Below are 70718 nucleotides of genomic sequence, written 5' to 3'. Positions count from 1 at the left end.
ACAGCACTGAAAAACCCAGAACCCAAAAGCAGCAACTGGAACAGGAAGCCTCCCATGTTAGAATCTGAACTTCAAGCCTCATAATACTTTCCTCCAGCCAGCACTTTGATTTTGAATCTGGCATGAGACAGCAGACTAAATGAATAGCAGCAGACTCAACCTGTGACAGCTACAGTCAGAAACAACCTCAATAGGAGTATTCCTGTGTGGGGAGGGTTAGGTGTTATCTCTCATCATGCAGGCAACATTGTGTGTCCAGAGTGGGTTGCTGGCTGGTGTCTATGAGGTCTTGAATCATAGAATCATGAAACTGAGGTCTTCAAAACACACCTGGACACATTACTAAGAAGCCCTGCTTTGCAGGGAGGTTGGACTTACTGATCTCTGGAGGTCCCTTCCAACCCCTAACATTCTGTGATTCTGTGAATTTAGTTAGAGAAGACCTCTAAGATCATCAAGTCCAACAGTCAAGCTAAGACCACCAAGGCCATTAAACCATGGCCCAAAGTGCCATGTCCACACGTTTCTTGAACGCTCCACCACCTCCCTGAGCAGCCTGTTTCAATGCCTTTGCTCTCCTGGGAGCCCAGCCAGGTGGTTTCAGTGCTGTCTTTTGTGTTATCATCTCAATCTCTTTTTTTTTTTTTTTTTTTTTTTCCTTCCCTTCCGTTTCCTCTGCTTGCAGACTGGCTACATGTTTGGGAAGGGCATCTATTTTGCAGACATGGTATCCAAGAGTGCCAACTACTGTCACACATCTCAGGCTGATCCCATAGGCTTACTACTACTGGGAGAAGTAGCCCTTGGAAATATGTAAGTAACTTAGAGTATTTGTGGAACTGGCTTAACAGGTGGTGGTAAAAGGTGATAAAATCACAAGTCTTTTCCTTAAGGAAGAAGGAGTACATGGTATTTCTTTAGAAACAAGACTTCTTAAAATGAGAGCTGTTTGTTGGGGCAAATAAAATAGAAAAAAAAAATCACTGTTGCAGGTCTAGAATTAGTAACTGAGACAAGGAAGGCAGGCTGTTGAGTTCCAGAAGACTAGAATCTAAAATAACTTTGTATTAACTCACTGGAACAGGTTGCCCAAGGACATCAGGGATGCACCTTCCCTGGAGCTGTTCAAGGTCAGGCTAGATGAGGCCTTGAGCAACCTGGCCTAGTGGAAGGTGTCCCTGCCCATGGCAGGGGGGTTGGAACTAGATAATCTTTAAGGTCCCTTCTAAACCAAACCATTCTAAGGATCTGTGGGTAAACCGGAGCCTGAAAATTTTGTGTTTTCCTACCAAGATGGTTTTAAATCAAATGTAAAATGCTCTTGTGTGTTCTTTGTGCTCTCTAGGTATGAACTAAAAAATGCTTCTCACATAACAAAATTGCCCAAGGGAAAACACAGTGTGAAAGGTAAGCGTTAGTATTTTTCATGGGTAATCTGTTAGTGATGGCAAACTCACCTTGTGGCTGTCTGCTTAGTGAAGAGAATGATAGTAATGTCGTGGCTGTACTTCCTTTTAAGAGTTTGCATAGTGTTGCCCTGTAGTTGCATCTGTATGTGTGTCTGTGGTGTTTTGGAATGGGAGTTAGTACATTTGGAATATTAAGACTGAAGTGAATGTCTTGTCTGAAGTTGAGGAGAAAACTTTCTTTTGGTATTAAACAAAAGGAAATGCAAGGTGCATTTTCCAACTTCTTGCTCACTTTCATTATAACAGTACTATGTGCTTCAGAAAAAAAGAAATATGAGAGGCTGGTTAGATGAGAAGAATAATTGTTTAGCTTTCAAAGTGCCTTAGAAGCTTGGAGAGAGGGGAAAAGCTAAGAATAAAAGTTCTGATGGAACAGCTGTTCTCATTACACTTCTGTCTGCAAAAATATCAGTATATTGCACTGAAAAAGAAGATGGGAGAAAAGACTTAGCTCCGTGATTCAAGCAAAAGAAATGGTAATCATCTTCTATACTGAGATGGGAGAATGAAGAACAGTAACTTTCAGTAATGAGTGGTTTTTCTTAAACTACTCATTTTGATAGGCTTAAAAAAAATCAGTTGCCTAAAGTAGAATAGAATGTGATTCAGCATCTTGTTCAATACATACTACTCAGGCTGGTATGGATGTCAAATCAGATTTGTATTGAAGAGTTTAAAGAGAATAAGAATTGGTTTGTTACACTTCTATGAAAATGCTGCAATGTGTATGTTTCCAGTTCTGGACCCTAGGATATGAGGGCTACAAGTGTGGCCTGGTTTAGCTTTGCTCATACAGGTTAGACAATTAGCAGCCAGAAGTCTAAAATTCATACTTTTAATGTAGCATAGTACAAGTACTGATAAGTATGGTGGTGATGAATTAAATAAACAGGCTACAGCAAATCCTGGGGCCCCCAGCATAAGAAGGACATCAAATTGCTGGAGCAGGTGCAGAGGAGGGCCATGAGAAGACGACTGGAGGGGTGGAGCACCTCCCTCACTGAAACAGGCTGCGAGAGTTGGGACTCTTCAGCCTGGAGAAGAGGAGGCTCCAGGGAGACCTTAGTGCAGCCTTCCAGTACCTGAAGGGGGCTACAAGAAGGCTGGGGAGGGACTTTCTACAAGGGCTTGTAGTGACAGGATGAGGGGGAATGGATTGAAGCTTGAGGAGGGCAGATTTAGACTAGATATTAGGAAGAAATTCTTTACAGTGAGAGCGGAGAGACAATGGTACAGGTTTCCCAGGGAAGATGTGGATGCCTTTTCCCTGGAGGTGTTCAAGGCCAGGTTGGATTAGGCCTTTACCAACCTGGTCTAGTGGAAGGTGTTCCTGCACATAGCAGCGGCCTTGAGACTAGATGATCTTTAAGGTCCCTTCCAACCCAAACCATTCTGTGAATCCTTTGTTTTCTTCTCAAGATACTTTTGCACTTGGTCAGCAGTTGAAGATATGTGAAGTGATACTGGGCTGGCTGAGTCATTTTCTTGACATGCAAAGTCTGAGTTGCCTTCTAGATTTGTAACATATCTTTTTTTCTCTTTCCAGGCTTGGGCAAAACTGCACCTGATCCCACAGCCACCACCACCCTTGGTGGTGTAGAGGTTCCCTTAGGGAACGGGATCTCAACAGGAATTAATGATACCTGTCTTCTGTATAATGAGTATCCTTTGCTGTTGTGTTGGCTGAGGTCTGTTGCCACTCTGTGGGTAGTCTTAACTGTGTTTGAGTGCTTCTGAGTTTAGGAGGACCTCATTAATGTCAGTCAGGAGCTTTGGCACACTGTGGTTTTTTTTGTTTCTTTTAGATCTGCCCTGGAGTACTCACAGCCAATGTAACATCTCTTTTCCAAGGTAGACCATTTTACTGTTTTCACACTTAAATTGTCGTTCTGCAAAAAAATGGGAACAATGCCTGTAACAAATTGAGGAGGAACTTCTTTAATTTAAAGTGTGACAGAGCACTGGAACAGGCAGCCCAGAGAGCTGGTGGAGTCTCCATCTCTGGAGACATTCAAAACCTGCCTTAGACATGTTCCTCTGTGACCTTCTGTAGGTGAACCTGCCTTGGCAGGGGAGTTGGACTCAATCTCCAGAGGTCCCTTCCAACCCCTACCATATTGTGATACTGTGAACAGATGTTGTGCCAACAAGGCTCAATACTTGGAGGCACTGGAGTGGCTATGTAACCCTGTCCATAACCCTGTCTTGTCCACAGACATGCCAGCCAAGGGAAGAGGAATGCAACCTATGGTTGTTCCACATCACTTCAGTGTGGTTTCTTCCTCATAGTACTGTGGCTGGTCAGCTTGCCCAGGGAGGAGGTGGGGGAGTCAGCTTGATGGAGTCTTTCATCACAGAGCTTCTCTTTGTGTTCCCCAGACTTTTTGCAAGTATTGAAGTAAAGCTCAGATGCCCATCAGAGGTGTAGCCATTAAGCCTTTTTCTAGGCAGAAGTGGCCCAAAATCATGTTGTTGTGCTCAACATTCATGAAAGGTCATGAGTGATGTCTAAGGTCACAGTGCCAGGGAAGCAAGTGACCCATTAATACAGCCTCTGGGTTGTGTAGAAACTCTCTTCTCTCTTGGTAGGCCATTTTCCTCTTACAAGCAGTCTTGGCAACAGAACTCACAATGATGCTTTTTTTATCCTGGGTCCTCTTAAATATAATCTCTGTCTAGGTCAGATGATAAAATGTAATAGCAAAGTGAGGTAGTAAGATGCACATTAGTTTTGTTTTACACTGTATTTAATGGGGATGCTTTTCATCTAACATTTGGATTAGAGGTAAGTTTGAAGCCTAAAGCACTGAGAAACATCTGAGCTGCAACTGCCTTCTGAAAAAAAAACAAAATGGTGCAGTGTGGTCATAGAATGTGCAAGCACTGCCAGCCATTATAGAGCTCTTCTCTGTGATTCCAATTTGGGCTTTTAGTGGGAAATTAAGAGGACATTAACAGCTTTGCTGGAAGGTAGTCATAGAGCTACAATTAAAACTGTAGATTCCAGATCTCATCTAGGCTGCATTGCTTAACTGGTTAGCTAGCAAGAGAGATGTGTTTTATGGCTCTGGCTGTCAGAAAATCTTCAAGAGCTACAGCCCTGTATCTGTTCACCTGCCTGTCACTTGGGATTCATGCTGCACCACTGGTAGTTCTCCAGATGACTGTTAGTTGCTTGTTTCTAACTATTGTTGTACAGGACACCTTCAGATTTGAAGAAAAGTAAAACTGAAAGATTTGTGGTTTGAGCTGTTAGAACTGCTTAACCACACTGGCATCTGTATGGGAACTTAAAGGTGAAGTTTGACTGTGCCAGGAGGGTTTTTTAGTGTGTTATAACCACTGCAGTTATTCCTTAACATTCTTCCCAGATATATTGTGTATGATGTTGCTCAGGTAAACCTGAAGTACCTGCTGAAACTGAAATTCAACTATAAGACATCGCTCTGGTGAACACTGTGTAGAAGCCTTGTTAGAGTTATACTGTAGTTATGCTATAGAGTTGACTTCTGACATGCTTATGCATTGACTTCTCTTACCAAGATATCAAGAGCTAAACTGCAGAAGAGGTTACTAAATCCTATTTAGTACAACACTTAGTGAAAGTTTTATATAAATGTGAGGCGACACAAGGACCCGAATTCTGATAAGGACAAGTACCTGGCTTTTGTTTTATACCACTTCTAATTTGGGGGCTTTCTTTTAATTGACCAAACTGACACCCTGCCCCCTCCCCCCCAAAAAAAAAAAACAAATCAAGCTTATGTTTTTAGCCAAACAGAGCTAGACAGTAGCAGGAGAAGGAACCTGAGGATGTTTGTGGTATTTGCGCTGTTAGGGTTCCCTCTTGTTTAAGACACTTTTTTGTGTTGTTTTTTTTTTTCTTTCCAGTTTTCATTTGAATAAATGATAAATGTGCATTTATTTTGAGGTAAAAAAAAAAGAAAAATAAAAAAACTAATTTCATACTAACAGCTTTATGTTTCAAAACTTCCAAATTGTTTTGATTTTTGAGTCATGATCTACGTGCATTTGGTAGAATGTTCTCAAGCGTGGATATCTCTGCAGATTGAATGCCAGCTATTGAAATCTGTAGTCACATTTCAGGAAGTCATGGTGAAATGAAAATTTGGACTTGCCACCAAAACTTCTTCTGTCAGCAGTTGGTGTGGTGAACATGGAAAATGGAACTTGTGGCTGTTTGAATTTAGTATTAGCCCAAATAAACCTCCTTTCAATATCTACCTTCAATGTGATGTAAGTTGGTTGTTGTAGACTCAAGTCCTTACAACGCCGTAAGTTGTGTTTGGGCTCAGGCTTCACTTACCGTGACCTGGAGTGAGGTCTGTTGCCACTCTGTGGGTAGTCTTCAATTCCCTGTCTTGAAACCTCAATATAAACAAATAATTTCAATGTTTTTTAGTCATAATTGTTAACTTCTCACTTTCAGTAAGTCATGGAACAATGTGGGAGTGCTTGACAATAGAGTGACATCAGTTATTTCTCTTCAAAAATTACTGATTTCCCTGAGCTGTTAGGGCAAGTTGCTAATCCCCAGGGGCAACTCTGTACTGACAGTGCATTCAGTATCTCCTCCACTGTGACAGTTCCTTTTCCAAGAGGAGACAGTTCAAGCTTATTCTGATGGCTGCAGCTTCAGTCTTTGGTAACCTGCATGGAAACAGCAAATCGGCTTCCTTAAATTCTGTCATGTCCCATTGCCTTTCGACAAAAGGACTTTGAAGCCAGAGTGGTTGCTTGTGGTGCAGCTGTTCCCAGGACTGCTGAAGAAGAGGAGAGTGAGGAGTGGTAGATAGAAAACAAAGCTGCTGTTGGGGAGAGAAGGAAATGTGGAAAAATTGGGTAAGCTGTATGGAAGGAGGACAGTTGAACACAAAAGAATCAATTGAAGTAGGTGCTAATGGATTTTGAGAAGTGAAGAGAGTGACCCTTTTCTTCTGGTTCTTCAGTAGCTTAGCCAGTGGTTAATCATTGTTTTGCTTCCAACCAGAAACCTGTGGTCAGTCACTTAAATATAATCTTGTCAGTCTCTGAAAGAGAACACAAGAACCGGTTCAGTTTACTTGTGAGGCAGATTGAATTGTTTGGGTTTTTATTCTCTCTGCCAAAAAGCAGCTTACAATTCAGTTTGAGACCAGGAATCGAAGGTAGATCCTTTTGACATTCCCTCTGTCACTTGTACCAGAGGTGGCTCAAGGTTCCCTTTTGCTGTAACCCAAGCAGTGCAAGGAGAGCTTTACAATATGTAGTGCCCAGTTAGAATTGCAGCACGAGCAAGTATATGCCAAGCTCTGTCTCTAACCCCACCAATACAGCAGAAAAAATACAGTGGGGCAGGACTGTATGAAGAGGCAGCAGGTGCCCTTTGGGTGTGACTGTTCCAAAGTGAAATCTGATGTGAATTCAAGGTGCTGCTTCTGCTGCCAGCTTAGCTGAGTGCAAAGCAGCCCTGCTTCTGAAAGCAGGCGCTGGTGCCGCTGTGACCAAGCACACAGCCAGCCTCTCCCCAGGGCCAGGCCGAGAAGAGCAGCACAGCAACAACCACTGAAGGCATTGCTTCTGGAGTACATGCATGAAGCAGAGCTGGATGAACAGCTAGTCCCATATCTGTCAAAACTACTTGAAAGGAATGAGTTGTCAAGACATTAGGTCCCATGACATCCTCTGTGGTTTGTTTTTTGGGGGGTGGGGTGTCATTTGTTTGTTTTTCAGAGGAGGGATGTTGAGGAATGAGTTCTGATCTAAATGTTAAGCTACAAAAAGCAGCAATTTATAAATATTTAACCATTTTATCTTTATTTAGCGTGGTTGGAGGCTCTGTGGCGCAGTGGCTGGTGAACGTTGAGATAGTCCATGCAGTTCATAGGAACTGGGTCAACCAAAAGAAGCCAGCCAAGGCTTGCTGATTGACAGTCTGTACATTGTTTGTGTCTTGCCCAAGCTCATGCAGGAAAGGACTGGCTGAGAGAAAAGGTACAGCACAAGTCACCTATTCCTCTACTTTAGTCATAAGGTTGCCCAGGGAGGTGGTGGAGTCACCATCTCTGGAGGCGTTCAGGAAACGTGTGGCCATGGCACTTTGGGACATGGTTTAATGGCCATGGTGGTGTGAGGTTGATGGTTGGACTTGATGATATTAAAGGTCCTTTCCAACCAAACCAATTCTATAAAACAAGCTTTATTGGTACAACCTTTAATGAAATCTGCCATCCCCTTCTGTTTCTAATAAAAAATAAAATGAACCCAAATAATTTATATGTAAAAAAGACTTCTGGGCACAGTAAACTTTCTCAATACCATCAAGAGTTGTACTCATATTCTTAAATGAGTCATCCAGTGTTTGTAACTACTGAGGCCTTTGCTTCAACTTGCTTTCTAGAAGACTGTTCCAGACCTCCCTCTATGAGTTCTGGGGACATAATTTTCTGCTGAAGTGTTACCGTGGCAAATTTATATCCCACTCAGTGTTTTGCTTAAATTGCTTTTATATATGTGGTGAGGCCCCTAACTTAGTCCATTATACTCCTTCTGTTATGCCCATAAAAAAATTAGTTTCCACTGTTGTAGAGTACATGCATCTGGCCAAGAGCTTGTGAGTCTTTTTACTTTCAAATAAATGCCAGGCTGCTTCACTAGAAACCATTTTTTGAAGATGCAGTGGCATGTATGAGAAGAAATGCAGATGCAGATCCTAACCAAGATGACTTGCTGGCTCTCCTTCATTGCAGTGTGAAGGTAACCTGTGAGCCAGTGGGCACTGTGGGTTATTTCCACAGAGAGTGAGCTGTGGTCTGAAGGTGAGAAGGCATAGCTTCCGAACAACTGAAAGGGGAAACTAAAGCTTCCCCTGCCCCCTCATTATGAATTCTAATTTCATAACATGCTTCAGCACACTATCCTGCCAGCTGTCTGTGGGTTTTTTTTTTCCCTTACTGTCACTGCCTGCCTAGGGGAGGTGAGAGAATGAGAGAATTACACCCTAGCTGTCTCCTGTGCCTGGGATGTAGCACTACCTGTACTGTGCTGACAAGACTCTGAATGTGTTGATTAGTAGGTGGTGTAGTCTGTGTCTTAATATCATCTGCAGTAATTAAGGAGAAATGGGAGCATGGAAGTGCTTTCTGCAGCATTTGAGTGCACACCATTAAGAGTGGTTGCCTAACATGACCCTCTGGGAAAGCAAATGACATGAGTGAAGCCACTTTGAAGACCTGCCTCCATCTGTGCAAGGCAGGTGAGTCAGCAGTACCTAATGGCAGGTAGTTAGCCATGAGAGCAAATGGTTTTGGTCACAGTGCCTGTCTGTCAGAATGACTGTGGCATTTCCACATCACCCAAGGGGAAACTGCAAATTTGCCAGAATGGTACAAGGACACACTGAAAACGTTGTGTATTTGTCTGCATACATCTCGGAGCAGCCTTCCAGTACCTGGAGAGCTGGGGAGGGACTTCATACAAGGGATGTAGTGATAGGACAAGGGGGAATGGACTGAAGCTGGAAGAGGGGAAATTCAGACTGGGTATTAGGAAGAAATTCTTTCCAGTGAGGGTGGTGAGACACTGGAACAGGTTGCCCAGGGAGGCTGTGGATGTCCCCTCCCTGGAAGTGTTCAAGGCCAGGTTGGACAGGGCTTGAGCAACTTGGGCTAGTGGAAGGTGTCACTGCCCATGGCAGGAGGGTTGGAACTGGATGACCTTTAAGGTCCCTTCCAACCCAAACCATTCTGTAATACTGTCAAATGGCACTGGCTATGGCTTTGTCAAATGGTCCCATTTTTGTGACTCAGAAGCAGCAAGTGCAGGAGAAATGAAAACCAGCATATAGAAATACTGCAGCATTCAATCCCTGCAAGATGCAGAAGGCCTTTTAGAGCAGGAATCCTCATAGTACAGTGTTGATTGCTACCCGGTCAGCCCAGTAAGTGGTAATGGCTACAGCTAAATATTTTCCAAATGCAGCTGTTGGAATGAAATGAATACCCATCATCGTGCTGTTGGGAGATGGAATTCTACCTTCTGACCTGGTAATTTTTAAGGTATCAGCAGGAGGTGTTGAGAGCAAGGAGAAATCTCTCTCAGCTTTTTCATCTGCTCTGTAGTATCACAATGTACAAAGAATCCCTGCAAGGCACTGGGGGGGGTTGTTTTGCTTTTATCCTCTTTCCCTTCTAGAAATTCAGGCTTTGAAGATTCTTGCAAAATGTGATTATGTTGTAGAAAACTTTTCTTCCCCGCCCCTCCACCCAAAAATCCCAGCCTCAGTGAAAACTGCAGCACCAGGGTGGTGCTGTGCAACCGCTGCTCTCAGCACAGCAGGACCTGATGACAAGGTTTACAAAGCACAGCAGTAAACATCTCCCTGTTGGTCAGTGCCTCCTGTTAGCTGTGGAAGTTGGTGTCACTACCCTTAGTTGAGCATTAACATACAAGCCTTGCAACAAGGGGAGCCTGGCTGAAATACAAAAAATAGTGTCATTAACACACTGTTGTTGACCTCATCCTGGAAAGACTGGCCTGTGTCCTTCAGGCCACCAAAGCTGGGGAGCATGTTCTGGGGAGCATGTCTTATGAGGGGAGGCTGAGGGAGCTGGGATTGTTTAGCCTAAAGTAGAGGAGGCTGAGAGGAGACCTCAGTGCTCTCTACAGCTACCTGAAAGGAGGTCGCAGTGAGGCCAGCGTTGGCCTCTTCTCCCAAGTAGCTAGGGACAGGACTAGAGGTAATGGCCTCAAGCTGCACCATGGGAGGTTTAGGTTGGCTGTTGGGAAGAATTTCCTGACAGAGTGCTGAGGCATTGGAACAGGCAGCACAGGGAGTCACCATCCCTGGAGGTGTCCAAAAAAGCGAAGTTGTGGCACTTCAGGACATGGTCTAGTGGTCATGTAGGTGGTGGGTAGAAAGTTGGACTTGATCTTAGAGGTCTTTTCCAACCTTATTAATTCTATGTCAGGCCTTCTGGGTGATGGAGGCAGTTTGGTAAGGGGAAAAGTCATACAGGGTTTAATGCTATGCAGCTTTTGCATTGGAAATAGTACAGATGACTATTTTGTGGCTAGTTTATTTTGGGGTTGTGCCTGTGCTGCTTGTCATCTCTCTACTCCAGTTGCTTTGTTTTGTGCTGTGCATTACGGAAAGCTCTTGCTGAAGTGTCTTAGGCCCCTTGGGCCTAAAAGGCTGTTTTTAACAGCCTTTCAAGATGACCTGAAAAAGAGGGTGGAAATGCATGGCTTTTCTTTTCACTTGTAAAACTCCTCTACAAATGTACATAGAAAGCCCTGAGGGAATTTCCAAAGGATTCGACTCAGTTTCTTCTCTTAGAAACTCACATTTTTTTCTCTTAAGCACAAGGGCAGCATTGATTGTTTTGTTGTTGTTGTTGGTTTGTTTTCATGATTTTTAAAAAGTGTTTTGTAATGTGACTTATATCCTGCCCCTCCCAACCTGCTAGACTGCCCAGTCACCTGATTTCCACAGCAAATTAAGAACACAAATTGAAAGCTTTATTTTGTGTCTCAAGATACACTTTTTCTGTGTTTTGTACAATCCTTAGGCTTTGCCTAGATGCTTTTAATGACATGCAAATTTTAGGTGTCCAAGAAACATGTGGACGTGGCACTTTAGGACATGGTTTAATGGCCACGGTGGTCTTAGGTTGATGGTTGGACTCAATCTTGGAGGTCTTTTCCAACTGAAACAATTCTATGATTCTATGAAATAAACCAAGCATGGAGTACATTTTGAATTACACCCTGTGTGCTTTTGGCAATGTGTTTTAAAATGTGACACTGACTTAACCATGACTAAGATACACTGTTCATTTATTTTGAACTTCAATTTGTATTTTCATATATTAAAAAAAGAGGAAAAAAAAAAAGGACATTTTGTTTGGTGTAAGTAGCAGTTAAGTCCTGTTGTCAAGTCAATCACATGTAGAAAGTCCAGTCCATAAGCATTTAAAGTGCTTGTAATTTACAGTAATATCTCTATGCTTGTATTTCTTGATGCAGAATCTTTCAAATTCACTGTGGTGCAGAGACCTGAGGTGACTACAGAAGGAAACCATTTGCTGCTTGCAGAAAGCTTTGTGTTATGATGACTGGGGAACTGTATTAGAGAGCAGAGCAAGACAAGGAGTTTGTTAGGCAACAACCACCACTGCCAGTGGTTTGTTGGCTGTCACCCTGCGCTGGGTGAGAAGTGAGACCTTGACCTTCAGGACTGCAAGCATTTCAGTCGACTTTCCAGGAAGAGTGCCATAGACCGTGACTTAACAGGGCCAGGAGTGATTATGCTGGTTTTTTTTTTTTATTGCACTGCTTCTCCTGAAGGCTCACCTCTGCAATCATTTTGGTCAGGCATGGGACAGCTAACACTGAAGAGCAGAAAAGGAAATTAAGTCCAGTCCAGTTTAGAAAAAAAAAAAAAAAAAAAAAATTAGTAATCTTGAATGAAGACGGACAGTCTCAAGGCATTGCTTAAAGTCACTAAGCACAGCTACTTTGCGGTGACCCTCTGGACCAAGTGCCAGCCTACCCACCGCGAACGGTGCCCGCTCCCCCTCATCTTGCCAGGATCCAGGAGTCCCGGCGGTGGGGAGCGTACGGTTTCCGTCACAGGTTCTGTGCCCCTGTCCCTTGTACCGGAGCGGATGGGGGCCAAGCCCCTTTCCTCTGCACAGACGCCCCGGAACCGCGAGTGGCGCCTGCCGCCGCCCCCGCTAACCCTGCCCGCCCCTCAGCCGGCGCTCTCCGTTACCCGCCCCGCGCACGCGCCCGCCGCGCGCCGGGCCCGCGAGTGCCGTCCCGGCGCGGCAGCGCCGCCTCGCGCAAGGCCCCGTCTCCTCCCCCAGAATGCACCGCGCCAGGCAGCCTTTGAAAAAGCGGCGCGGCTCGTTCAAGATGGCGGAGCTCGATCAGCTGCCTGACGAGAGTGAGTAGCGACCCGTGCCCCCGCCGCCACCGCCTTCACGGGTACCGCCGCGCCCCTCGCCCCCGTCTCCTTTCCCTGGAGCAGCACCCGCGCCGGGCTCCGCAGCCGGCCCGTCTCCTTTCCTCTCGTTGTGGGCGCTATATGGGGCCGGAGCCCGAGCCTCCTCCCTGGCAACCGGGCCGGCCCGCCCGCTCCCCCCCCGTCGCCGTCGCCCCGCAGCCGCCGCCCCTCTTAGGCGAAGCCCCGGCCCAGCCGGTGGCGTGGGGGACGGCAGCGGGCGAGTAGTTCCTTCCCGAGGGTGCGACCCCCGTTGCCCTCCGGGGTGCTTGGGCTGGGTCTCCAGCCCCGCCTGGATGAGGCGGCGGGGCTGGCCGGGCGTCACCTGCCAGGCAGGCGGGGCGGGGGCGCGGGAACCGGGAGCCGGGCGTGGAGGGTGTGAGTGTGCGGGGCGCACCTGACAGCCTGCTCTGCCTGTGGGGGTGAGGGCAGTGCGGGGAAGGAGCGTCCTGCCTCGGGGAAGGGGTGAGTTGCCTAGTGCTCTTATTCCTCCTGCCGTCCTCGGGGGGAAAGGAGGGCTTAATGCATTCGTGGCGTGTGCTGTGACCGGCGTGTGCTGTGACCAGCGTGAGTACCTCTGATGGACTGGGGGGCTTAGGGCATGCACACTGCATCTAGGGGGCACTGATAGGTGCAGAGGGAAAAGCTCGAAGACCTAGTATTGTGTGTCAGTAGATGAAAGCTGGCTGTATAGGAAGATAGTATGCAAATACGTGCTTGTATACATACAGACCTATACACTTAAATAAGGTTTGTGCAGATGTCACTTTTAACGTACACAAGGATCAAATAAAAACTTGGGGATAGATTAATAAGATACATTTGTTGCTCTGTATATGGATTCATGCACAAGGTATTGAGCGTTATAGGAGAGGAAATTCAGAATACAAAATGTGGCTACATGCTCTCTTGATTTGTCGTCTTACAAACTGTAAATACATGCCATGCTAAAATTAGGGCATTTAGTAGTTCAAGTAGATGTGTGTAGAACAGAGTGGGGTTATGTTTTTAGTGACATTGTTTTGTGCATCACCATGGAAGTTCTAGACCAGAAGATTCCCAGAGATGTCCCAGAGCTGAAATCTTGTTTCTGACAAGTAAGATCTCTATGTGGGTCATTGTTACAACTCCAACAACCGTCTGGAGAAAAATTAATGTCCCTGTGTAGTCAGACTTATGAAGTATCATAAATTAAGGATAGAACCAAGGCTGTCAATTTGGTACAGCTCAGTCATGTATGCTGTACCACGTTGGAGTTTCATTAATACAAGTCATGGACCAACTGAAACAACTGTAATTAATAATTGCCAGCGTTTTATTGCTTATTGAATCAATTTTTTCTCTTCGTTAGAATGGGTGGTATTTAAGTTACTCTTCTGTTTTCTGGGAGAGGCACCATATGTTTCAAGAAGTTAACGTAAAGTTTGAAAAAATAGACTCTGTGTCTTTGTCACCTTTGTGTTGCCTACAGTGACATCAGGAAGATTTGACAGGTCTGTTGCTTCATCTGTAACAAACACTAGATTAGAGTGTGTGACTCAGTGTCACTGATGGTTGTGCTATACTGTAGACCCTTGCCAGTAGCATCATTGTTGGGGTATCTGCTTAGCAGGTGAAGCAGAGACACAGTGCTTGTATTTGTGAAGGGAGCAGACTTTGGCTGTGCTGACCTTGTTTCTAATGTTTGTATTTACTTAATTTTGGTGTAACTGGGGGATGCTTCTGTTTGCAGTCAAAGAGGGAATTTCCTATTTTCTGTAATGTTGGTGAACTGCTAGAAATGTGAAAGTTTCAAAGACTGTTTGCCTCCTCCTTCCATTCCTGTTTCCCATTATGGTGAACTGGATGTTTACGAACTATACTGTGCTATCACCACACAGTCTTGTGCTTAAGATAAAGATGTAAACTTAGTCCTGACTGTTTTAACACTGACTTCATGCATTTTTCAGTCTGCATCTTATCGGATAATAACAGGAAGCATTGCAATATACGGTTTGGAATCTTCCACTGTGATGTGAAAATAAGTTCCTAAAAGAGTTAGAATAGTTTCATGCCTAACAAAGTTTCAGGTTTACATATTCCTGCGAATTTTCTCCAGCATACTTAATGAAGTAGTAAACCATAACTGAGCTTTCACATAAAGAGAATTGTAAGTAAACACAGAATACTTGATGTCAAGAAAATGGAAATTTTTGCAGCGTGGCAAGAACTACGCAGTTTCACTTTCAAATTGGAAATCTGATTAAGGTGGATTCATTCCAGAATATTCTGATAGCACCTACTTGCTCTTTGGCAGTGCATATCCCTTAGCCCAGGAGGAAGAAGAGTGTAACACACGTAGCTGCCTCTCATAATATGTGCTTACTTTATCTGCGAAAGTTAATATTCTTCAATTCTCCTCTTAAGCTGACATTCTGTCCTTTGGAAATGGATAAGAGAGTTTACACTGACACTTAAAAAATGAAGAAGATGGCAGTGTGCAGGTTTATGTGCATTTCTTGTAATGGAGGCCTTTTCTTATTATTGCTGCCAGGGGAGAGGGCATAGTAACCAACATGGAGCAAAGTGCTGTGAGGAAAGAACATACCTGTTGCAAATCCTCTGACTGGAAAATGCAAGAATATTTCAGGTCCCAATTGCAGAAGTTCTTTTAATACTAAAACTTATATGCATATTTTGGAGACAGAATTTCTTTCTGCAGACTATTGGGTTGGTGCCTGATGAGTGAATAATTTTAGTCAATGTGTCTATTTTATTATTCCCCTCCCCATTTTCTCTCCTGGCAAGCAATTTTGCAGCAGAGATAAATGGCGGGCAGTTTTAGTGATGCAAAGCAGATGGTTGGTTCGCTCCCTTTTAGAAGAGGAAAACACTATATATTAATATACTAATATATATAAAAGTTATCTCAGGTCCACTAAGTCTAGCATGATAAGAGGAGTGTGTCCTTCACTGGAGACATTCAAAACCCCCCTGGATGCCTTCCTGTGTGACCTACTCTAGGTGATCCTGCTTAGGCAGGGGCGTTGGACCTTCAACCTCTAATATTCTGTGATTCTGGGTAACAGTGGATTGTATTAGAGTGTGCATAATGCTGCCTTGTCTCTTGCTACTAGTAATAGCAGTTGTCTTTGTAGATTACTCTGTTACAAAATACACACAATGAAGCTGAGGTGAGACTTTGATAAAACATAACTCATGCGGTTGTGAGGAGAAGGCTGTCCTGGTCCCAGCAGAGGCAAAGCTCTGAAGACAACAGCACAGGCAAACCTGTGTCTTGGTGTGTTCTTTTGTGCAGTTGAGTCTGAATGAGAAGGATGCCTGGAATCAGCTCTGTAAAAGGGAAGTGAGATGCCATTTTTGATAGCTAACTGCACTTTCACTTCTCAGTAAATAATCGTCAGCACGGGGCCACCACCACGAGTAAACCACCAGGCTACCATGGAGTGCAGTTGTTTCTGTGATGTGTGTTGGCAAACACCAACAAGTGGCAGGTGAATCTGAGAAAGAAGCCAGGCTGTAGCAGTGATGGGTGTCAGTGTTAATGTTTTAGAGTACAAATACTGAAACCAGTAGTATATTGCCAAATATCATATATTGGTAGACAGGCTGAGGGAGTTTGGATCTCTTTAGCCTGGAGAAGAGGAGACTGGGGGGTGACCTCATTAACATTTATAAAGATGTGAAGGGTGAGTGTTGGGAGGATGGAGCCAGTGATGCCCAATGATAGGACAAGGGGCAACAGGTACAGGCTGGAGTGTAGGAGGTTCCATATGAACATAAGGATAAACTTTTTCACTGTGAGGGTGACAGCACTGGAACAGGCTGCTCAAGAAGGTCAGGGAGTCACCTCTGAAGACATTCAAAACCCACCTGGATGCCTTCCTAGTGGTGTGACCTACTCTTGGTGATCCTGCTCTGGCAGGGATGTTGGACTGGATGACCTTTTGAGGTCCCTTCCAACCCCTAACATTTTGTGATTCTGTGATTGCTGGTACTGCTTCTGGTGGCTTGTGTTTTAGGACAGGCAGAAGTAAGGAAAGGAGACAAGGATCTTTCTTCATGGCCTCTTATCCCATGGAAGGTGGCTGCAGCATAAGGGTGCTCTTTCATGCAGAAATAGTTGTCTTTAGTCCCAGCATAACTTTATGCTGTGCTTCACAGGCACCCTGCCCTTGCATAGCTACTTGCTCTGCTCGGATGCTTTCCTGGATACCTGGAAGAGGGATGTGGCACACCTCCTGCCTCTTTTTTGTTTTCCAACATGGCCCAAGAGGCTGTGAGTCTAGAAAAAATAATCGGTGGAACTATATGAGATTACAGCATTTAGGAAGAGACTCAAGATCAGTTTTGTGGCTGCAAAATAATACCCACAGCTGATAATTTTGGGATTGTTTGTGCTGCATACCTTTAAAGTTGTATATTACCATGGCATCAGCATATTGTCCATCATGAGAATGCAGTGTTTGAAAAAGAGGGCTTTGGTGGCGTGGTGGTTGTCTGCGCAAGTCCTGTAAAAGGGTTCACACAGCTGAAAACCTGACTTCCATTCAGTAGTTAAATTGGGATTTGGAAAGACAGGGATCAGTTTTAATAGTGGGCTCATAATGTGGAATACTGATTCATGCTTGAAGCAAGAAGTTGCTGGTAATTTATTAACCTGTTCAACAGCCCCAAAGTTTTGGGGGAGCTTAAAAGCTACCTAAAGCCACTTTTCCCTCTGATGTGCACTTGTCATCTTCTTAAGCCTTCCTGAATAAGCTCATGAGATGCTTCCTCTGTTGAAACAACTTGTGCCATGCTTCTGTAGAGGAATGATCTCTCAGAGGGTTAATGACTCAGTCTATAATAAAGGCTTTTGTTTCTTCTTCCTCGTGAATTTCCTTTGTCACACCATTTTTAGTGCTGATGATGTAGTTGAATTAACTGCAAACAGTGTTAAAATAACTTGTGCAGAATTTAGGGTAATGATCTGGAGAGGAAAGGTTTTACATTATGTAATTGTTTATCTGTATCCCAGGTTTTTCTGTATTGATCAATATCCCCCTTCGTGCCCATGCATTAAGTAAAATCCCTACCTGTGGGAACATCTCTGTGGTTAGTTGCTACCTTGATTTTCAAAATTGTAAGCAGCTGTTAACAAATTCACTATAAAAATAGTTGAAAACACTTTCATGAGTGCAGTGTGCTTATCTCTGTGTTTCTGTTTAAGATCAGCTATTGAGAAGCTGTGTTTAAATTGTTTTGCTTCATGTTAGTGCTGAAAATGTGCATCAAGGCATTCACAACTCTCCATATTGAACTGCAGTCATGCTCCACGTCTCTTGCTCTCATTTGAGGGGAGCTAGTAGTTGCTTTTTTTTAAACTTAAACCTGACTTTAATTTTTGTAAACAAGAAAAGCTTTGAGGCTTTTTTTCCCCATGCCTCAAAGCCTGCCTTTACTTCAGCAATACTCTGAGTTACTCTTAGAAGTCTATTCAAGCTGCTTGCAGAGCAGTTAGAGAAGGATTTTTAGGTTCTTTTCATGGTGATCCTTCTTGGGCTAGGTGAAGGAGGCTGGGGCTTGAGAAATGGTTCCTGGTGGTTGTACCAGAGGTTCAGCACTAGGGGAGCTGTCTGTCCTTCCGTCTGTCAGACCCACACCAGCAGTCTTGAGCTAGCCTAGCATGAAAACATCAGACTTGGTGGACCTGAGATCATTTTAAAGATTTTTTTTTTTTTAATTCAATTTTGCACGGAATTCCTGAAAAATCACTTCTTGCAAGTGTTACAAAACACACAAATATGTTTATTCCTAACTAATAGTTTCTAATTAGCTTCCTGTTGTTATACTATTAAACACTTCATAATCTAGCACACAGTTCTGTTTACTGCACGTCTGTGGTGCACGTTTGACAGGGCACTTTATTTTCTTTCAGGGATAGAAAAGGCTATTATAATTGTCTTACCTTCTTCATTAAGCCTGATAGAATATTGCTGTTTGGAATTTCTGTGCATTGATTCCACACTTCCTTTTTAGCTATAGTTGAAAACTTGGTTTAAAGATTTTGAATGATAGGGAGCTTGACATTTCAGTTCTTAGTACAGATTCATAGAATTGTTTTGCTTGGAAAAGACTTCTAACATCATTGAGTCCAACTGTCAGCCTAACACCATCATGGCCACTAAACCATGTCCTGGAGTGCCATGTCCACACATTTGTTCAACACCTCCAGAGATGGTGACTCTGCCATCTTCCTAGGCAATCTATTCTAATACCTGACCACTCCTGCAGTAAAGAAAATTTTCCTAATATCCAACCTAAACCTTCCCTGGCACAGTTTCAGGCCATTTCCTCCCCTTCTATCATCTGATACTAGAGAGAAGAGACCAACCCCCACCTCATTCCAACCTCCTTTCAGGGAGCTGTAGAGAGCAATGAAGTCTCCCCTCAGCCCCCTCTTCTCCAGGCTAAAGCCCAGTTCCCTCAGCCAATCCTCACAAGACCTGTTCCCTAGACCCTTCACCAGCTTCATTGTCCTTCTCTGGACGCAGTCCAGCTGTAGTTACTGGAGATGGAGCTCCAGTAGAGTGTTATAAAATCGGTTATACTTTGCCTTCATTGCTAACCTGAACTTATCCGATGTAATTTTCTGACAAATGGATGCAGTTCTGCCTTTGCTTGTAAAAACAGGCTGCAGAACTATAACTGTAGATACTTGTGATCAGTGCAGATTTTGGCTGTCTTTGGGAAGATTGGAGTGCCTTTACTTTCTTGCAATCAGGCATATTTTCAGATCTTCAGTTGTTCTCCAGCTTGATTCTGAAACCTTGCCTAATTTTTCAGACTTAGTCAAATGCTAACGCTGCACAAGTAATTAATTTACTAGTAACATGCACAAAGCAATTCTCAATAGGATACTAAGACAAGACTAAGCCACTCGTACAGTTTGTACTGGAATAGTGTGCCAGCATAGACTACTGAAAACAGGCTTTCTAGTTCCTGAGCCACTGCTGTGGGGAGCTGGCTGTACTTCTTGGTTGAGGATTTTTTTTACTCATTACTGAGAAAGTCACCTCCATGATCCTCTGAACCTGGATGAGCTGGAAATAGATTTTTGGCTGTAATACCTTGAGTGATGCATAGGCCTTATTTCTTCCTTTCCACTCATTTGGTTTTTGAGTGTTTGATGTTTGGAGAAATTAAATCTATGTCATTGTCATAATGGGTAATTAGATTTGAGCATGTGTGCATATTACACTTTAATCTCTATGTTTCTAATTAAAATGCTAGTTACAAATACCACCCATGATTATTTATTTATTATTCAGAACAGAAGTCTACAAATTACTGTCACTTAATGTGAGGCTGGGATATTATAAATCTAATAGTTCTTTGAACTAAACTATTGGATAGCTTTAAAAACTTTATCCCAAATTGCTTTGCAATTTTTATACTCTCTGAAATGTTTTAATGTAGATTGAATATTGGGTCTGGGGGGTTTTGTTATTGTTAATGTTTTTTGTTGTTGTTGTTTGGGGTGGTTTTGGGTTGGGTTTTTGGGGGGGGGTTGGGTTGTTTGGGGTTTGTTTTGTAACATGTTTAGAAGATCATTCTACTTTCTGGTTTTGTCTCCGGTATGTACAGTACTGCTACATGGAAAAGGAGATGTATTGTGTTCTGTGAAGTTTGGTGGTGTTGCAGGGACTACTTCTGCACTGATTTTAGCAGAACTTGACAAGAAAACTCATGTATCGTATTGTTGCTTTTAAGGTAAAATTAAGCTTATGGACCTCCATTGTCATTTTGGTATCCTGCACGTATTCTAATGTTTTAAACTACAGAAGTGAAGGTGCTAATTTTCTGCAACTAGTTACATTTGGAATAGAATCATGGAAGGGATCTCTGGAGATCATATAGTCCAACCATCAAGCCAAAGCAGGGTCACCTAGGGCAGGCCACAGAGGAAGGTGTCCAGACAGGTTCTGAAAGTTTCCAGAGAAGGAGACTCCAGAACTTCTTTGAGCAGTTACTCCAGGGCTCCATTACCCTCATGGTACAGAAGTTTCTTCTCATGTTCAGGTGCAACTTCCTGTATTAGTTTAGACCTGCTGTTCCTTGACTTATTACTGGGCAGCACTGAAAAGAGACTGGCACCTTCCTCTTGACACCCACCCCTCAGACATATATAGACATTAGTAAGATCCCCTTTAAGCCACCTCAACACTAAACTGCCCCAGGTCTCTCAATCTTTCTTCATAGGAGAGATGTTTAAGTCCCTTAATCATCCTTATAGCTCTCTGTTGGACTCTATCCAGTAGATTCCTGTCTCTCTTGAACTGGGAAGCCCAAAACTCTATACAGTGTTCCAGGCACGGTCTCATCGGGACACAGTGGAAGGGAGAACCACCTCCCTAGGTCTGCTGGACACACTTTTCTTGATGCACCCCAGGACACCCTTGGCCACAGGGGCACATTGTTATCCCATGGTGAACTTACTGTCTGCTAGGACTCTAAGATCTTTCTTCGTGGATCAGGAATTTCTTATTTGGACACTTCTATTCATAAATGAAGATCCCAAATTTTGGTTACATTTACTTCAGTTGCAGGTTAAGTGGAAACAAATGGGCAGTCTTATTCTAGCATGTGTCTGCTGAAGATTTCCTATCTCGTGGGGAACACCTTGGCAACTAATGCTGTTTTTGGAGTGGTAATCTTATAAGCTAGAAGGTTGTGCAGTAACAATCTGCTGTTCTTCACTTCTCTACCTGCTGTTTCTGGTACTGGTCATCAAATGCTCTGCTTAGCTGACCCATCATCAGGCTCACAGCTGAAGCATCTGAGTTTGGTCAGCAAAGGATCTCAGGCACTTGAGCTGTGAGATTGGCACCACCCCTGATGGTAATGCTTTACTGTCTCTTGCAGAGTTGTTTTGTTTCTGTTGTTGACCTACTCACCCTTGACTGAATTAATTGAACTTGATTCATGTGGTCAAGGTGATGAGAAAAAGAGGAAAATGATTGTCTTGCAAACCAAGTACCTGAGATATTTCAGAATAATAGTTCATTCTGAAAAGACACTACCTCTTCCATTTGACATTCCTGATGGCCCTGCTTCTTCATCCCCAGTAGCATGTACTTTCCCCATGTTCTTAAACAGCATGTACTTACCAATCTCTGAACACATTTCTCACCATCCCTTCACCTCAATTTGGCAACGACACAAGTTCTTCACATGTTCAAGGCTGTGTTTTGGGTGCTAGCAGGATAGACATGTACTTTTGCAGGCATGGGATACAATATCTGATTATTGATATGAAATTCCAAAAAATGAAAGCTTCAGTCCTGTGGTACCTTTCATATACAGCTTAGTTGCAAGAGCTGAGTTTATTGTGAATCAAAACATTATAGAAGCATGTTCCTGTACCAGTCAGTGTTTGATCACCAACCAACCAAAAGTCATATGTAATAGAAGAAATGTTCAAGGAGGGCAATAGTATAGCCCAGGTTTGTCACCTTATTTTTAACTTAGAGTCCCATATGTGTTAGGTGTTGCAGGTTTGAACAGCTTGGGAGATACTAGGGAGCAGGCCCTCTAAACCACCAATGAATCAAAATTAGTTGTATTTCATATCTTCAATATTTGTAATTTTTTTTTAAACAATAATAGAAACATTTTTTTAATCTGAAGTTTATTTAACACATGGCATAATTAGATGGCAGCAAACAATATTATGAAAAAAATGAAATGTAGGGGGAGTTTTGCTGTTGCTACACCTGTATTCTCTGCAACAGTCCACCTCAAACCTAAATGCTCTGTTCCCCTGGAAGGAGACAATGGTTATGTTTTTGGCTCCATGATATTCCTTGGAATGTGTCATCTTAGAGGGAAGGATCTCTGGCACTGTGAAGTTTGTGGGGTTAGCACCTAGGTACAGCACAGCCACAGGAAAAGGAATTTCCAGACCTTTGGAGTCAGAAATGTCCTTGGAACAGCAGCTCCAAAGAAACTTTAGGAGCGAATGGAGAAAGTGAAAGGGAGAAGAAGATGCAAGAAGGAGTTAGTGCTGCACTGGAGCATAACTGGAAGGATAAAGTTGATTTGAGAGAAAAGCATGGATCTGTAGAAGCAATGTCAAACAGAAATAACTTTCTTATCTGCTTCAAAACAGCTTATAGTTTAGACTTTTGAAAATTCCAGACCCAGTTTTGTCCTTTCTGGCCCAGAAGCACTGCTGAGTTCCTACAGATGCAGTGGAAGGGGAGTAGTGAAGTTTTAACAGATGTGTTAGCCCTGGGGCTATTTAGTCTGGAGAAGAGAAGACTGAGAGGGGATCTCATAAATGTGTATAAGTATCTGAGGGGTGGGTGTCAAGTGGAGGGGGCCAGGCTCTTTTCAGTGGTTCACAGTGACAAGACAAGGAACAATGGTTTCAAACTTGAACATAGAAGATTTCACCTCAACATGAGGAGAAACTTCTTTACAGTGAGGGTGACAGAGCACTGGAGCAGGTTGCCCAGGGAGGTTGTGGAGTCTCCTTCTCTGGAGACTTTCCAAACCCACCTGGATGCATTCCTGTGCGGACTACCCTAAGTGATCCTGCTTTGGCAGGGGGGTTGGACCTGCTGATCTCTTGAGGTCCCTTCCAGCCTTTCTGATACTCTGTGATACTGTGAACAGTTCAAGCTAACTAAGGATTTTGTCTGCGTTTTATAATACCTGCAGCTCTTGTGAATAAGGAGGTTCCACCAGGAGGTAGTTAACTATCCATCTCCCTACTCATCAACCAAGCTTAGCACAAACCACTGTTTTCATGAAATTTTTTGGCACTGAAGAATTTTGAATTGGTAGATACAATTTAAAGAAGAAAAGGAGTTCATTGCAGTTTCCTTGTCAATTATACAGTACATTTGCAACTGCATCCAACAAGCAGCTGCATTGAAAGTTTGTTGTTTGGACATAAAGCTTGTTCAGCATTTGCTCTGTTAAATGGGAGTGCTTGGCATCTAGAGCTGTTTTATAGATGAGAAACCGAAAGAAAAACCTAAAACATGAATAGGCTTTCAAGATTTATTGGGTAATAAACATATAATGCTATACTTAGTGGCATGGAATCTGTACTTGGTTCACTCATTCAGCTGTGAAAGATCTAAGATTGAATTTCTCTTTCTGCCTAAGGATTAATTAAGAATTAGTAGACTCGGCCTAGGTTGTATGGTTTGAAATAACTTAAAATTTATGTAGACTGTTTCTTATATATTGCAGGTTCTTCAGCAAAAGCACTCGTGAGCTTGAAAGGTAAGAAATTAATGGATTAGTTACCTGTAAGGCAGCCTAACTTTCAGGTGCACCTAGTTTCTGTCTTTAAAAGTTCAAGGAAATAACACTGAAGAAAGTTCTTTGTTGAAATATGATTTATTACTTCTATAGACAAATATTCCTTGGTCATTGAAACTACATATGTTGTGTTGTATTTAGACTCTACTCTTCAAGGGTGAAATTCCTGAAAGGTGGTGTTTTTTTTTTTTTTTTTCTTCTTAAGCACTGCTTAGGTGTTAGTTTTGATGAGAAGATTGAGGTAATCTTTCCTCTCTTGAGGATGAGATAGGAGACGGATTCTTAGCAAGACTTGTCCATGTGACAAAATTTACATTAGGAAGGAATTTCACAACATCATCATATTTTCCGTCTGCAAGTCGTGGGCTACATCACAAGTCTATTTCTTACATATTTTGCTTTGACATTGGTTTCATTAATTTTCTTGGAAATTTTGAATACTTCTAATCCACCCAAGAATAAAAGGGTTTTTATCTGTTACAAGACTTCTGTTACACAAGGAAGAAGACATGGTCTGTTAAGTTCTATAATGGCACAAGTTGGAATGGACCATAAAGGCCATCTTGTCCAACTTCCCTGCTGTGGCAGGGAAACCTCCCAGTAGACCATGTTGCTCAAAGCTTCATTCAGCTTGGTCTTAAACACTTCCAGGGATGTGGGCAACCTGTTCCTGTGTTTTACCACCCTCATAGCAAAGAACTTCTTCCTAATGTCCCATCAAAATCTACTCTGCTCTACTTTAAAAAGATTGCCCCTCATCCTGTCACCACAGACCCTTACAAAAAGTCCTTCCTCAGCTTTCCTGTAGCCTCCTGTAAGGTCCCCTTAGAGCCTTCTCTCTTCTCCACACTGAACAGACCCAATTTGGTCAGCCTGTCCAGCCCTCTCGCTCTGAATATTAGTTACAACATACAGCTTTATTTTAATAGAATTTTATTTACTTGTTGATGTGCACTCCCTTTATTTTTTAGACCTAGAAGACCACCAGGTCTTGTAAAGCTGTACCTTCTCCAGCTTTCAGTTAAAGCCACAGAACAACTGTCTGGAGGTGTGTCAACCTGGCAGTGGAAGAAATCAATTCCAGCAAAGGAGATTTCACTCCTTCATGTTGTCAGGAGTAAAAAATGTTTTGGCCATGTCTCTCCTAGTTCTGAAAATCTCTTTCAATTTTATTTTAATTACTGGTCAGAACACTGGAATAAAAATATTGACATGTAAAATCTATTTGTAGTTAAATCCCAAGAATGTGTTGCAGGTAACAAATACGTTAGTAGTTGATGATGTTATAGAAGCTTTTGTATAGTATTTATGTTAAAACATACATATGTTTTAATGATCTCTTCACAACAGAGGGAAGTTTATCCAGTTCATGGAATGAAAAGTATAATTCTCTGCAGAAAACACCTGTTTGGAAAAGCAAGAACTCTGGTTCTGCAGTAGAAATGGTAAGAAATTATCAAAGGACAACTTTAGGGGTTGGTAAAATACCATAAAGTGAATCAAATTTGAGGATCAAAAATTAGCATCATTTCCAGATGCTAAAATATGTTCTTTACAAGGAATCCACGCAGTTTGAATAGGTGAATGCCTTTTTATAAATTGATACAATTAAGTTCCTGAACTTGTACAAGACAGCTCATAATCGTTTCCTCTCTTTTGTAAAGCCAGTTCTGTGTGAAATGTTTGTACTGGATTTACTATATTGAAATTAGGAATCACCATTTCTGATCACCCATTTGTTTTATCTCATGGAATCTCACTTCTAATTGTGGCTAAGAATTGATGCATAAGGCAAAGGGAAGGGAAAGCGTGGTAATGCACTTCCATTATGGTATCCTCTAAGGGGTAGATTTTAATAAAAACAAAGGAAGGTTAGTGAAATGCCATGCAGGATCCTGAGAGGCCTCACAGGAGATCTCATGTTAAAGAAAAACCTAGGGGTGGAGGAATGAAAGGTAATGAGCCTGCAGTCACCAAGGGCATGTCTGATGTTTGGGTTGGTGTTTTCTTTCCTTATTGTATCACACTCAAGCTTTTCTTTGCTATTCCCAACCTCCTCCAGACTAGTTACCAAACCAGTGATTTTTGGGTTGGTTTTGCCACCAGCTATACTGCACCCAGTGCCTTGTTTGTCTACATCTGTAGTACTCTCTGGTCTTTTTCCTACACTCTGGAGTGCTGTCTCAATTACTAGGCAGATTGTTCTTCCATGCTCTTCTGGTGCTGCCACGTTCTACAGTAATTGCAACCAGCTTGCCATCTATGTCCTCTTGGTTTTTTTCACTCAAATCATTATTTTTCTGTAAACTTTTGATTTATTAGAAGGGAAGCATTGTGTTTGAACAATACTGCACTTGCCTACTCTGCACATAGGCAAAATATCTTAGCAGCATGCAGTAGTATATCCAGTAGCGTGGCTAACATCTGTCATATGTAGCTTGTTCTGTGACCTTCTCCCTGTAGAGAGAAACTTACATTTCATAGAAACAGAATCACAGAATGTTAGGGGTTGGAAGGGACATCTAGAGATCGAGTCCAAGCCCTGCTGCCAAAGCAGGGTCACCTAGGGCAGGTCACACAGGAACACATCCAGGTGGCGTTCGAAAGTCTCCAGAGAAGGAGACTCTGCAGTCTCTCTGGGCAGCCTGCCAGCACCCTCACACCTCACCTCATGTTGAGGTGGAACTTCCTGTGTTCCAGCTTAGGCCTGTTGTTCCTTGCCCTATTACTGGGCACCACCAAAAAGAGACTGGCATCTTCATCTTGACACCCACCCCTCAGATATTTCTAGACATTGATAAGATCCCCTCTCAGCCTTCTCTTCACCAAACAGCCCCAGAGCTTTCAGTCTTTCTTTATAGGAGAGATGTTCAAGTCCCTTAATCATCCTTGTAGCTCTCTGTTGGACTCTCTCCAGTAGATTCCTGTCTCTTGAATCGAGGAGCCCAAAACTGGCCATAGTATTGTAGGTGTCGTCTCACCAGGGCAGAGTGAAGGAGAAAGAATCCCTAGACCTGCTGCACATACTTTTTTTTCTTGATGTAACCCAGGGTGCCATTTGCCGCCTTGGCCACAAGGGCAAATTGCTGTCCCATGGATAACTTACTGTCCACTGTGACTCCAAGGTCTTTCTCCATTTCATAGAATCATAGAACGGTTTGAATTGGAAGGGAGCTTTCAAAGGCCATCTAGTCCACTAGACATCTTCAACTAAATCAGGGATTTATTTTGGTAGGATTCACACAGTTATATAAACACATGCTGCCATGTGTTCATGCTAGAGAACATAAGGTCTACGAAGTTCAGCTCCAGATAGTTGATCAAAACTTTGTGATGGCCCTTAGTTCCTGCAAGGATTCATGTCACAGTTTTCAACTCTTCCCAGGGTTGCTCATATTCTCCCAGAAATAGGCCTTACTTGTAACTGAGAAAGTAATTGGTGCTGAAGAACCAAAGTCCCTCTCTGTAATACTTGTACAAAACTTTGTCAGTCTTTAGGTTTGCTGGCTGCAGGTTTTTAGCTTTGAAGGCCGATCAGTATTCTGTAGAAATCTGGGAGAAAGAGCAGAGGATAGTTTGATATGGTAGTGGAGGCTCATTCAGCACCATTTGGTTACCTTGTCTATAAATAGTTACTGTGTTCAGTGTGTCTCTTTCCTGGTTTGTAACATCTACAAGGAATGGGCATTTTCTTCTGTGTGCTGAGGGAGATTAGGTGTCTATCCCAGTTATTTCATAACTACACGAGTATCTCTCTGTAATTGAGGGTAAGAAAGGCACATATCCCTGGGAAAGCTCTAGCTGTTCTCAAGGCATGTGACAGATTTTCTGGTTTTGCTACAACTAATTAATTTAATAGAGACTATTTCTCTTCAAACAGATATTTTAATCAGTCACAAACTCATTTAATATCTCAAGTGTAAATGCTTATTAGTGAAGTTTTATTTCACTCTATTTTATGACTGCTATTAAGGACTTTTCTTTCTCATCAGTATCCTTCACATTGTGGGTATAATGCATTTCATTCTCCTATCAATTTGTATCACTTTCACCACATGTACTGAAACTGGAGTCTGTGTTTGTTCTGCCTTTACTCTTCACCTTTGTAAGCAGTTTGAAGTACAAGGAATGCTACAGGGTGCAGCCTTGAAATTCTGCAAAGGAGACACATTTCAGCTGTGGCTGGCTCCTGTGCTGGGCCACAGAATATTCCTGGAAAAAAAACCTGATTGCTCTCAGCAGTAACAGTCATAGGTTAGGTTACTCTTTTATCCTCAAGTTTTTTGTCATAGGGTAAAATATTGATGAATGACTGAATGGAAGTATTTTTATCACAATGTGTATTTGCACTATAGCTTCTTGTTTTCAATCAACCCTGTGATTCTCTGTAAGCTATAGCATTTTGGCACACAAGTAAATTTTAATTAGCATAAATTGTGAATTCTTTACTTCTCTGGTACTGTCATATAACTTACTCAAAGTTAAGTTTCTTCAGGCTTAGCATTTGGCAGTGGAGGCACTTTCAGCGAGTTAAAGAAAACAATATAAACTCACAACACTTTATTAGACTCATAAGAAATCCTTAAAGGAAATAAAAGAGGTATCTAGCTAATGTTTTTACTGAGAACATACCAAAACAAACACTCTCTGAATTAACTTTCCTTTTGACACAAAATTCAGAGCAAACTGTTTAACAAATGCGCTTAAAACCAAAGCAAGGACTATTTTAAGCTTAGATACACAAGTGTTTAGACACCTAACTCCTCTGGAAACAAGTAGGAGCTAGGTTCTAAATACTTCTGTGGAACTGGGCCAGCAGTATAGTAATGGGTTATAGTTAGCATTGGAAAGCCTGGAATCTTAAATTCCTTCTTCTCAGCCCTTAGATCTCCAACTGCTAGGAGGCACTGTTTATCTTGTACCAGGTGCCTTAAAACTAATAGGTGGCAAAAAGAGAAAAGACATTTCTCTCACTGTGGATTTTATGCATGAACAGAAAAATCAGATGTTTTGTTTTCTTATACTTCATTCTTAATTTTGATACATGCAGCCCTTCAGAAATTCAAAACGGAGTCGGCTCTTCTCTGAAGATGATTATTGGCAAATGCACACAAGGTCACCCAAAAGAAATCACAAAGTTGCGATGATTCCACAGGTACCTACATATTTGCAGATATCTTTAGCCCAGAGGAGAACAAGCCTATTTGTATTAGTTGAAAACTAGAATACATTTGCTTTTCAAATTGCATTATCAATTTATGAATATTTTTGGGAGGAAAGCTGTTGCTAGGAGTAAGCCACAATTCAAAACAGATTTCTATTTCTCTTCACAACTGGGTTCCTCAGTTTGTTTTATGGGAGTACTGGTTCTTTTTGATCCTGGACATAAACATACAGACCTAGAGAAGATTCCAGATTAGTTGCCCATCTTCTGACTAATTAGTCTGTAGTCTGCATAAATTTATTCAGCTTCAATTAAAAATTGGGTTTCTTGTACTGACTACATCATGTAGAAGGCTGATAGAGAATTTAACGTATTCCAACAGTTAGGAAGTTGCTCTAGGTTTGTAGCCTAAATGTATTCATGGCCATCTATACCTTCTTGATCCTGTAATGAGAATGTCTTCCAATTCAAACAGCTTGGTTTTTTGCTCTTCCACTTGACTGTTTACTTCTTGATACAGCATGAAAGAGCAGCTGCAAAATCTCTCAGCCTCTATTTGCTATGGTAGGGCAGCATCTCTTAGTCTTCAAGAATTGGCTCTGTAGCCCCTTTGTTATCCAAATCACTTCTCTGTACTATCACCTTATGAGCCTGATTTTGCCACACTGAAAAAAGTACTATTTAAAAACTGGTCTTACTTGCCTTCTGGCTTGTACTGTGCAGAGTTGAATGGGGAAGACCTAGCATTTGCCATTTTGATGGGGCCGTTTTGTCAGAGACAAAGTCCATGACATTTCTCTCTAGTCATTACCATGGCTCCTTAATAGTAGAAAGGCCTGGGCAATGTTCTAGCCTGGTTGTTTTTTACCTAATTGCCTAGTTCAGAAGGCCCAATGATTGCTAGATAGGTGTTTGTGAGGGACTGCAGCAGCTATAGGTCACAGATTTTGCTGTTCTGCTGGGATTTGTTGCCTGGAGTTCCATGGGAGAAAGGGGACCTGTGTCTAGAAGGTAGTGGTTAAATGCTGCTGGAGTCAGTGACCTTATGCTTTATCCTATTACTACTGAAAGAGCATTAGGGGAAGGATAACAACTGATTACAGTATGGGGCCCCAGTTAAATTAATTTTCTCAAAAAAGCTGTTATTTTTGCAAGTAGGTTTTTCTTTCTGTCAGTGAAGACAGACATCCCTGCAACAAAATTAAGGAATTCTTTTTCTAAGGTCTTGTTTAAATTCAGGTCTACAATGTATCTGTGCAGTCTAAGACAGTGTCTTTTCTGCAATTTACAAAACAGCTTTCAGATGAACTTAATCATTGATTGCTTATGTCCATGCTAACTTCTCTTGCAGTGTTCTGCTCAAAGCTGTGGCTGTGTTACATTTTTGCTAACTTCATCCTCAGTTTAAGAAGAACTAGTGAGAGTAGAAGCATCAGTGCAAATGAGGCAGCTGGTGTTGCTGGCATCTGAGCTGCTATGCTCACTTGAGACAACGTTCAGTTTGAAGGCCATGTGTACTTTAGTGCCATGCTATTGTTACCAGTCATGCAGTTTCAGTGTTGGAAAATGTTTCTATTAGAAGAGCTTTGTACAAAGATGATTTGTTGTATTGATCCTGCTAAAGTCTGCCATCTGTTATGTTTGATTGCATTGCTGATAGAACACATCAAGAATTATTATAATTCTGCAACAAAAAAAAAGTTGTCATGAAACAGCAGGTGCAGTTAAAATCTTAAAATCATTAATATGCAAACTTTTATCAAGAAAATCTAGTTCAGTTATTTGAATATTGGAGAATGTTAGGTTGTGTTTAACTGTTTCCTTTATTTTCCTACCTAGAAATACAATTCAACAATATCAACCCCAGACAAGAAAGTGTCACAGAAGATTGGTTTGCGGCTTCGAAATCTGCTCAAACTTCCCAAAGCTCACAAGTGGTGCATATATGAATGGTTCTATTCAAATATAGATAAGTATGTTTCTTTTACATAATTTTCTCTTTTTAGCATAGAAACAAGTCACTTTCCTGCAATTTTCCATGTATTGGTTATCTACTTGAAAGTTTACTCTTAAAATAGTAATTATTGAAGATTATTTCATTGTTTTGTGAGTTTGGTTTGGTTGGTTTTATTTTTCTCTCCGTTTTTATAATGAGCAATCTACTTGGGTAATTCCTTGGGTAGTCTTCTATAGAAATCTTTCCTTCATGGAAATTTTACCACCACTGCCTCTACCAGATCCAAGACTTTATTCATTATGTTTATACCAACTTAAGCATCAGCACAGTCAGACTTTTTTGAACCCTTGGGATCAGTGTTGCACATGGAGGATGAGAAGGAGACTGCTGCTTCCCTAGAAGGTGTAAATGCTATTTTTTTTTCCCCCATCATCCCTTTTTTTTTTACTATGCTCACTAACAGTGGTCCAGGTTGTGACTATTCAGCTGTTGTCACAGATATCTATGAGCATCTTTCTTGGATCTCCTAAACTACCTCCTAGATTGTTTCTGCAGATTGTGCCTCAGGGTCTTTGGAACCGTTCTCCTAACACGACTAGCAAGGTGGTGTGAGTTGTGTAGAAGAACCATTTTCATTTAGTCCCTAGTCATGGAAAAACTAAGAATTCTGAAGTATAAAAAACCATTATTAATGGATGAAGTCTAGTGACAGGACTTAGGGGGAGTGGTTTAAGCTGAGGGAGAGTAGGTTTAGACTGAATCTTAAGAAGTTCTTCAGTACAAGGGTGGTGAAACTCTGGAATGGGTTGCCCAGAGAGGCTGTGGATGCCCCCTTCCTGGAGGTGTCAAAGGCCACATAGGATGAGGCCTTGAGCAACCAAGTCTAGTTGAGAGGTGTCCCTGCCCATGGCAGGGAGGTTGGAGTAGATTATCTCTGAGGTCCCCTCCAACATAAACCATTCTATGACTGTGAATCTGAAAATCTACACTGATCGACTAATAGATGAAACGCTTGTATCTAATCTTTAGAAGAATGGCTTCAGAGCTAGCAGGCATTGTCTTACAGAATTTGTGTAACAAAATAATTACTGTTTTTCCTTCCTATTGTACTCAAGAACGCTGTAGCTGTTTTGCTTAACTCGGAAGGCAGTCATAGCAACAGAAAAACACTTAGGATATTTTCATCACAAATAGAAAAATTACATGCTCAGTTTAGTTAGTTGTAAAGCCATCATCTCTAGGATTCAATTCCTTTGAAAGAAGTGGTCTTTATATGTTGGTTGGTTTTGATTTGTCTTTTCCCCCACCTCCCTTATGTGGGGGGGGGAAAAATCCCCCCAAAAAACCTCAAACCAAACAAAACCCACAAGCAGCAAAAAAACCCCACCCAACAACAACCCTAAAAAAAAAGCCAAGGAAAACAAGCAAAACAAAACCCAAGAACCCAAACCCTACTTTTTCCTAGTAATAATTTTAGTATGTGATGTTCATAATTACGATTTATTACAACACTCCTGGAATTATTCTCAACTTAAATTCTAGTCCATGGGTAGACTTACGAGTTTAGCAGTTAATTCTGGAAATCTCTTTGGTAGGTATCAGTGTATGCTTGTAATGCTAGTAAGATATAGTCATGTTCTATGATTCTGAGTTGAGATGATATAAAACAGTTTGCTAAGCAGCTGCATATCTTTGGAAGAAAAATTTTGATGGATGTTGTTTTGAGTGATATGATCTAGACTTAATGAGAACCTTAAAAGTTTAAAGCACGGCCCTAACTGTCCACTGATAAAATATGGCTCACTGTACAAGTCTCAAAATATTTTAATTGAGTTGTCTCAACTGAAATTGAAATCATCAGTTGAAGTGCCATGGCTGCTGTAAATCTTGAAAATATTTTAATCTCTGCAGCTATCATCTGTGGTTATTAGTTGACTGAAGCTGTTTCAGTTGGAGTCTCCCTATGTTGCTGCAGAGGATTGTTTTTTATAAAATCCCATTGACTTCTGACATGCAGAAGACTTCTCAAGAGCTACTTACTTTTGATCATAGGTCCTCAGAACCAGATGCAGCTGTAGCTTGCTTACACCATTTCCCAGAGCTTCCAGTCTTGGGGGTGCTGTGGGTTTACAATTTGCCTGCTTAGGGACAGGTGATAGTAAACCAAATAAAATACAGATTATCTACCTCAACAACAAAAAATAATTAAAATGGGGAGTCCTTATAGAGGCCCTCCAGTACCTGAAGGGGGCCTACAAGAAAGCTGGGCTTTAGTGATAGGATGAAAGGGGGGATGGGTTGAAGCTGGAAGACGGAAAGAAAGAAAGGGCTTTAGTGATAGGATGAGGGGGGATGGGTTGAAGCCGGAAGACGGGAGATTTAGACTGGATACTAGGAAGAAATTCTTTCTGGTGAGGGTGGTGACACTGGAGCAGGTTGCCCAGGGAAGTTGTGGATGCCCCTCCCTGGAAGTGTTCACAGACAGGTTGGACAGGGCCTCAAGCAGCCTGGTCTAGTGGCAGGTGTCCCTGTCCATGGCAGGAGGGTTGGAACTAGATGATCTTTAAGGTCCCTTCCAACCCAAACCATCCTGTGATTCCATGCAAATGGTATTCTTTACACAGACATCCTACATTAGCAATAGTAAATCTGGATAAAACTCCTGTTATACACTTCCTTGTCTGCTTCCTGAGCCTCATTGATCATTCTCTGTGGTTTCTTTTTCACTTCATGCCACAGCTGCAGATCCTTTTACTGAAAAATACTCCCTTTATTCTTGCCCAAGTCTCCTTATTTCCATGTACCTTTCCTTTCTCCTACCACCTTACACACTCGCTTGAAAGCAGTGTTGCTTCCAAGATCCTCTTTGTTCTGTTCCTGGGGTTATTCCCCTCTAAATGCCAGCGCCCTGCAGAGAAAAGTGGCTTTATCTAGGATGCAGTTACTCCTTTGTTCTCACCAGGTGAGATCTATTTCAGCTGCACATAGTCTTTAATGATTAACCTGCTACTAGATGGGCATATCCGTTGCTGCTCTCTTGTCTGTTCAGCCCAAGAAGGATGTGGTGCTACAAAGTAAAAGGCAGTCATAAAACAGAGAGATACAGACAGGTCATAGCATCAAAGAGAAAATCATGAGTTATGTAGGCAGGTTCTCTGAACAGTCACTTCTCTAACACTGATGCTCTGCTTCATCATGGAGTCATAGTGTGATCCAATAAAAGATTTACCTGTATAGCTGTAGAGAGTGACAGGTTGGCTCCATCTCCTGTATTTTGGAACCCTCTGTTGAGAATCTAGGGTATAATTGAATGAATCCATGAAAAAGGTACTGTCATTCTATTTCTCAGTATCACAATGTCCCCTCCTTTGTTCTCAATACCTCCACCATATCTTTAAGGTTTCCTTCAGAGTGCTGCAGTATCCTCATGACACTGCACTGGCTTTGCTGAAATTTTGTTTGGTGCCTTTCTATTCATTACAAACATCACTGATAGTAAGACTCAAATAGAACAATAGTCCTGGAAACTTCCTGTGTTTGTTTTCAGTTGAATTTATTTCGGGTTAAATTTGTCTTTTGAATGGGAGTGTCTTGTTTATATGACTGATTTATACTTTTTGCTTTCAATGTTTTTCTTATGATGGATGTTTTTTGGGATCCCATGACAAAAGTTTACTAAGTGTAGCTAACAAAGGACAAATTATGTTTCAACAGACCACTATTCGAAGGAGATAATGACTTCTGTGTATGCCTGAAAGAATCTTTTCCAAATCTGAAAACCAGAAAATTGACAAGAGTAGAGTGGGGGAAAATCAGACGCTTAATGGGAAAACCACGGAGGTAATTATTTCTTCCCCTTCTTTGCTGCTTCTTTTCCTGCTCCTTCTTTCTTGCCTCTTTTTTTTTCTCCTCCCCTTCTTTTTCCTCTCTTCTTTTTTCTTTTTTTTTTTTTTATTCTTATGTTTTTTGTTCTTCCTTCATTCTATTTACATTCCTTATGTGTGTGTCCAGTCCATATAGTTCTCATGAGCCTATACTTAAAATGTTCTCTTCCTTCTCTGGGTAACTGAATGTCCAAGGTAGTATATATTGAAATTATTATTATACATGTACAGATACATATATTCTTATGTAAGTTGCAGTGCTTTCTGGCATGGAAGACAGGCCAGTTTTTAACTAAATTTTTGTGGGGCTTTTATGTTTTTTGTTGTTTTGGGTTGTGTCTTTGTGTTTTTGGTGTTTGGTTGGTTGGCTTTTGGTTTTCTTTCTGGCCATAATTAGCTGGTCATGGAGAAAATAAATGCATATTTTCATTTCATTTACTTTATTATTTTTAAAACCATTTTATAGATTTTCGTTTTCCTGGCTTGGCTGCCAAAACCAAGGAGAAAGTCACTCTAAAATATTGTATATTGTAGAGAAGTCAGGGCATTATTTTGGTTCTTTTTTTCCGTAATTCAGAATTCTTGAACCCACTGATTCTGTTCAGCCTTTTCACAGAATCTGTAGAGTTTAGCCTAGAGAATAGAAGGCTCAGGGAGAATCTCATCTCTGTGTATATCTGAAGGGAAGGTGTAGAGAAGCCAAGGTCAAGCTTTTTTCAGTGTTGTCTGGGGACAGGACAAGTGGTTAAAGGGTGCAAGCTAAAACACAGGAGTTTCATCCTTAATATAAGGAAACACTTCTTTTTACTGTGAGGGTGATTGGGCACTGGTACGGGTTGCTCAGAGGTGACAGAATCTTTGTCCTTAGAGATACTTAAAGGCCATCTGGACGTGGTCCTGAGCAGCCTCTGGTGGAAGGGTTGGGGCACATGACCTTCAGAGATCCCTTCCAAACTCAAGTGTCTTGTCATTGTGCAAGATCAGGAGATAAATGTATGAAGTAGTGTTGCAGAGATGAAAGACTGCTTTAGTAATGAAAATGCAAGCACTCAAGTACTGAATCCATTTCATAAATCACTGTACTGACTCTGATAATATGCCATTTCCTCTTCTGTTACCTATAAACAACTTCACATAACTGAAAACTGCCAGCCAAGGGAAGGCAGCAGAGCCAAAACCTAGTTCCTTTTGGCAAAGTAGTCATATAATTTGAAATTAACCAAGGTAGCTTTCTCTTCTTCTACCATCATGTTTCCCACTTGGAGAGAAATGGTGCATTTGGAGGTGAAGTCATTCACTTACTCATTTGACTTTTGCCCTGAGTAGGTACCACTATCAAGGATTAGCTTACATCATTCAGCAGTCTGTTGGACTGATTATAACAGTTTCTTTTTTTTTTTAATTTGTGGGGAAGGGGTGTGAGGGGCTGCTAGGAAGTGTTGCTGGTTTTGATTTGTATTTTTTTTGTTTAGCTGTTGTGCATTTTACTACTTCATACTCACAGCCCATGGCAAGCTGTTCTTCACGCATGTTCTACCCTAGAAGTAAATATGAACCAAATAGCATATTTAATGAGAATATCCAAATAAGCTTTGCATAGCCACCTTCACTCTCTCTGCCATATCCCCTTCCAGATATTTTGAGTTCCTAATGAGGATCACACAACTCTGGTCTTCACTGATGAGTGGGGGATGCACCTACAGTTGCTCAACTTACAACATGTGATGACCAATGATAACTTTTGTTATGATAGTGATTGCAAAGCCTGATGAAAGAACCTCCAGTGCAGTGCATTACTGCACATAGCTATCAGAAGTACCTCACAGCTTCAGTTCATCCCTGTTCACCTTGAGGTTTTGTTTGTTTGGTGGGGTTTTGTTTTTGTTTTGGGGTTTTTGAAAATATTTTGCTTTGAACTAAGCTCTCATTGGGTTAACATTGGACAAAACATGGCCTGTGCCCTGTATACCTTGGAAACCACATGTTAGATAAAAAGCAAATGATGTTTGTATATAGACAAATGAATGGGAAACTGCAGGTCAGTGTGAAAGAAAGTGTTCTCAGCATCCTGGCAGCTCAGTTTTTCTGATATGTTCATACACGTTGCAAGGAAGAGAAATTTTGGAGAAGAGTGAAATGGCTTTGTGGAACTCTGAGTGGCTTGCAGAAGAAACAGAAGAATTTTTCTTTCAGCATAAAAGAGAATAGCAGAAGCAAACTTGGAAGGCAGAGCTGATTGCTCAGTACCAAGTGAGAGATAAGTAACTGAGGAAGATCTTGAAGAAATTTAAAACAGAAAATAATTTGCCATGTAGAAGGGGGAAGCAGTGGAGGAGTTGTCAGTGCCTTCTGAAAGTAAGCTCATAAAATAGGAATTTTTTTTTTTAATCGATCAGTAATCAATATATAACTCTTGAGTTCCACTGAAAACATTTCAATTGCATTTGACTGCAGTAAAGCAATTAACAAGGGTAGTAAATTATTAGATAAATAACTGCTTTTGCAATTAAGCAGACCTACAATAGCATCTGTACTCCTTTCAAAGTGGATTTTCATTGACAGAAGGATGATAAAATTTTTTTATATATATTTAGTAAAGCATGAGAGATAGGATTGAGTCCTTAATGTCTTTATGCTTTCAGAATCTCACTCATGCATCATGCCTATTCAGTAGGTTAAAAATGAAAAGAGTAAAACCAAATAAGGGCTTTGGGAGTAGTAAGTCTTCCCTTTTTTATATTACGTTTTAAAACCTCCCCCAAAACGTGGGAGGGGAGTGCTAGAGATTATCCCATTTTACACAATAGCCCAAAATCAGGCAGGTTTGTGCTGCATAACAAATTTGGTGGCTGAGTTGAGGTAAGATCAAGAAGTGCCCTTTCATGTTCTGAGCCTGGTGCCCTTTTATACTAAGTATTATTGATCTAATCAGCACATGTGAAAGGGATCTGCTATGTCAAAGCTATCTTCCAACCTTGAAGGTTCTATGATTCTACGTATCAGTAAGTGATAGCAGCAGGGGACCTCACAGTCTTTCCTCCTTATCTGCATCAAACTGTTTAGAGTAGACTGGCTGTGGGACCTGCTTTAACTTTGTTGTGACACCAGGTGGATCCCTAGAAGCAGAAAAAGTCCTAAAAAGTGGTATTCTTCTGATACACTAGTGCAACAGCTAGCATTCATGAGTAGTACTTTTAAATACACTGTTATTTTAGGAGTGATAATTCTGCTCCTCAAGGTTTTTCCCAGAGTCACAGAATGCCAGGTTGAAAGGGACCCCAAGGATCATCTGGTCCAACCTTTCTAGCAAATAGTCTAGTTGAAATGAGATGGCCCATCACCCTGTCAAGCTGAGTCTTACAACTGACCAATGCAGGGGAATCCACTGCTTCCTTTGGGATGTGATTCCAATGTATAACCGTTCTCATGGAGGAAAAAATATTCTTCTGGATTCAAATGGGAATCTCCCCAGGAGTAACTTGTACCTGTTACCCCTTGCCTTTTCCATAGGACTCCTTGTAAAAAGGGAGTCTCCATCCTTGTGGTAGCCACCCTTTATGTACTGGTACATGGTAATAAGGTCTCCTGTGAGCCTTCTCAAGGCTGAACAAATGTAATTCTCACAGCCTTTCCTCACATGGTAGGGCTTCCAGTCCTGATCATTCTCGTGGGTCTTCTCTGGATGCTTTCCAGCCTGTTCCACGCTGCTTTTTCGTGGAGACCAAAACTACATGCAGCACTCCAGGAGTGATCTGACAAGCTCTGAGTGGGACAATGACTTCTTTATCTCTGCTGATGATGCCCTTGTTGATGCAACCCAGCATCCTGTTGGCTTTCTTTCTCTGCTGCTGCAGCAGCACCCTGTTCACTCATGCTCTTTGTTATCCACCAAGACCACCAGGTCTGTCTCTACAGGGCTGCTCTCCAGCCAGCTGGATCCCTGTCTGAGCTGCACTCCTGGGTTATGTATTCCCAGGTGCCAGACTCTACATTTGCCCTCATTTAATTTCATAAGATTCTTGGTAATCCATTCCTTCAGCCTATCCTGGTCTTCCTGGAGGGTGGCTCTCCTTTCTGGAGTGACACCCTCCCCACTCGTTTTAGTCTGTCATTTTCATTTTCCCCTCACTGATTTGTACACCGTGCCTATTTATTTCACGTGTCTTCATGTATATATGTTTTCCGTGCTGAATTTAAGTCTAGCTTTACCTGGTTTCTATTCTAGGTGTTCCTCTGCATTCTTTGAGGAAGAGAGATCAGCATTAAAACAGAAAAGACAGAAAATAAGACTCCTGCAGCAGCGGAAAGTTGCAGATATTTCCCAGTTCAAAGATCTTCCGGAAGAAATTCCATTGCCGCTTGTAATAGGAACAAAAGTTACAGGTAACTTCTTAAAAACAAACAAGCACAATACCAGCCAAATGTTTTGCAAAGATTTTAGCAAACCATAATGTCCATAGTGCACACAAGTTACTCTTTTTCATGGTTTGGATTTATTTTATGTTTTTATTGTTAGCTTATTGAGAAGGTGCTTGTGAGGACTAGCTAGTGTTCTTAAAAACAGTGAGGTACAAACTTAATATGGTTGGCTATTTCTGCTGTTCAAATTGTAGATTTCTATGCATTTTTTAAAATGTCTGGCCTGTCTAACAAATCTTATAGAGAGATGTTTAAATGCAAAGAGCTGACTGCTTTCTCAAAGCCTAAAATGTAACCTAAGACAAAAATTGAGCCTAATTTTCTGTAAATGTAAAAATACCTGTTTTGATACAGATACACAACTGATACTGCAGTGTAGTTGGACATGCCTATGAAGCATCCTGTTGCCTCATTCATAAAATGTAACTGAGGAAGGAATATTGTTAAAAATATTCCACAGATTTTGTCTGATTTTATCAAAACTTGAATTTCTCCATCCTGTCTGTTTGTTATCCAGATGCTTTTCACTTAAGCATGGTATCTCCCACTCAAGCCACTACTGCTCATTGCTTTTTTGTGTTCTTTGGCAACACAGCCCTTAGCTCTTGCTGAAGGGCAAGCATGCACAGCTCTGCCTCTCCTCATTCTCCTGGAGCTGTACCCTTAAGATGCATTCCTCATTGTCTTTTGCTAAATATGCTGTCGTCAGTGGAAGTGCTCAAGGAGAAATGGTATGCAAAATCATCTGGAAATTGATGTTTGCCTGCAAAATCTGTCTGTCAGAAGGTATTGGGTGTTAAATAGTGTTTTATTTAGAAGTAAGTGTAGTGATAGGGATTGGATTTGGGAAATACTTCACTTATAATTGTAGCTATCATAGAATTGTTTCAGTTGGAAAAGACCTCTAAGATTAATTCCAACCATCAACCCAACACCACCATGGCCATTAAACCATGTCCCAAAGTGCCATGTTCACACACTTCTTGAACATCTCTGGGGACCGTGACAACTCCACCTCCCTGGATTATCCTGTTATGTTGCAGAGAGAAATTTGGCAAGATATTGGGTAGCATTTCTACTGCATACAGCTCTTTTCTGGCTTTACTTTTTGTTTGATGTTTGTTTAATATGTGGGTATAAGAGCACATAGAAAGGGTTACTTGCAAAAGATGTATTAAGTCTGTTTTTGTCAATGGTGACAGAACATTATCATGTTTGGTTTGTTGTTTGTTTTGGTTTGAAGCACGTTTGAGAGGTGTCCATGATGGGCTCTTCACTGGACAGATAGATGCTGTAGACACCCTTAATGCTACATACAGAGTGACTTTTGACAGGGCAGGACTTGGAACACACACGGTCCCAGATTACGAAGTTCTCGTAAGTATTGATGACGCAAAATAGCTGTAATAAAAAATACACAGTTCTATGCTGTAATAAAAAAAAAAAAGATTCAAAATACTACATCCAGGCATGATTGTCATAAAGTAGAAAGAAGCATCAGCAGATCCAGGAGAATGTGCCTCTACTGTTTGTGGTTTTTCTAGAACAGGATAAACCTCTATGATCATGGAGTCATAGAATTATTAGGGTTGCAAAGACCTCTAAGATCATCAAGTCCAGCGTTCAACCCAGGGTCACCATGGCCATTAAACCATGACCTGAAGTCCCACCTCCACACATTTCTTTAACACCTCTAGGGATGGTGACTCTGCCTCCCTGAACAGCCTGTTCCAATGCCTGACCACTCTTTGAGTAAGAAAATTTTTCCTAATATCCAACCTAAGCTTTTCCTGACACAATTTCAGGCCATTTCCTCTTGTTCTATTACCTAATATTAGGGAGAAGAGACTGACCCTCACCTCATTGCAACCTCCTTTTAGGGAGTTGTAGAGAGCAATGAGGTCTCCCCTCAGTTGCTTCTTCCCTAGACTAAATAACCCCTCTTCCCTCAGCCACACCTCTAGAACTTGTTCTCCAGAACCTTCACCAGCTTTGTGGCTCTTTTCTGGACATGCTCCAAAGATAAAAACATAATGGCTCAGGCTGCAATAATTTACTACACCTACTATTACAGATTATTATAATAGCCTGAATTTAATATGAAGAAATACAATATGTAGTCCAAGATCCCAAAGAAAATTCTGTTATGGGATCCTGCCAGGGTTTGCAGAAAATGTCTGAGAAAGCTTTGGCCCTTGGTACTTTCCCAATGTCTGGAAAAGGCTGTGGTAATTGCAGGCAAGTATTATGAGTTGATTGATCCTCATTTTGAAACTTCTTATGGTAATGAAGCAACCTGTAGAAATATTGCTTTGATCAAGCAGTTTGGGATTATTTCCTAGCTCATCAGATTTTTGTACTGATTTATGATCTCCAGAAACTAGTCCCACCAAACAGCCTGGCCCAGACTGCAAGTTTTGAGGAGACTTCATGTTCTTTTCTGTCTTGTGCTGTTTAGTGCTGCATCTACTAACAGCCCATAATTTGTCAGGTCTGTCATGATACAATTTTTGGTGTGTCTAAACTCTTGTTCAGGCTTGTTGTTGTTGTTTGGGTTTTTTTTTAGTGTTTGGTGATAAATTAATTTTATCTGAAGTGTGTCCTTTCTTCTGTTTTACAGAGTAATGAGCCTCATGAAACCATGCCAATTGCAGCCTTTGGACAGAAACAACGACCTTCAAGGTTCTTTATGACCCCTCCCCGATTGCAGTATGCACCTTCCCTCCAGTCTCCAATTACAGTAAGTTGCTTTTTGTATCTAATATTAATCATCAAAATATTTTCTGGTACATGTTGAAGCTCTCTTACCTTAAAGAGTTTTTGATATTAATCTTCTGAGGTTATTCAGTAAATTTTAGCAAATCCCTCTAAAAAAAAACAAAAGCTATTAGAATCATAGACTCACAGAATAGTTAGGAGTTGAAAGCAACCTCCAGAGATCCAAGTCCAACCCCCCACCCCAAAGCAGGGTCACCTAGGGCAGGTCACACAGGATGGGTCTTGAATGTCTCTGGAGAAGGAGACTCCACAACCTCTCTGGGAAGCCTCGTTCAGTGCTCCAGTACCCTCACAGTAAAGCTTTTCCTCATGTTGAGGTGGAACTTCCTGTGTTTCAGTTTGTGTCCATTGCCCCTCATGCTATCACAGGGCACCACTTGAAAGAGCCTGGCCCCTTCTTGACACCCATCCTTCAGATATTTATAAACATTAATAAGATCTCCTCTCAGTCTTGTTTTTTCCAGGTTAAACAGTCTCAGATCTCTCGGCCTTTCTTCATCAGACAGATATTACAGTCCCTTAATCATCCTCATATCCTTCATTAAACACTCTAGTATATCCCTTTCCCTTTTGAACTGCAGAGCCCAGAACTGGACATAGTATTCCAGATGTGGTCTCAGCAGGGCAGAGTGGAATGGGAGGAAAACCTTCCTTGACCTGCTGGCCACACTTAATGCACCCAAGGAGACCATTGGCCTTCTTGGCTACAAGGGCACATTGCTGTCCCATGGATATCTTATTGTCCACTAGGTCTCTCCAAGGTCCTTCTCCATGGAGCTGCTTAAATTAAATGTTCTTTCTTGTATAGGACAATGATCCTTTATTAGGACAATCATCATGGAAAAACAAAATTCCAGGCACAGACAGTGAAACACTAGGAGGCTTTCCAGTGGAATTCCTCATTCAAGTGGTAAGTGCAGCTCTTAATTTTTATTGTGTGTTGTCCTTCTGTTTATTCTGCCAATTCTGCAGTTAAGTAACTCTATGTTGATTTGGCAACATCCAAAGTAACTTTTGAAAAGATGTTAATGTTTGGTTTTATTCCCCCCAGCCCACCCTTGCTTACTTTGCTCCTTGTTGAAACGTGCTGCTGTTCAGTCCACAGGAAGGACTTAAAGTCAAAACTCCAAAAGTGTGTCTTGTTTTTCCCAGCTCTATCACTTAGTCTTAAAAAAAGATGTTTTTTCCTACCTGCAAAATTCCAACTGTTAAGGCTTTAAAAAAAAAAAAAGAATTTCAACTACACTTGCATTCTGTAAAGAACATTTGTCTATAGGCATTTTCATATATGGTATAATGTCCTCCCTTCTTGGAGAGGAATCATAGAATCACCCAGGTTGGAAGGGACCTCTATAGGTCATCTAGTCCTACCCCCTCACAGTGAGCAGAGTCATCCTCTAATAGGTCAGGTTGCCCAGAGCCCTGTCAAGCCTCACCTTGAATATCTCCAGGGATGGGGCCTCAACCACCTCTCTGGGCAACCTGGCCAGGTTGGATGGGGCCTTGAGCAGCTGAGTGTAGTTGAGAGACATTGAGTTTGAAGTAGATGATCTCTAAGGTCCCTTCCAACCTAGGCTATTCTATGAAAAATAATACACAAAAAATACTATCGTTGTTCATGCTGTGTGATGGTTTGAAACTGTCTTTTTAATTTTTGTTTGCAAAGTTTGAGCAGAGAAAGCTAAAGAGTGTAAATAAGTCACTATTGGGTGTAAGAAAGCAAAATACTGATTGTTCTAAACACTTCTGTTGGATAGATAGATATGTTTAAGAACTACTACTCAAAACAAAGTTGGGGCAGTCTGCAGTCAAAGTGGGGAGTTTGCTTACTTTCTGGCTGGAGATAACACACTGACCTTGGCAAGTTAGGTTAACAGCCTTTTTGCTTTTAGCTAATTCTGCTTTCTGCCAGGGGAGTCTGGGGGGAGGAGGCCCCTGGGAGAGAGGCCCCTTGGGAAAGGTCCCCTTTGGGGGGAAGCAAAGGGAACTTGGTTGTGCTTTTCTGTTGATTGTATATATTTGTAAATGTTGTGAATTCTGTATATTTGTACATATTCATTGCATTTCATCATAGGTTGTAGATTTTGCTTGTAAATTCAGCTTTCATTCGCTTCCAGACTGAGCTAGCCTGGTCATTGTTGGTGTGGGGGGGAATTTCAGCTCTCTCTGACACAGGCTGCCAAACTATCTGCAGCTCTCCTCCCACTGGGGTTGCTGAGTATGATCAATGAAACTGTGTAGCTAAGGTGTATTGAGCTTTACAATTACTTGGTGTGTCAGGTTGATCTGTTTCTGATATTGTTTCTTTATTTTAGATCTGAATATGTGATTTCTCACTCGCATTCAATAGATTGTTATTACTTGTTCAAAGGAAATCTGAGTTGTAAAAGTATAGATCTATTGCTTCTGTAACAAGTGGTGGCATTTACAAAGATACAACATTCATATGTATTTTTGCTTGAAGATTCAGAAGATTTTGAACAAAATCAAGCCACAGATTTTTGGCATTTATTTCTGTCAGCAACTTATCCAGTTTTTCCATAGATATACAGAATGATTTGGGTTGGAAGGGACTTTAAAGATCATCTAATTACAACTGTCATGGGCAGGGACATCTTCCACTAGACCAAGTTGCTCTAAGCCTCATCCAACCTGGCCATGAACACTTCCAGGGATGTTGCATCCACAGCCTCCCTGGGCAGCCTGTTCCAGTGTCCCACCACCCTCACTGGAAAGAATTTCTTCCTAATGCGCAGTCTAAATCTCTCCTCTTCCTGCTTTCCTGCCTTGTCCTGTCACTAGAAACCCTTGTATGAAGTCCACTGTAAGGTCTTCCCAGAACCTTCTCTTCTCCAGGCTGAACAGCCCCAACTCTCATAGCCTGTCCCCACAAGGGAGGTGCTCCAGCCCTCTGATCATCTTTGTGGCCCTCCTCTAGACATGCTTCGGCAGTCTGATGTCCCTCTTATGCCAGGGGCACCAGAACTGGATGCAGTGCTGCAGGTGGGGTGCCACAAGAGCAGAGTAGAGGGACAGAATCACCTCACTTGTCCTGCCGCTTCTTTTGCTCCAAGATTTTGGTAAAGCATTGTGAGGCTTAAAAAAAATTATTGAAGAACTGTGCATGATTTTTAAGCTTAGCATCTTAAGCATTTTTAGTATCAAGTTTTTATTAGAAGTTTAAGAGTGGTACTGAAATGTGTGAGACTGATAAATACTGAATATCAATTGCACTGCATTCACCAGTCCCAGGTGTATTTTTATGTTAAAAATGACCCTTACAGGTGGTGTGGCCTTTCTTTTACACTGATGCAGTAAAATACTCAAAGCCCTCATTCTGATTTAATGGTGACTCAGGAAGTAAATGGTCAGCAAATGTTCAATTCAAGTAATACTTTCTGAAGAACTATTGCCAGACAATTATTTATGATACCATAAATACTTCCATGGGAAAACTTCATTTGGGGCAAAACAATAAGAATGCAGCACACCTGGAATAAAGTTTCAACCCAGCCCTTTAGTTCTCTTTTATGGGTTCTGAATTCAGTTTGGGTCAAAAGGAAGCATAGCCAAAATCATGTGCAGACACTGACAAATGAATGTTAGAGATAATCTCTTTATGTACAACTTGATGTCCTAAGCAAACACTGGGACTTGTAACAACCATTTTAATCAGAGTTCTACACTGGTGAGTAGATCTTTATATTAATTTTTATGTGTTTACATTTTGGTATCAGATGCCTCTATTCTTTCTGGCTTTTACTCTAGACAAACATGGGTTTTATGAAAAGAATGGCTCAAAAATTAACGTTATGATGTTGATAATAAAGGCAAACATTAAACAAAACTAGGTCTTTTATGCTTGCATGCATTATGTAATGTATCCTTAAATATTTCATAGACTATACTGCAGGTCAAAATCAATAGATTATATTCTTAAATTCTAGATAGTATTAAAATTTGGAGGATATTTTTCCAGGCTCTCAGCTACAGCTGTTTTGTGTGTGGTTCATTGGTTGGTTTGGTTACTAGTTTTGGGTTTGTTAGGGAGGGGATGTTGTGGTTTTTTTTTTTTTCATGGGGGTTTGGGTTTTTTTCCCTCTGTTTTGGAGAAAAAATTACATTGGGAAGGAAACGATGGAGGACAAAACAGGCTGTTTGAAAAACTGAAATTGGGAAGGAAACAATGGAGGGACAAAGCAGGCTGTCTGAAAAACAGATTGGGAAGGAAATGATGGAGGACAAAACAGGCTGTTTGAAAAATTGAGATTGGGAAGGAAACCATTGATGGAGGATAAACCAGGCTGTTTGCAGGGTTGCTGCATCTCCAGTAGATGGAGCGTGTTCATGCAGCACTGCTAGATAAGTGAATTGGTGTCTTCCCCATCGCTGTGGAAAAAGGATTGATCTTCTCAGCTTAAATGCAGGAGGTTACTGTATTTTTGACTATTTTCTGCTTATGAAAACGTTGAAAATATTATATGGTAAGTTATTGCACACTTGGAAATGCTTGTGTTCTTGTAAATATTCCTTTGACTGAAAAATTAAATCTAAAGTACAAATCTAAACTTAATGGTTGGGTTGTTTCTTCATCTTTTTTAATGTGGAAAAGCATTGTGCTAAAAACTCATTTCCAGTTTAATGAGAACTATAAATTATCACAGTAAACAGGATGGGTTACACTGAAAATAGAGCTGTTAGGCAAGAATTTCTCAAGGAAATGGGGCTTAGCTGAGTTGAAGCATTCACTGATGATACTGGCAAATGAATATAGAAGTCTTTTTAATAAAATGTAACCAGTGAGAGGAAGTTGATAGACATCAGAGATGCAGTGATGAAAGGTCTGTTTCTTGTGGAAAGAACCAGATTGTCTTGATCACTGGAGTGTATCTGGGAATAGGATGAATGTAATACAAAATCCAAACTCATGAACCGGAGAACTAAAGCCCCAAATACCTTGCAAGTTTTGTGGACAAATAGTCTGCATTAACTTGGGGGCTCACCAGCTTCATGTATAAGTACTTCAAAGTGTTAGGTAGTTGCTGGATGGTGATGACAGCATAGCTTGGTGAGTAACTTTTTGGCAGCAGTGGCAGGTGGTGTTTGGTGCTTTTCTTCCTCCCAGGTGTTTTTTTGACAAACACAAGCATTTATGTGGTGTGTCAGAAACCAATTTAGAAAGATCCAACTCGATCTCACACACGTAACGATTTTAGAACTTTTTTATTGCCTTTTCCGAAGTTGTTGTTTTGTCAGTGTTGGTTCCTTGATTAGGTTCTTCATGTAGCTGCAAAAGAAACCCATGTCCTGGCTTCTTACGGGCATTGGTGGACAGCAGAAGGACAAGAATCATAGAATTGTTTGGGTTGGAAAATATCTCTAAGAACAAGTCCAACCATCAAACTAAGACCCCCATGTCTGTTAAACTGTGCCCCGAAGTGCCACAGCCACACGATTCTTGAACACCTCCAGCGACAGAGTCTCCACCACTTCTCTGGGCAGCCTGTTCCAATGCCTGACCACTCTTGCAGCAAAGAAATTTTCTTAACATCCAACCTAAACCTCCCCGGCACAATTTCAGGCCATTTTTTTCTCCTCCTATCACCTGACATTAGGGAGAAGAGACCAACCCCCACCTCACTCCAACCTCCTTTCAGGGAGTTGTAGAGAGCAATGAGGTCTCCCCTCAGCCTCTTCTTCTCCAAACTAAACAATCCCTATTCCCTCAGCTGCTCCTCATAAGACTTGTTCTGGTAACTTGTGTAATGTCATCTCTGTGCATCTGACCGTGGCTTGCCATCCCTTCGTGAGATGTATCTGGCAAAGTATTTCTTGTTGAAAGAGAGAAGTGTTGATGCCAGTTTGCAGGTCTGTCATTTGGAATGCTGGTATAGGCTTCCTGTTGCTCACGTTCAGGGAAGATGACAAATAGAAAAAAGATACAGCAAGGGCCATAAAAATGTAGGAGATCAAGAGCCCTATATGGGAGAGGAGACTGGAAAAGCTTGGGTTGTGATTAGTCTACTGAAAGAATAGTGGAGAAGAGATGTTTTTACTGTCTCTGAATAAACAGGGATAAATACAAGAGGAGGAAGCCACTATTTAGCTGGAAATCAGCTTCGGCAGAACAATGACTTACGAAATGAACAAGAATGCATTTAACATGGACATTCCAAGAGGATGCATACTGAGGTGAAAGATGTCCTGGAACAATTTTGCATTAGGATTTGTGAGGGCAAGAAACCTGAACTTGAAAATCAGCAAAAGGAATTATGTACAAGTAGATGTATGCCACACCAGGAGGTTTTACTTCTCCCAGTGCCATGTTTCACTACTAGACTGCAGTTAGCCCTTTTTTGAAATTTATAAAACCTGAAATCTTGGCTCTGTGATAAAGCTGTTGCTGGTGGTAGTGGACTAGGGTTTCTCTCAGGGCCCTAGAGAGCATGAATAGTTTTAAGAGTGAGGGGTGTGTGTTGAGAGCATTTCCAGTGACTTCCACTTGAGCATGCTAGGTGCCAAGGGCAGCAGAAACAGAATATTCCCATTATGGAAGAAGGAAATGGAAAGCCCAGTGTTTTTCTGTATAACATAGATCCAATCTCTGTACCAGGATTTACCTTAGGAATGTACACACAAAGGTCTGGTGCTTAGTTGAGGGCACAGCTAAAACAGGATGACAGCTCTGTGAAAAAAGGTAAGGTGTGTAATATAAGTGTAGTACACACAGTAACACCCTTTGCTTTCCTTCAGGCTGCAAAAGAAAAAATAGATTCTTGATTCTTCAGCCTCTAGCTGGCCATAATTTGCTTTATTCTTCCTGTAAGGAATTTCAGCTGGTGGATTACAGCATTCTCCAGTCTACAGCACTTGTAAATGCTTTAAATGTCGCTGGAAAATCCATCGTTGAATTTTTTTTTTATTATTTTTGCATCTTAAGTCGATGAACAACTTTGAAATGTATTTTAAAATGGTGAAACAGACACCCATTTTATCGTCTTGGATTTCTGTGGCATTTCCCACCTGCTTAAGGACCTATTCATTCTAAAAATAGTTCCTTTGTTTTAGACCAGGTTATCGAAAATCCTTATGATCAAGAAGGAACACATCAAACAATTGAGAGAGATGAATACAGAAGCAGAAAAGCTGGTGAGAATGTTCTCTTTTTCAGTTCTTAAAACAGGATGTTTTTTTTTTTTAACAGCTAATGGAAATACAATAAAAAGTCTGGATTTAAAAAAAAATGTATTTTATCACTTCCTATAATTAGGATTTTAATTTTTTAAAAGACTATTCAGAGAGATCAGTTGTTTCAAGTAAGATCCCCCTTTGAAAACATTATGCTTTGAAACTGATGTTACCATCCAAACAGCATATGTTAGTTGATGTGTAAAGTATGAAAATGCTATGTACTTTTGAGAACCTTGGGTACAATTCATATGGTAGGATCTTCATCCTAATTTTATGCTGAGGATGGTAAGTGCTTATTTATTTAGCTTTCTGTCTAAAACAATAACTGCTGTACAGAAATTTTCTATGTAAAGCTCTGACTGCCCTTGACCAGCACTTAAAATCATAACATCAGAGCAGCTATAGCCTATTAGCAGCAGCAGCAGAAGAGTTTTTCTTGCTAGGTTTTATCTAATCATCAGTCAGTAAATCAAAATTATAAGAATGCCCCTTCTACTGTCCGTGGCTATCAATCAACTGGAAAGTGGAAAGCTATCAGTCTCAACCTTCTGCTACCACCCATTACAGAATGACAGAATTGACCAGGTTGGAAAAGACCTCAGAGATCATCAAGTCCAATCTATTACCTAACACCTCCTCACAACTAAACCATGGCTCCAAGTGCTGCATCCAGTCTTTTTTTGAACACCTCCAGGGATGGTGACTCCACCACCTCCCCAGGCAGCACATTAAACTGGCAAATTACTCTTTCTGTGAAGAACTTTCTCCTCACCTCGAGCTTAAACTTCCCCTGGCACAGCTTGAGACTGTGTCCTGTTCTACCTCTGGCTGCCTGGGAGAAGAGACCAACCCCCACCTGGCTAAAACCTCCTCTCAGGTAGTTGTAGAGAGCAATAAGGTCTCCCCTGAGCCTCCTCTTCTCCACTGTGATGGTTATCTCTACAACATACAGGACAGAAGACTGAAAGGTTTGTGGAGGAGAAGAGCAGTCCTTTGTATTTCTTGAAAGCAAAAAGCTGATTTTTTTTTTTTAATGTAAAATATTAGTGAAATATTTGAATGTCTAAGGATATATTGTGGTGAGATGTCCTTCTTTGTTCCCTCACTGATCACATGTACATGTGTGTTCTTTTATTGTGGTTTCTACTGCCCCATCCCTATCTCTGTCATGCTGTGATGATGTTCTTCAGAGCTTGTTATTTTTTTTCTGTGCATAAAATGTTTTGTCTTCTGATTTTTGCATATTAATAATTTAAAATAGAATCATAGAATGGTTTGGGTTGGAAGGGACCTTAAATATCATCTAGTTACAAACTCTCCTGCCATGGGCAGGGACACGTTTCACTAGAACAGGTTGTTCAAGGGCCCATCCAGCATGGCCTTGAACAACTCCTGGTTGGATGTAGGTGCAAAAAGAGGCAAAATTAAAACATGAGGATTGCAACCTATAACTCTGATACTGAAAAATAACAAACTCTTCCTAAACTAAAAAAAAAACTTTGGGTTTACTGAGGTATGTTAGTACTTTTGCATAGATAAGGAAATTCACAGGAATAGCAGCAGCCTTCCTCTGATGAGAATCCAGAGATTAGCACATCACACAGCTACTACGTAATAAATTAATTTTTCTTGATACTCTACAAAATTGAAAGAGTGAAAAAGCAGCAGGAAAGAAGAGGATCTAGAAGTGTTATATTTTTCTATATTTTAGGTTGATTGTAGCTTAGATAAGGACTTAGAGATACCTTTGAAATCCTGCCCTTATGCTGTTTATAAACCAGCAGTCATGAAGCAATGTCCATTACTAGTCAAGGATGTCCTGATTAAAAATAGAGGATGTGATACCTTACTATTGGGCCATATTCTTAGCCTGGCTTCTAATCTTCTTCGTCCCTTGGTAATCCCATCTACACTTGTGCTGCTCAGTATGTGTTGTTTCTCTTCTACAAGGTTTGGTTTGTTGTTTTAATTTTTCTTCTAACAACAATCTTTTTCCTCCACCAAGCCACCATAACATACCTGAACATGAATAAAATAGAATCCTTGGAGTTCATTCAGGTATAATTTGGTTGTCACACTTCGATAACAATTCATACAATTACTCCAACAATTATCAAGTCACAAGATCACTGCTTGGGTTAAAACAATCCCTTTATGGAGGCTTTTTGTTTGTTTGTTTAATGCCTGATCCAGTATAGAAATAAACAGAACTGACCAAAATCAGAACTGATACTGAATGTAGCCCATTATTATCTGGCAGTGATAGTAAATTGACATGAAGCAGGGGATGCCTTCAGAGGAGCCATTAGTAATACAACTGCACATTTTCTACTTCATTTTTCTGAAAGGACAGCTTATTAATAGTTAAGCATTTTGACATCATCATGCTAGTCTTGGTCACAGGCTGTAGAGAAGTTATCATCTACATAAAGCAGCAAACACTTCTGATAGCCATTTGTATAAACAAGTCTACATAAAAAGGGTGACTAGTTATTTTTTTCACATCACCTGCAGTAAAGACAAGGTAGAGGTGATGCTGGGTTGTTCTAGAGAAGCATGTAGATTCTCATCTGCTTCTATCTACTGAAAGTTATCCATTGTTTGTCTGCTAGTTCAGCTCTTTGTTTCCAGATCTTGCATCACTCCTGGATCAGGAATAGTGCTGGTGCTGAGAAATACTTCTGTCATCACTAGCATAGAATGCCCTCAGTCTTTCCTTTCTGATGTCTACAGCTTTCAGAGCTAAGCTGGAGTAGCCCAGTCTGCTTTATGGGGGCTGGTCACTGAAGAAGGTCTGAAAATTGCAAGTTTTTTTTCCTTAATGTTACAGAGCTGCAGGAAGTGTGTCAAATTTATGCTGGTTTCCAGTTTGCTAAGAGCAAGGTGAATTCTGAAGTTGTGGTGTTAGTTTAAAGCCCTCTTGATTTGGTGTTCAGACTTGTAAATCCCTGGGGATCATTTCAGTGATTAAGCTGAATGGGAACCTATCAACTTTGAGTTGATAACTTAAACCTTGATTTTGAGTTTTTGACTTGCATCCTCCTGATGAAGGCTCTGGACTTTGCAGTTTGCTTTATTTCGTGGTGTAAAATCTATAGTTAACTAATTCTCTGTAAGAGGTACCTGTATCTCAGACTTGTGGCTGAGAAGCAACAGAAATACATCCAACCTATCTTGCAAGAGGCCATTTGTAGACCAAAATTTAATAATGCAGTATATGTCTTGGTTCAGTTTTGTAAATATCACTTAAAGAATGCTGAGACACACTGTTAAAACAGTTCAAGAAAAGAGTGCCAGTAAAGTGGTAAATTTTGTGGAAATTGGTACCTACCCAAAATACTTATGTTACCAAATAGAAGCTCTAGTAACTTTCTTTTTTGGCCATAACTGTTAGCTGTAACAGAAGGTATGTAGCACTGAGTCATCCTCAAGTGACCACTAACCTACTAGACCCTATTGCTGCAGCAGAGGTGGCTGTGGCCATATTCATAGAATGGTTTGGGTTGGAAGGGACCTTCAAGATCACCTAGTTCTAACCCTCCTGCCATGGGCAGGGACACCTTCCACTAGACCAGATTGTTCAAGGCCTTGTCCAGACTGGCCTTCAACACTCCCACAGAGGGGGAATCCACAACCTCCATGGGCAACTTGTTCTAGTGTCTCACCATCCTCACTGGAAAGAATTTTTCCCTAATCTCCAGACTAAATCTCCCCTCTTCCAGCTCAAAGCCATTGCCCTGCATCCTATCACTACAAGCCCTTGTAAAGAGTACCTCCCCAGCTTTCTTGCATGTGCCCTTCAGGTACAAGAAGGCTGCTCCAGGGTCTTCCCGAAGTCTTCTCTTCTCCAGGCTGAACAGCCCCACGACAACCTGTCCCCATAGGGGTGGTGCTTCAGCCCTCTGATGATCTTCATGGCCTCCTCTGGACCCACTCCAACAAACAGTTCCATGTCCTTGTGTTGGGGGCTGCAGAACTGGACACAGTACTCCAGATGGGGTCCCATGAGAGCAAAGTAGAGGAGGAGAATCACCTCACATGTCCTATGCTGGTCTTCTACTGACAGGATAGTTTTCTGTTCATACAGCTGAGAGAAGCAATGCTCAGCTATGGCAGAAGTAAGCAAGTCAGACCACAGCCATCTTCTGTAGCATTTACAACCAGCATAAACCAGCACAGGTTGTCATAGTACCTTAGGAAGAGAATAAAAGCATGGTAGCTACTACACAGTTGTCAGCTGAACTTATAAATAGTGATACTATGTTTTAATATTTTGCATGCTAACATTTTTCTTTCACACACTGAGACTTCAAACATCTCAGTATTATTTTTTCAAGTGAAAATTTTCAGTTCAAAAGATACAAAGTGCAACATTCCCTTAACTCTAATATGCTTTCCTCTTTCCCACAGAAATCCTATTCCATGCCAATAGGCATTGAGTTTCAGAGGAGATACGCAACCATTGTTCTAGATCTAGAACAACTAAACAAAGACTTAAATAAAGTTCTGCATAAAGTTCAGCAGTATTGTTATGAGGTAAGATTTTGCTGCAATCTGTAGATATTTGCTGGCCTTGGTTAACCAAAGTCAAAAAAGTTAGACTTTCCTGGGAGTAGTGTGTGGGTGGGGATCACTTTGAAATGAAACTTGTGGTAGCTGTATTAGATTCCTCCTGTCTCTGCTTTTGTCTGAGTTTCTTTTACTAGAACTCAAAACACTTTTGCTGATGCCAGTGACCAGTTTGGAAATAAATATTCATGTATATAAATGAATCACAGAAACACAGAATGCTAGGGTTTGAAAGGGACCTTGAGATCATCAAGTTCAAACCCCCTGCTGACTCAGGTTCACCTAAAGGTGACACACAGGAGCACACCCAGGTGGGTTTTGAGTATCTCCAAAGGCTCCATTGCCTCTCTGGGTGTCCTTTTCCAGTGTTCTGCCACCCTTAAAGAAGTTCCTCATCATTTTTAGATGGATGTGGCACTTACTGACATGGTCTAGTCAGTGTGGTGGTGTTAGGTCATAGGCTGAACTTGATGATCTCAGAGGTCTGTTCCAGCCTCAGTATTTCTGTGATTCTGTGTTTAGGTGGAACTTCTTATGTTTGCATTTGTGCCCATTACCTCTTGTCCTGTCACTGGGCACCACTGAAAAAAGACTGGTCCCATGTTCCTGACAACCACCATTTAAGTGTTTCTAAGCATTTATTAAATCCCTGCCCAGTCTTTTCTGGACTAATAAGTCCAGTCTTTCCTAGTGAGTGAGATGTTTCAGTCACTTCATCATCTTTGTAGCCCTTTTCTGTACCTTCTCCATCAAGTCCCTGTCCTTCTTGAACCAGGGAGCCCAGAACTGGACAGAGTATTTCAGATGTGGCCACATCAAGGCGGAGTAGAGGGGGAGTATGCTGGCCAAACTCTTCTTGATGCACCCCAGAATGCCATTAGCCTTGGCCACACAGGCACGTGGTCATGCTGTTGTCCAGCAGGGCTCCAAGGTCCCCAAAAGCTGCTCTCCAGCAGATCAGCCCCCAACCTGTTCTGATCCATGAGGTTGTTCTTCCCCAGGAGCAGGACTTTACACTTGCCCTTACTGACTTTTGTTAGAATAAAGATGAGGTCCTGTGTGTTCCATACCTGTGAACTCTGTTTGAAAACATTTGCATTTCACACACAACACCAAATGCAAGGGAGATCTTGCTTCATAATTTCTTGTCACTGTATCTGTGCAGCTTGCTCCTGACCAGGGCCTCCAGCCTGCCGACCAACCGACAGATCTGAGGCGTAGGTGTGAAGAGGAGGCTCAGGAGATCGTCCGGCAAGCAAATTCCTCAACCACAGGACAGCTTTGTGTTGAGAGTGAAAATTTAACTGATCTTATCTCTAGACTTACAGCAATATTACTGCAAATTAAGGTAAAATGTTTGCCAAAAAAAATAGTTTCTCCCCTAAGACACCTCGTATTAAAGCTTTGTCAGATTCTTTGTGCAGAACTGTGAGAACACTTTTTATTTTCTTCTCCTACAGTGTCTAGCAGAAGGAGGTGATCTGAATTCCTTTGAATTTAAATCACTAACAGATTCATTAAATGACATTAAGAATTCAATAGACTCCTCAAATATCAGGTATTACTTTTTGAATATTTAATTCTTAATTACACATTTTGTGCCAGCAAGCAATTCTTGCTGTATTTTAGAGGTGAACGTTGATTATAATTAAGGGGTTTAATCTGGTAACTTTTTACTTGTAGGAATGGTCTCATTTAAAAAGAGGCTTCTTAAAGGGAGCATGAAATTAGCAGTTTTCTGTTTGAACCTAGCAGTGAAGTAACCTGGTTTTATAAAAAGAAAACCAAGTGCTAAGTTGCTGCAGCAACACCTAGACTTTCTTGCTCTTCAGTCATTTATAACAACTAATAAGGTATTCTAGAACATTTTCAGACTTTGAAATCCCACTACTAAATGTTGGTTCTTTAAACTAAAGACAGTTAAAATTTCAGTATTCTTTTTGCATAGTTACTCAACCTATTGTCTGTAAATATCAAAAGCTGGCATGTGAGACAATTACAGCTTCTGACCAGCTTCCATTAGCAAGATTTGAAACCAAGAGAGAACAGCAGCCATGGTATGCCAGATCAAAGGCCCAGGTAGCCTAGACGAGCCATTTTTCAACAGTTGTCACAAGCAGGTGCCTGGGAAATCATTATAAATGTAGCACCAATGTGGCAGTGATACACTGCAGCCTCCAGCAACTTGTGGCCAGGATTTTTAAAAAATAAGTACAGTGCTGCTAAATGATATAGTTTAGAAAATATAACTAAATACTAAGTATTTCCTCACACCCTCCATACTCCTATTGCTGCCTAGTAATGGGAGGCTGCACATGTTGGTTTTTTGGGAGGGATGTGGGGAGAAATAGTAGAAGGACCTTTTGATTTAAAAATATGCATTGAGAAATGCTGGTTTATAGCATTTTTTTTTTTCATTAGTAAAACCAAAAATAAATCCCAAACACTACTGAAACCTTCTATAATCCACACTGCAAATAGCACATTGGAACAGATTCAACTCAAAGTTGATGTAGGCTCTGAAGAAGGTGATAATGTTTCCATTTCACTGTGCTTATTTGGAGCATTTTAGCATCTCTTCATAATGTTTTTATTTCATTAAGTGTGCTCATGTTAAAGTATCCAGATCAGTAACTCTTGATTTGATGCAGCTGTTTGTGCAAATGCTGTTCTCTCAGGTGTGTCTCTCTCCAGGTGCATTAATAAGGCACTGCTCTCTTGATTCATCTCAGGTTATGTGTTGGCTATGCTCGTACTTTGACTTTCACTGTAGAAATACTTGGGCACAACTCTTAAATATGGAGTTCAACACTTTTTGTTTGTTTCTTTCCTTTTTTTTCCTCCTCCTTTTCTTCCTGCAGTTGTTTTCAGAATAACGTCGAGATCCATGTTGCACATATTCAGAGTGGCCTGAGCCAGATGGGAAACTTACACGCTTTTGCAGCTAATAACACCAACAGAGACTGAAAGTTTTCTTCCAAGTGTGTGCAGCAAGTAGTTCTGGAAAAATCCTTCTCCTTCATATAGGCTTCACCAAATATCCTGACTGCCAGAAGACAGGGGAAAAGAAAACCTCTCAGAAAGGACCCTTTTAAATATATTATATCTGCTTCTGAAGTAAACCAGCATTACTGGCCAGCATTACGTTAGATTTCTCCATTTGTTATTCACACACGGTAGTTTTGCTAACTGGTAATCTCTCTAATAATTGCATTTATTATAATAAACCTGAAAACATACTTTCATGTAATTTGAACTTAGTTTTTCAAAGTTCAGATTAATTCTGCACACCTCTTTGCTGTTGGCTGTCCTGGTATGTTAGAAGCGATGAGGAGGAAATGGCTCAAATGAGTAGCCACGGGGTGAGTCTTTGTTATGTAAAGCTGTGCTCCTGCCATTTCAGGTTTCAGGTAGCAACACGGGGTGAGTGTATGGACAGCAAACCGAAGCTGTAGACCTGTTGGGCAAGTCTGATCGATCAGTCTTGTTGGAACTTTTAATTTATCATAACTTATAGAAGGACTCTAATGAAGGAATATAATAACATAACTGGGAACTTTGCAGAAAGATTGGTTGTGGATTTTTTTCCTTTCACAGGGGGGCAAAAGAAGTGCTTTAGTTGGTATTTTACATAAGTGACTGGTTAAACATACTGTTTTTCCAACTCTTTTTGTTCGTTTTGCACAACTTTTAAATGAGATTGCTGGTTATCCAACAATACCCAACGTATATAAATATGAAGATTTTGGGGTTTATATATATATAAAATAAAAGATAACCAGTGAGGTAAACTGCAGAAAAAAAAAAAAAAAAAAAAAAAACACAAAAGTGACAACCTGCCTATGAGTACCTTTTGGAATGTTAATCTTGTAAAAAGTGTGTATTGGTTTGTTTAAATGGTCTTGTAAAGCTTCTGTGTAAGGAATTATTTCCAGCTAAGAATTTTCAGAGATAGCTGTAGAGATGTTTTTGATTCTTTTAGATGCCTCATTAAATGAGGTCTTTTATATGTTAATGTATAAAGAATATGTAAACAGGATTATTTTCAATTTTAAAATTTTGTATAGTTTAAAGATGCTTCTGTATTCTGTGTTGGTATTGTGCCACTGCAAAACTTCAGTGCAGAGTTTATATTTAGCTAAACTTGTCCTGTTAATTAAGAGAAATGCATAAATCTTTTATTCTCAACGAAATTTGTAACTCTGAATAAATTGACCTAAGAGAGTTGATATATTTCACAAAAATGCAAACTTTTTTGCAGATGGTCTCAGGTCTTTTTTTTTTTTAAGTTAATTGGTGAAAATGAAATGTTACAAGGATGAGGTGAGTAGCTGTTTTAAAATATATTCAGAAGCTTTACAAGGGGTATTGCAAAATAAGGCTGAACACTAATTTTGCTGAGTTACCCATGGGAATTTACCTCTCATAACACAATGGAACAGTTGGACTTAATGATCTTAGAGGTCTTTTCCAACTGAAATAGTTCTATGATTCTATGTATATACAGGCTGCCTGTCTTCCCCTTGGTTATTGATACACCAGGTCAGTGTTAACATTGAGGTTTGGTGAAACACAATGACAAGTATGACTGTCAGTGATATGGGGAGTTGAATCAAGGACACCTCACCAAGTTGGTGGATGACACCAAGCTGTGTGCTCCAGTTGCCATGCTGGAGGGAAGGGATGCCATCCAGAGGGATTTGGACAGGTTTGAGAGGTGAGCCCAAGCCAACCTCATGAAGTTCAAGAAGGCTAAGTGCAAGGTCCTGCACCTGGGTCCTGCACCAGCAATCCCAAGCACAAATACAGGCTGGGTGAGGAGTGGCTTGAGAGCGTCTCGAGGAGAAGGACTTGGGGGTGTTGGGTTGATGGAAAAATTCAACATGAGCCAGCAATGTGCACTTGCAGCTCAGAAGGCCAACTGTGTCCTGGGCTGCATTAAAAGAAGTGTGACCAACAGGACGAGTGAGGTGACTTAGATCACCTTCAGCAGAGCAGAGTAGAATTAAGAGTCTCAGGAACTCACAACTACTATAACTTAAAGCTGCAGGAGTAGGACAAGTTAATTTGTTTTTTTTACAGTAAACTTGAAGTCACCCTGTGCCCCCAAGATATGGTTGTGTACCTATTCTGTCTCCTGCTAGTCCTCTTCTGATGTCTTCTCAACCCCTAATGTAACAGCTCTTTAAGCACCTGAGTCCACTCGGAGCAGGTTGCATCTGATTTTGGTGCTTTGGGTTTTCTCTGGGTTTTGTTGTTTGTTTTTTTGGAAGGCCAGCTCTGGTTTTTTGAAGGAGAATGTGAACCAGCAGTCCTGCTATGCCTTGCAAACTTGCAGTTCAGCCACAGTTCAGCTGTCCCAGGTCTTCCAAGCACAGGTATGTTATGAGTTGACACTGAGGGAATTTTGTGCATTGGTAACATTATTTGGTGGGGCATGACTCGTGATACAGGGATTTCTGGTCACTTTCTAACTGCTATCAAACTATCAGAGTCTCATGGCATTCAGGTACTCTGCAATGCTCTAGTAGTAGGTAGGAAGAATTTGCCTTATCCTCAAAATACAATAAATCAACTAAATTAGCAATTGATGTCATCCCCTTGGACTGGTGTTAAGTGTTTGACACTCTCCTGCATGACATCCTGGTCACCAAATTGAAGAAGCATGGACTTGAGGGGCAGACTACTCGCTGGGTAAGGAATTGGCTGGATGGCTGCACTCAGAGTAGCATTCAATGGCTCAGCATCCAAATGGAGACCAGTGACAAGTGGTGTCCCTCAGGGGTCATTGCTGGGAGTAGTGTTGTTTATCATCTTTGTCAGTGATAATGGCCATTTGTATGGAGGCATCCTCACTAAGCTTGCAGATGGCACCAAGCTGTGTGGTCCAGTTGACACACTGGAGGGAAGGGATGCCATCCAGAGGAGTTTGGACAGGCTTGAGAGGTGAGCCCAAACCCACCTCATGAAGTTCAAGAAGGCCAAGTGCAAGGTCCTGCACCAGCAATCTCAAGCACAAATACAGGCTGGGCAAGGAGTGGGTTGAGAGCAGTCTCGAGGAGAAGGACTTGGGGGTGTTGGGTTGATGAAAAACTCAACAGGAGCCAGCAATGTGCACTTGCAGCCCAGAAGGCCAACTGTGTCCTGGGCTGCATCAAAGGAATTGTGCCCAGCAGGACAAGTGAGGTGATTCTCCCCCTCTACTCTGCTCTCAGACCCCACCTGGAGTACAGTCCTGGGGCCCCCAACACATGAAGGACATGGAATTGTTGGAGTGGGTCCAGAGAAGGCCACAATGACAATCAGAAGGCTAGAGCATTTCCCTTGTGGAGACAGGGTGCAAGGGTTGGGTCTGTTCAGCCTGGAGAAGGCTCTGGGGAGACCTTAGAGCAGCTTTCCAGTACCTGAAAGGGAGCCTACAAAAAAGCTGGGGAGGGACTTTTTACAAGGGCTCATAGTGATTGGATGAGGGGGAATGGATTGAAGCTTGAGACAGGTATATTTAGACTGGATATTAGGAAGAAAATCTTTCCAGTGAGGATGGTGGGACACAGGTTGCCCAGGGAGGTCATGGATGCCCCCTCCCTGGAAGGGTTCAAGGCCAGGTTGAGCCAGGGCCTTGAGCAACCTGGTCTAGTGGGAGGTGTCCCTGCCCATGCCCTTCCACTACAAACCATTCCATGAATATGAATTACCAGAGATGGTTCTGTTACTAATTTGGATGCTCTCAATGCAGAGCCATTCACCCATTAGTGGTCATCTAAACAGCTTCTGTGCTGTCCCTAGTTTTCAAAATCCAAGCTGCAGTGCCTTCACAGTGCTCACAAATACTCTAGTTTAACCTTTGCTTAGATGCCAGAGTCAAAGCTTTTTTTTCCTGAGCTAGACAATTATTTAAGGGTTTAGGGTTTGTATTACTTTGGCCATAGATTGGCCTCATCACTAGAGACATTTAAGATCAAAACTTCATGGGGCTCTGAGCAACCTGATCTAGTTGGAGGTGTTCCTGCCTACTGCAGGGGGGTTGGACAAGATGACTTTTGAGGGTCCCTTCTAAGTCCATGAATTCTGTGATTTTTTTTTTTCATGATAAATTCTGATTTTTGTAGCTGTTTGGAGCAGATCTAAAGCAAATACTGACAGGCACAGTTAAGGTGGTTTTAAACCTGTCCTTCAGCCTCTTACAGCTGAACCTCTACAGGACCTAGGAAGAACAACTTGCAGATGGATATCTACCTTCTCCATTCTCTAGTCAATGCTGGCTGAGGTGAGAAACCCTGTCCCTGGCACAGATATGCACACAAGTAGAGTAAAAATGTAAACCTTTATTTAGTTTGTTTGTTTGTTTTCACTCAAAAAATCCCAACAGACCCTCCTACTCTTCTGCTTTTCCAAGACCAGCCCTCGCTTCCACACTACAGTGGATTTGGTTAGCTTTTTGGCTTCAAGGTTAAACAGAACTACGAAACGTGCTCAGGGAAGTCTTGAAATCCAGTGTAAAAAGCTGCCTTTGGGTGATGGAGCTGACCCGTTTCTATCTTAAATAAATAGGTAAAATGAGTTACTACCCGATAAAGTGCAACAGTGGCAGAGCAGGACCGAGGCTGCCGGCTCTCCGCCCGAGCAGTACCTGCAGCAGGGGCTTCGGCAAGGGAAGATGTGGCACCAAGGCGGGGGGCTGCAGTTTGAACCCCCCGGGCTCTGCGCTCAGAGGGCTCGGAAGGCGCCGAGAGCGTTCTCCTCCCACTCTGAGCCGGACTCCGAGTAGCCGCTGGTGTCCTCGGCGTCCGACACGGGCGAGTACTGCCCGCAGAAAGCGCGGGTCGGCGGGTACGAGGGGGCCGGCGGCGGCCCGGCGAAGGAAGCGGCTTCCACCCCACCGGGCTGGCCGGGCGGGAAGCCCTCGAAGCCGGGAGCTGAGGGAAAGGCGGCGGCTGGCGGCCATTCATAGGGCGCCGAGCCCTCCTCCTTGATCTGGACGATCTGGGCCAGGCCGGAGAGGCCGTAGCGGGGCCGCTCCGGGGCGCGCAGGGCGGTGAAGCGGGGCGGCCGCGGGTACCCCGACGGCGGCGGAGGTGGCTCGGTGGGGCCGGGCCGGGGCGGTCCCCGCTGGCGGCGAGACTTGGCACGCCGGTTCTGGAACCAAACCTGAGGGAGAGAGGTCGGCAGTAAGGGCGGGTGGTGGCGGTCCCGGGGCAGTGGGGCACGGCGCAGCCGGCGTCCCTCACCTGGATGCGGGACTCGGGGATCTGCGTGGCATCAGCCAGCTTCTCCCGCAGGTAGATGTCGGGGTACATGGTGTCCTGGAAGACCAGCTCCAGCGTCTCCAGCTGCGCCGCCGTGAAGCTGGTCCGCTTCCGACGCTGTGAAGCCGCCGGCGACCCCTCCGCTGGTGCCGCCGCCCCCGCGGCCAGGCTTGCCGGGGGAAGCGGCCTGAGGGTGGGGGAGGCCGGGCCGGGGCCGCCGCCTCCCGCCCACCTGCCCGAGGGGAAGGCTGGTGACTCCGCTGCGGGCTCCCCGAAGGGCAGTGCAGCCATGGCAGCGGTCGAGGAGGGGTCGTGGTCCGTCCCGCCGATCTTTATAGCCGGGGAGGGGGCTCGGCAGGGGCGGAGGTTGGAAGGGGGACGGCACGGTCCCGTGGGGAAGGTGGGCGCGGAGGTGCGGGCACCCCGCCGAGCCGCCTGGCCGCGCACCCCATGCCTGCTGTTGGGTGCCCGTCTGGGACGGGGCCTCCCTTGCTCGGCCCAGAAGCCTCAGCAGGGCCGGGGCAACGCAGTCCCACTTCTGCCTGAGGGATGAGGGGGACTTGTGGCCCCCTGCACGAAACACGGGCTGTAAAAGGAAGAGCAGAGCAGGGCTTGTATTTGCCTTCTGTGGGCAAAACCGCTTGGTGTCGGAAGGTTGGCAGGCTGGACAGGGCCCAGCCCCTCATCAGGGTGATTTCTGGTACAACATCTGGGCTGATGTGGTTGTGGAGTTTGCTCTCTTTAGCTACTGGTGTGGAGGTAAGTGTTTTCCAGCTGCTGTCGGCTTTGGCAAGCAGAGATCTCACGTAGTGTGAGACACCAAGTAAACAAAAGTTATCTCTTCCCATGGCTGCTTTGCTTGCAGTACTTTGCCAGCTGTGTGGCTGGGTGTATGGCCTCCTGCTGTGCCTGCTGCTGCAAAAACATCTCTTTTCTTTTTAAGATGCAAGTCAAATGTGCCTGGAGAGCCCCAGCAGCTCAGACAGGGCAGAAACAGAGGCTAGTGTCATCACCTCTCTCACCTGCTTGCTAATGCCTACATACTCCTGGTCTCACAGCCCAAGCACTGGTGGTAACCATTTCCCAGCTGGAGAGAGTCTCACACAAAAACCTTGTCCATGAGCTCCAAAGGGGCTATGCCTGATAGTCACCAAAATGCTTTAAAAAGGAGTTGCCCTTATCTTGCTTTACAGAACTGATTCCCTTGAAAAGTGACTTTCCATGAAAAAAATGTTCTGATCGTTAAAAGCTCTTTTGGAAAGTTTTGTTCCTAAAGCCTTCTTATCTTTGTGCTTTTATACTTGCAGCTTTCCAGGTGCCTTTGTTAATGAAGTTTCTAGACCATTTGTTCCTGGAATCATGGCCTCTAGTCTGCAGACAGTGGTCAGAAACATGAGACTTGTCCAGTGCTCTCAATTAGCAGTGTAACTAGAGGGGCATGGAGCTGAGAAGGGGCACAGGTGAGTGGTGATTCAGAAAGCATAGACAGCTCTGCAGGTTCTCTGTAGATTTAAAAGATGTCACAGAGGGCACCAAAGTTGAAATTACTCAGTATTGCTTTTATGTGATGAATGTTTAACTCTGCTTTTCAGCAAATATCGTTTGATATAAAAGAGGCAGAGATTTCTTTCTTGTATAGAACAGAACAGAGATGTGACAGCTTTGAGCTTCATGAAGAATTGAATCCTGATTTGAATCATAGATTTGTTTTGGTTGGAAAAGACCTCCAATATCATCGAGTCCAACCTTAAACCTAAGACCTTCATGGCCATTAAACCACGTCCTGAAGTGCCATGGCCAGACATTTCTTTAACACCTCCAGGGACAGTGACTCCACCTCCCTGGGCAGCCTGTTCCAATGCCTGACCACTCTTGTGCAGGAAAGAAATTTTTCCTCATATCCAACCTAAACCTCCCCTGGCACAATTCCAGGCCATTTCCTCTCATTCTGTCACCTGATTACTAGGGAGAAGAGACCGACCCCCACCTCACTCCAATCTCCCTTCAGGTAGCTATAGAGAGCAGTGAGGTCTCCCCTTAGCCTCCTCTTCCCCATACTAAACCATCCCAGTTCCCACAGCTGTTCCTGCTTAATGCTTGTTCTTTAAACCCTTCACCAGCCAGTACAGGGATACTACTTTAGGGTCTGGCTGAAGTGGATTATGTATGCCAGACAGAAAGCAGCTTTTTCAGGGAAATGTGTTTTTTTCACACATGTACCTGTGTTGTTCTTTCAGCAGCAGCCCAGGGTGAAGTAGCTGCTGGCAGTGTAGACCCCCTGCTGCTCACCCCTATCCTGCTGCCTTCCTTTAGCTGACTGGGTTGTTAAGCTGTACATGGGTTCATGGAGTGTGGTCAGGGAACTAATCCAAATCAAGTTATCTGTACAGTAACAACAAGGTGGGATTTTTCTGGTGTTTGTTTTACCTAGATCCAGGATTCCCCACCTGTAGATCACCAGCAGTCTGTGGGACAGCCATACAAGCAAGAAGGCACTGCCAGATCAAGCAGCAGGGAAATGAGGACATCCCATCTGGGAGTGAGCACCATTTGGAGCTAATGCTGAGCTAGGAGAGGTCAAAACTCAGACAGACTGCCCAAGAACATGGTGGGTTTGGTGTTAGACTTCCCATTAAGGTGACTACTTTATCAATGTATATTGAATGGGCACTCAGGAGAGAGTGAGTACTGGGAGCTAACAGACCTATTCCCAACTCATAAATCTGGAAATGGGCTGACTCTTTGATCTCTGGCTGCTGCAACATCCTTTGAGCCAAAAGCCTTCTGGGTTCCCTTGCATTTGTAGAGTATCAGAGGTGTTCCAATAGCTGTCTTGTAGCAGTAGGTTACTGTTACTGCTCCTGAGGAGGAAATGAATGGAGGCATTGCCCAGGCCTGAAAGCTTTCAGTAACATACAGAGATACACTACTTACAGACTGGGGGGGGGGTGGGGAAATAAAAAAAGGACCACTTTGTTACAGTGGAAGAAAAATAACTTCTGCACACTAAACCTTGTTGCAATAGATCTTGTCTAGGAGTGCACTTTGACTGCGAGTCCTGCAGTAGGGAGCAGGCAGCCTGCGTTTTGCAGCTCTTGAGTGCTCTGGGCAAAATAGTCAGACCCACAAATGCAGCCCAGAACTGCACACACAGGCTCTGAGGAGTACTGGGTTGTCAGTGACTAAATTGCCCATCTGCAGGCAATTTTCTAGCAGATGTTATTGCAGCTTACCTGTGAGGGGCAGAGGCAACTGTAGGCAGGCCAGGCTGCACTGTCTGGCTGCAACCTTTGGTGCTGATCTCTCATTACTTCCTCTCTGCCTTAGTTTCTTTTTCTGGGATGTCTGGCTAATACCAGCATGTTGGTAATAGAATCATGGAACAGTTTGGGTTGGAAGGAACCTTCAAGATCATCTAGTTCCAACCCCCTACCATGGGCAGGGTCACTTTCCACTAGACCAGATTACTCAAGGCCCTCTCCATCCTGGCTTGGAGTACTTCCAGGGAGGTGGCATCTACAACCTCCCTGGGCAACCTGTTCCAGTGTCCCACCACCCTCACTGGAAAGATTTTCTTCCTAATCTCCAGTCTAAATCTCCCCTCTTCCAGCTCAAAGCCATTGCCCTGCGTCCTATCACTACAAGCCCTTGTAAAAAGTCCCTCTCCAGCTTTCTTGTAGGCCCCTTTCAGGTACTGGAAAGCTGCTCTAAGGTCTCACTAGAGCCTTCTCTTCTCCAGGCTGAACAGCCCCAACTGTCTCAGCCTGTCCCCCACAGGGGAAATGCTCCATCTCTCTTTATTATCTTGATGGCCTTCCTCTGGATCTGCTCTAACATTTCAACATCCTTGATATATCTCTATGATTAGTCTTCTTCTGTGCACCAGTGGTGTGTGCTGGACATGAAACCAGAACAATTCTGGGGCAAGACCAGAGCCCAGGAGTCATATTTTCCCTTTCCCACTGCTCAAAGCATTACATGCTAATTTTCTCTGTGAGATTATGGTGGCTACCTTTCTGTATTGACTTCATTTGGAAAGGATCCAAGGCTGAAGAAAGGTAAGGGGGATTGGGCATGCTGTTAGGTGGAGATCAGAGTAGGAGGCTTTTGTTTCTTCCTAGGCAAGCAGGATGGCATGAAAGACAATTCTTTGCCTGCTTCTGCCAGTCCTCTCCCCTCCCAGTGTTGGCAGCTCCCACGGAGTGTCATCCCACCAATGTGCTAGAAGCAATGCCTGTGAGGCACTGCAGCTGCAGCAAGAAAAAAAAAAACACTGTGTCTGGATTCATCAATTTCCTTTCCCCAATAAGAAGTTCTGCTGTGCCCTGTGTAGTCTGAGAAAGAGGTTTCCAGTGCCTTGTAGGTGCTAGCATCTGCATGGAGTTTTGCCTAGGTAAGGATTGGAAGAATTCAGGAAGATGTTCAGACTTTTATTCCTTCTTTTTCTATTTGAGTTCTCTCTGAGCCCAAGGGATTTTACTTCTTGCCTCAAGACACCGAAGCTATGACTTAAGTGCAGAAGTGGTTGTGCTTTTTGAAATTAAGGTGGGTAGAACTGAAATTGCTGTCTGTAAGGAAAGAGCAAACTATTTTGTGTAGATAACAGAGATTACAGCTTGTTTCAGAAGCTGGATTGCATTGATCTTCATTATGTCTGTCAAGAGAGAAACTCCTGTCTATGCTGGGTGGACCTCTGCACTGAGGTACTTGTGCCAAGGGAACTCTCACAATAGGAAGTGTGCCTGTACCTGCAATGAAAACATGGTTTTAAGCTTCAGGTGGGCAAGAGGAAATGGGCTCAAGTTACACCAGTGGAGGTTTAGGTTGGATATCAGAAGAAACTTCTTCACTGAGAGGGTTCTCAAACACTGGAATAGGTTCCCCAGGGAGGTGGCTGAACTCTCATCCCTGGAGATGTTTAAAAGAGGCAGAGATTTGATGCTAAGCTGAGGGACATGGCTTAGCACCAGAGCTGGTAGTTAGGTAATGGCTTGACTTCATGATCTTATTCAGTCTGGAAAAGCCCTTTGATTCTTTGATTCTATGATTCTATGTCACTGCTACCAACTCTAAGCATCCAGCAAGGATGAGACAGGCTCTGAAACACTGAGATTTTGGAGGAGGCAGGTGTGCTCTGTGCAAGGCTTGCTGTTGGCTTTTCAAATCTTTGTGTATCAAGCTGAGGAGGTTCACTCAGGCTGTTGAGGCCCACAAAGACATCTTTGAAACGTGCAGATTAAGCCTTACCTGAGTTGAGGAGCTGGAGCTTGAGAAGCATCCCAGCAGGGCCTTTGAGAGTAGGCAGCAGTGTGACATTCAGTCATGTCTTTGCTGCCAAAACAAATGCACCCCTTTAGATGAGTAACACCTAAGCAGTTCTGCTGCTCAGTCCTGGAGCAGATGAAGCACAGTGGGTTTTGCCAAACAGGGGTCAGTTAGCAGCCTCTACTGCATTCAAGCTGCTCTGGCTTGTCAGCATCACTTTGTTCCTTTTAGGGCTCTACATAGAGACAGCTCTCGCACAGTGTTTTTTTCATTCCAGCAAAGCTTATTAGTATTTTTCCTTTTTTTTTTTTTTGGCTGCCTTTAACTTGAATTCTCTGGTGTCTGAACCTTGAGACTGAAGCTTTTAGTAGTGCAAATTTAGTGGTCTCTTGTCACCCTGACTAAACCTGCAAAGACTTTGTTTCTTAGAGATTTCCATTTCTGCACCAGCTTTAACTGAAACTGACCAACAGGTTCAAAAGCTGTTTTCAGAAGAAACAGTCATAGAATTGTTTTGGTTGGAAGAGACCTCCAAAATCATTGAGTCCAACTGTCAACCTGAGATCAGCATGGCCATTAAACCATGTCCCAAAGTGCCACATCCACAGATTTCTTGAACACCTCCAGGGACAGTGACTCCACCACCTCCCTGAGCAGTCTTGCTCCAAACCTGATTTTGTTAACTTAGAGGAACTTTAAGGGGAAAAACAAAAACCAAAACCAAAACCAAAAAAAAACCCCACAACCCCACATTTTTGCTGTTAAGACTTCTCTTAAGTTTTTAAGCTCTATGGAGAAAGCCATGCCTCTATAACTATCTCACAAATAAAATTAATTGTAGACCAGAGACATTTTTATGGTTGCATACATAACTACACTAGCTCCAGAGCTTCTGCTCACATGAAAACGCTCTATAATTTCCAGCTCCTCTAGCAGGGCCCTGATAGCAAAAATCATTAATGCATGCTAAGTTCTGAAGGTTGGGGTGTTTTCTTTTTTTCATTCTGCCTAAGAGGAAATCTTTAGATGAATGCTTAATTTTCCTCCAAAATGTTGTCACTGTGACAAAGCTCTTTACAGGCTTCGAATGCTTTTGGAGGTTTATCAGGTTTTCCTGATGCATACACCAGGATCTGTGCATTGAGGCACACTCAGGCTTTTAGGTGGAGTTCTCAGATCATGTTTTTCATTTTAAGTGGTCATTTTGTAGTGTTTGTGTTTCTATCCCTCACAGCTATAACAAAGAAGAGCTTGAGAAGGTGTCCTGTGTATAGTCCTCTCTTTGGTCTAGTTGGCAAATGTGTTGAGTATTCCTGAGAGACCTGAGCCTCCTCTCTGTCTTGGATGTCAAGCTGTGTCCCTGAGAGCTCCTCCTTGCCAGAGCCCCAGCAGGCTGCTGAGGAGGTCCTCACCATGCTCTCTGCTCCTAGGGGAATCCCAGAACACGGGCCACCCTCCCTGAAGACAGGGAGCAGCACTCTGCAGAGAAGAGGGATTTTGCCTTCCTGCCCAGCCCAGGAAGTGGATTTGATTGCAGAGGGCCCTTTCTGCCCCTCAGAGAGATGGACACTGGCATGCTCATGCTTGTGGTGGGTGTGAACACTGTGGTGACTTGTTTGTAAAGCACCACAGGCTGAGGATGCCACTACTGCATTCCCAGCTCCATCTCTTGTGGGGTCCCAGACAAAATGCTGACTTCTGTGCATCAGCTTCACCATCTGTAAGGCTGAAATAGCTGTATCTGTCCCTGACCCTAAGGCTTGCCTCCACCTGTGGGTTGGATCTAGTGTCTTACTATAAGGTCAGAAATGTGACTTGGCCACACTCCAGGCTGCGCCCAAACTGTCTTGATTGGCAGCAGGCACCTGGGCACAGGGGCTGGTGAGTGAGCAGGAAAGCAGTGCTGTCACTGTTGTGTGAGCTGTAGTACTGGCTCCACAGTATCCTGACTGGTGACCAAGGGACTAGCATGAGCCCTTCCAGGCCTTTCATAACAACAGGTGAAAAAGCTGTGATGGAGTCCATCACGTCGGGGAAGCAGAGTGAAGTCAGAACCTGGTGACACCAATCCCCACTGTAGCTCACCCCAGCTGCAGTGTCACCAGTTATTCCAGATCAGAGAGTGAAGGGCCAGGCTTGCCCAGCAGCTCTGTGCACAGATCCTCCATGGGGTTCAAATGAATGGGGTGGGACAGGCGGCTGTGTTCTTGCTGAAAGGTGCCTGCCTCGCTTGGCTGGGACCTGGTCACAGCTATACGTGCATGATCTAGTGTCCTTTGAAAATTAAACTGCTGCCTCTCTCTGTTTGTGGTGACAAGGAACTAGTAGTATCTTGTGACTTTAGCCCTGTGCTTAGGAGGGGGATGTGACATGGTGGAGTAAGCCATTTCCTGAGAGGTGTGAGACATGACTTCAAGACCTGGTGGTGCCATCCGTGTATTCTGCTCAGAGGAGTTGATAAGAGCCTCAGACACAGAGAAAGCCTTGAAGAAAGCAGCCACGGGGGAGGAGTAAGAGCATAGCAAATGCATATGAAAAGATCAAGGGGCTGCATTTGCTAAATCCCAACAGGAACAGATTTGGGGTGTGATACTAAGGTTCAGAGAGAACCCAGACATAGCAAAGGGGCATGAGCAGCGTAAGTCTGATGGCTGGCAGCTGGCTCCCTACCGTCCGAGGGAGAAGGAAGATCAAGGATTTGGGAGTCAGAGGGAGATAACAGCAAGTGGTGGGGATGGAAAAGGGAAAGGGCAATAGAGAGGAAGGTACCTGGAGGCAGGAGAGGCTGGTTGAAAGGGCAGGGGTTGAATTTAGGCACTGTTGAACCTCAGCATGCCTTTGAGTTTTGAGATAGCCTGAGAACAGCAGGATGCATGTACCTGGCTCTGACTGTTGCTTCTGCAGGGAGTGAGCAGTCCCACAAAGACTGCTGTGCCAATTCCTTGTTGCAATTTGTCTCTGTGCCCTCAGCAATTTTATAGCACTTGATCCTGTGAGAGAACCTGAAGACTCTACTGAGTAGAGCTCATCGTGTTGCTTTGCTTGCTCACATGCTCTCAACAAGATCATCCCTCACTCTTAAACATATTTTCCTTAAAGAATAATTTCATAACAACTGTGGATGCAGCTGGTTTTATATATAAAATAACTGGCTTATCTGAACTCCTACTAATGTTTAATTAATTCACTGTACAAGTAAAGGGGAAAAAAAAACCACAAAAACAAGGCAAAACAAACCCCCAAAACCCAAACAACTATCTCTGCAGAGGAGGGGGGAAAAAAAGTCAACAAACAAACAAAATAAGAACTGAATAACAGAACAAAAAGCTTCCAGCAGTCCCCTCACTTCCTTTGTCAGGCTCCTTAGCCTTACCAAGCAGGGTTAAAGCATTGTTTGTACATTTTCTTGGCAGACTCCTACACCCATATCATCATCATCCCCTGCACTTGGT

The 70718-nt window shown here is 42.6% G+C and overlaps 3 protein-coding genes across 6 annotated transcripts in view; 2 read left to right on the top strand and 1 right to left on the bottom strand.

Annotated features, from left to right (window-relative positions):
- The window catches only part of PARP1 (poly(ADP-ribose) polymerase 1), a 48213-nt gene extending 42819 nt beyond the window's left edge, over positions 1 to 5394 (top strand). The window contains exons 20-23 of the mRNA XM_054395474.1: positions 686 to 813; positions 1346 to 1407; positions 3016 to 3130; positions 4841 to 5394. Of these exons, the coding sequence (XP_054251449.1) occupies positions 686 to 813; positions 1346 to 1407; positions 3016 to 3130; positions 4841 to 4922 (387 nt within the window). The 3' untranslated portion in view covers positions 4923 to 5394. The remainder of the gene's footprint in view (positions 1 to 685; positions 814 to 1345; positions 1408 to 3015; positions 3131 to 4840) is intronic.
- A 6944-nt stretch (positions 5395 to 12338) lies between these two features.
- LIN9 (lin-9 DREAM MuvB core complex component) lies at positions 12339 to 56820 on the top strand. 4 transcript variants are annotated; one of them, XM_054394585.1, is made up of 15 exons: positions 12339 to 12417; positions 23722 to 23754; positions 25144 to 25238; positions 28844 to 28948; positions 30797 to 30930; positions 34629 to 34754; positions 39024 to 39181; positions 40461 to 40594; positions 41838 to 41957; positions 42804 to 42905; positions 49064 to 49144; positions 53597 to 53722; positions 54921 to 55103; positions 55216 to 55313; positions 56617 to 56820. In XM_054394585.1, the coding sequence occupies exons 1-15, from the start codon at positions 12339 to 12341 to the stop codon at positions 56720 to 56722; spliced, it is 1680 nt and encodes a 559-aa protein (XP_054250560.1). In that variant the 3' UTR covers positions 56723 to 56820. The 4 variants fall into 4 exon arrangements, with proteins under 4 accessions (XP_054250560.1, XP_054250567.1, XP_054250576.1 ...); XM_054394592.1 differs by lacking the exon at positions 28844 to 28948; XM_054394601.1 differs by lacking the exon at positions 42804 to 42905.
- Positions 56821 to 61462: 4642 nt separating this feature from the next.
- Positions 61463 to 62292, bottom strand: MIXL1 (Mix paired-like homeobox). Its single transcript, XM_054399194.1, has 2 exons — positions 61984 to 62292; positions 61463 to 61903 (listed from the first exon to the last, which is right to left on the bottom strand). The coding sequence occupies exons 1-2, from the start codon at positions 62290 to 62292 to the stop codon at positions 61463 to 61465; spliced, it is 750 nt and encodes a 249-aa protein (XP_054255169.1).
- Positions 62293 to 70718: the final 8426 nt, after the last annotated feature.

The sequence above is a fragment of the Indicator indicator genome, chromosome 2, assembly GCF_027791375.1.
Source record: "Indicator indicator isolate 239-I01 chromosome 2, UM_Iind_1.1, whole genome shotgun sequence".
Lineage (NCBI taxonomy): Eukaryota > Metazoa > Chordata > Aves > Piciformes > Indicatoridae > Indicator > Indicator indicator.
The sequence above is the reverse complement of the archived record's forward strand: the minus strand, read 5'-3'. Positions and strand labels throughout refer to the sequence as shown.

Excerpts from the sequence above, each read along its gene's own strand:
- MIXL1 (XM_054399194.1), bottom strand. The coding sequence starts at position 62,292 with ATGGCTGCACTGCCCTTCGGGGAGCCCGCAGCGGAGTCACCAGCCTTC. Across the intron at positions 61,904-61,983 it reads TCCCCGAGTCCCGCATCCAG|GTTTGGTTCCAGAACCGGCG; the intron begins GTGAGGGACGCC and ends TCTCTCCCTCAG.
- LIN9 (XM_054394585.1), top strand. The coding sequence starts at position 12,339 with ATGCACCGCGCCAGGCAGCCTTTGAAAAAGCGGCGCGGCTCGTTCAAG. Across the intron at positions 12,418-23,721 it reads CGATCAGCTGCCTGACGAGA|GTTCTTCAGCAAAAGCACTC; the intron begins GTGAGTAGCGAC and ends TATATATTGCAG. Across the intron at positions 40,595-41,837 it reads TCCCAGATTACGAAGTTCTC|AGTAATGAGCCTCATGAAAC; the intron begins GTAAGTATTGAT and ends TCTGTTTTACAG.